Source organism: Ambystoma mexicanum, chromosome 13, assembly GCF_040938575.1.
Source record: "Ambystoma mexicanum isolate Mex_15411 chromosome 13, UKY_AmexF1_1, whole genome shotgun sequence".
NCBI lineage: Eukaryota > Metazoa > Chordata > Amphibia > Caudata > Ambystomatidae > Ambystoma > Ambystoma mexicanum.
This window is the reverse complement of record NC_090938.1, coordinates 28,190,425-28,262,513: the sequence shown is the minus strand read 5'-3', so window position 1 is coordinate 28,262,513 and position 72,089 is coordinate 28,190,425. Positions and strand designations below refer to the sequence as shown.

Genomic DNA, 72,089 nt, shown 5'->3' with positions numbered 1-72,089 from the left:
GGACCCACCCTGGCCCATTCCAGTCTGCGGGACCCTGAGAGACGTCGGCCTTCAGGACACTTCGGCCTACTCTTAAAGTGAAACTTCGCACTAGCAATCCAGCAATTATATGAGGATTGTCCACAGCATCCTACTGCTATTGCAGCAGCAGATTCTTTGGACAGCACCACAATTGGTGTCCCTCCTGACGAAGGCCAGCATATAGACAGGCTTCAATCAAGCCCCATTTTGGCCGAAGCACACCTGTGTCGATCCCCGTGACACAACTGTACCATCCCCCTCTCGTGTATGTTTTGTAAAGACTGTTGTATACACCTTGTTTGAACCAATCCTGGGACCATCTTAAGTCTCAGCCGCACTTCCCTTGCATAGTTGGTTTTTTCTATCTCATCTGTCTTAGGAATGTGCCTCCCTGTGGAGTTTTGACCTCAATACCTTTGAGGTCGACACTTACCCATGTTACCATCGTTCACAATTGCTCTTGTCCGTTTGTTTTCTCAAAACTTTTGTGCTTATCGAAAGTACTGTAAAGTAAATTGTAAAATCAACACAAAATGCTCGGTGTCATTGCGAAATAAACATACACACACAGGACAACTGTATGGCTTGTAGGATCTTTTCATCCTTCTTATACTTATGAAATAATGTTTCCGAAGGTGAGCTTTAATTAGGTTGGGATGGAATATGGCAGTGGCAACTCAAAAAGTGGTGTTTTCTTGCCTTCGAATTCATACGGTAAATTGGAAGTTGGTGCTCAATGTACGGCGAACCAATGCCTGCGTCTGTGTTACAATGTTTTCAGATTAATATTGAAGTCAGACTGGCGTCCTACGTTTTGAAATCTGAGCCTGCCTCGTGGAGTGCTTGATGTAAACAGCGGTTCTGGAGGCGTATGGGAGTAGCAGTTCTCATGATTGGATTCTCATATGTTGTTGCAAAGAGAGAATGTATTTGCCTTCCGAGTGAAGGTCAGTTGATTTGCTTTTTTGGTTGCGTGCTCAGTAGGCCCATGCATCCAAGTCAATCCATAAGGGGCAATTGTTTTTTGACCTTGAGCAAAAGGGAAACTTCAAAAGCTATGCAAGGAATGAAAGCTTGGAAAAAATACGATTTGATAAGTTTATGTTTTAAAAACGTTTGCAAGGAACATGAAATATCAGTTCACGAAGATTGTTTGGTGCGAACACATTGCTGTCTGACTTGGCCAAAAACAATGGAGGCTATAAACATCATGTAAGTTTAATTTTGACGACTCTACACCAACCCGTGTTTTAATTTTATCTTACCAAAACACTAATTGTGACAATATAACTAAGTATTATCTTTTAGCGCAGTTGTAATTTTCCTCCAATAACACAGAGTGCAGATTGTCCACGTTAGCAGGCTATGACTAGAGTCACCCTTGATGATCGTTATTACTTCTTCTTTGAAATGTTATTCTTGGCCACATAGCTTTGTGTATCAGTTTGCACGTTCTTTTATTCTTGTGTAAAATCAAGAGATGTAATTTTTTCTTGCTTGTCCGTTCATTTTGGCTTCATAACTGAATTACCATCTCACTGTGTAGTTAGCGCTTTTTTTAAACCTTACGTGAGTGCTGATTCTCTGTGTTTGTAGGCTGGCACTATATGTACCCATGGGGAACGCTAATATTTCTTTAAAATGTCATGTTTGCCCACTTTGATTTGTGTACTACTTTCCACAATCTTTGTGTCTTTTTTGAAATTTTTTGCTAAAGGTTGGGTATTGACACAGATTCTCTCTTACGTTTTCTACCTAGCTACATCTTGCCGTACTGTGCGTGCCATGATTTCCAGTTGCAGAGTGACGGCTTCTTTCACCGCCAGATGCAACAGCTTGTGACCGGCTGCCTGTCCATAACAGTGTTCTGGGATGACCGGCCGGGCCCCCTTTGTCCCTACGCTGAACTAGCCATTGGGAGTAACATCACATCATTTATGGTGGTGTAGGGCAAAGGTCATGGCGCCGTCTTGGAAATAAGTGTGCAAACAAAGCGGGTGCTTTAATAGAAACGCATAATTTGTGTATGGGAAAATAACTATGTGTGCCTCACCATGAACATTTTCAGTGACGCCATTAGAACCATTGTTACAATTTAATTCACATTGGGATTAGTCAGATGGTCTCTGACAGTTGTTTGTTAAATAAAACTACTTTACAAATTCTAAAATGGTAACGTTTTCTTTTAAAATCCAGTGTATCATTTTAAAAGGTAAGGTACCACATTGTACATCGCTGTATGTTTATTTACAAGTTTTGCTTTTTGCTTTTTGGAGGCTGTCATGGAAAGCGCAGAGGGGCAATGTATGGAAGAACCGCCTTCCCTTTCTATGGTGGCCATCTTGAAAAAGGATTTTGTTTTGTAATCGCTGTATGTTTATGTACAGGTTCTGGATCACGGCATGTACTTTTGCTTTTTGCAGGCTGCCATGGAAAGCGAAGAGGGGCCATGTATGGAACAACCGCCTTCCCTTTCGATGGTGGCCCTCTTGAAAAAGGATTTTGTTTTGTAATCCGGCCCCTCACAGGCAGGCCGGATTATAACCAGAAATCCTATTTTTCAGTAGCACACGTTATTGCTTTGCAAATGTATACTATTACTGGCAAATCTTATTGCGTCTATGTCCTTTACTGAGAAATATAAAGTACATGGAGTGTGTGCGATTTTTTTTTTAATATACTTACACTGTGAAAGGTGGTTCTTAATGCAACATTTACTTTGTTAACGGATGGCTTTCTTTTTTGGTAGGACAGCTAATAAGGCCATTTGCGAACGGAAATGAGGAAAGAGACATCAAACAGTAATATGGGGGGGTAGGTGGATGGCGCAAAAATATTGTGCGTTTGTTATTTGGAGGGTTGGGGTAGTGTTTCTCATGCTCCTTCTTTACAGCAGTGCTGCTGTTTCATGGGGAGGAGGGATGGCCTTAGCTGCTGTCATTTTCAAATAACTAGAACTTTTGTTAAAAGTATGTAATGTGTACTATATTGTTAATGGCTGACTACCAATACGTGTTGGCGCTGTGGAAGGGAAATGTTGCAGGTGGACGTTCCGACATCAATATAAGATCTGTTTCCACACTGTCCACGAGGCAAACATCTTACTGTTATGTGTTTACGGATTCTGGGACACGCTACTGTGCTGTACACCGAAATATTGTCATGTGGTATTCTCCGCAAGGTGTGTAAATAAGTCAGAAGTTACTTTACATTATGGTTACGTGCCACTACTATAAACCGATGATCTTTAGCAAAATACTTTGCAAAAGGGACGGTATGGTTAAGTTGCTCTACTGAAAACCTGTGAAATTCAGTAAAAAAAACCTTGTTAAAGGGACGTTATGGTTAAGTTGCCCTACTAAAACCCCGTAAAATTCACTAAAAAAAACTTTGTTAAGGGGACGTTATGGTTAAGTTGCACTACTAAAAACCCGTGAAATTCACTAAAAAAAACTTTATAAACATGACCTTATGGTTCGAAGTAAAACTGAAAAACCCCTGAAATTCGCCAGTTATGGTAGGCTAAGCAACCATAACTGCCCGCACCACTGTGCACTGCTAACACTAACACTCAGGACATCAAAGATGACATCACAAATGTCATTGATGACATCACTGATGATATCACATGTGTAGCTCCTTTGTTTGTGTTTAATGCCATATCTAGGCCAGGTGGGTTTATTTACTGACAGTCAGAAACTTAACTTTCAAAAGGTATTACATTTATAGATATTGCTATTCTCACATGTTCTTACAATACTTTCCAGAGAATTTAATCGCATCTTATGATGTACATATATAGGGGAAGAAGCAGCCCTGAAACACAGCAATCATTTTTGTGTGTGAATACAATCATGTAGATTATACACAGCTGCTAATGACACTGCCTCTTGTTTGCTTACTTTACTCTCCATATATAAGCCCCATATTTGTATGCATTGTAGTCTATTTATGTTTTGTGGGTATTAGTAGAAATATGTAGTAAATGATGCATTATTAGCAACTTAGTACATGTTTCACAGACCAGAAAAGTGTGATACAGAAACATTCAACTTTTTATTATACACCTTTGGAAAGTACAAACATAGCACCTCTGTGGTGTATGCTGCAGCCAATACCTACATTTCTGTATGAGTAGGTTTCTGTACTAGAAAGAACACTGCAATGGAATGTTCTTTAGAACACTACATTGCGTGATGAAGTATGTACTTTATTACACGTGTCCCGATAATCCCTGATACTTTTTTGCTAAAATTACATTCACAACCCCTCGTCTGTAAAGTAAATGCACATGTGATATCATCAATGATGTCATCAATGACATTTGTGATGTCATCTTTGATGTCTTGGGTGTTAGTGTTAGCAGTGCACAGTGGTGCGGGCAGTTATGGTTGCTTAGCCTACCATAACTGGCAAATTTCAGGGGGTTTTCCGTTTTACTTCGAACCATAAGGTCACGTTTATAAAGTTTTTTTTTTGTGAATTTCACAGGTTTTTAGTAGTGCAACTTAACCATAACGTCCCCTTAACAAAGTTTCTTTTAGTGAATATATATATACACATGATCATGGTACATTTATGTGGTTTAATAGGTTTAGCTCTGATCACTTGTGTCTGTCTTACTTGTTGCCACCATAAGTTCCTCACAGTGCCCTCCATTACTCTATATTAAACTCAGGGATATGACACATGTTGCTCATAGTATCAGCATGGCACCCTCCATTACTCTATATTTAACTCAGGGAGTACGACACGTGTTACTCATGGGTTCGGCTTGGTGTCGTCCATTCATGTTTTGAGTTCTTCCAGGTTCAGCGTTTCCCACTTTATTTGGGAGATGGTGACTTTTCCTTTGTGGGTTGGCAGCGAGCGAATTGGAGCATTGATGGTGAAAAATAGAATTTTTTTCTCAATCCACATATGGAAGTCCTCAAGAATGATTAGGTGTTGGTGTCCCACCGTGAGGTTGGCCACTATATCCAAATGATTTTCTTTGAAAGTGGTATTATACTAGGGCAGTCTTTACATGAGCTGGAAGTAGAGGTGGGTTGGTGGTTTGGGGTAAAATGGATGAGGGATATCCGTAGGTGGTGCTGTTGGGACTGTACGAGGGCGGTCTTTACATGATCTGGAAGTAGAGGTGGGTTGGGTGGTTTGGGGTAAGATGGAGGAGGGATATCCATAGGTGATGCTGTTGGGTATGTACAAGGGTGGTTTTTACATGAGCTGGAAGTAGAGGTGGGTTGGGTGGTTTGGGGTAAGATGGATGAGGGATATCCATAGGTGGCGCTGTTGGAATTGTATGAGGGCGGTCTTTACATGAGTTGGAAGTAGAGGTGGGTTGGGTGGTTTGGGGTAAGATGGATGAGGGATACCCATAGGTGGTGCTATTGGGATTGTACGAGGGTGGTCTTTACATGAGCTGGAAGTAGAGGTGGGTTGGGTGGTTTGGGGTAAGATGGATGAGGGATATCCATAGGTGGTGCTGTTGGGATAGTGAGGTGTTCCTATATGGCGTGGTTGCCCCTCCTCCTTTTTTACCTCCTCGGTTGGCTTGGAGAAGTTTGAGGTTGCTCAGGATCACTTCATGTGCTAACACTTTGTAGTTGTCTGATGACCATGTTTCAATAATTACCAGAATATCTTCTCCTCCTTTGCAGAGGATCTTGTGGGTCTCCGCTCTGTACTTAGACAGAAAGTGAGCATTCACTAGAGTCCAGTGTTTCTCATTTTTATCCTCTGGGTCCCATTTTGGTGTAATTTGCAGACCTGTGGTCGTTCCTTCTTTGGGGTTTTTCTTATCTGCTGTGTTGGTGGGATCTATTTGCAAGGGCTTTGGGGGGAGCCTGCTTCATCAAGGTGGTTCCTCATTAGATAATTCTAGCAGGTTATATATTGGGTCGCTGTGTTCACTTATCTTCTGGTTGATTGGCAAAGGCTGCCAATCTTTTGTGATGAAGAGTAAGGACTGGTAGGCGGTTTACGGCAATTCTCTGTGATCCATTTGGCTTGTGGTGTGGAACTTGGCAATTCTACTCTTGGAAACGTGGTTGTTCCAATATTCTTGCTTGTGTGTGTTTGTCACAATTCAGATTGTGTGCAAATCTTTCATCAGCTGCTGTTAATTTTGCTTGTGTAGAGAAGCAGATGTACATGTCACTCATGGAGCCTACCCCATCACCTCCGTGATATTGGAAGAACAGCAAGAAAGCACTGTGTGTGACACCTGGTATCATCCCAATACTGCGCTCAGACAACCGTACCGAATGTACCCTTGAACTGATGTGGTAGAAGCAAGTCTGCAGACACCAATGGACATAGAAGAACTATAGGTAAAGTCTGACAGTTGTAAGTGACGTCATGTGGAGAAGAGATGGGGATGCACTGAAATGAAATACAAATACTTAAAGAATGAAGATGTAACTGAAGTAAAAAAATAAACGAACATGTGGATACAAAGAAATCATATTCGCTGAGAAGATAAGTGAGAAGAGATGCAGTAGATGTATATACGCAGAAACGCAAGGTAGATAAGATATATAGAAGCTTGCTACAGTAGGAAAAATAACATGGGTAAAGCAGCCATGTTGAGAAGATTGACGTCAGTTTCGTTTAATAGTGAGCTAAAAGCCCCAAGGAGAGAGATTAAGGCTGCAGAGCTGACAGGCATCTGAAATACAATTTCGTGCAAGAACAAAGAATATTTGATGCTGCAACAAGAAGCAACTACAAGGCGCGAAAGGAGTCGAAGTGGATAAGCCTTGTGCGTAAAATATATTTCTCTTAGATTAAGTAAAGGAATGAACATTTGCGACTGCCAAATATTGAACAATCAAAGACGCAGAAAGCATATGCAAGACGGAACAACCAAGTCTCAAGAGGCCAAAGAGAGTAATAGCACCCAGTATAATTAAATCAAATTGCACTAAATAAGAGGACAACCTGGACAAATCGTGGTCTTCTCACACGTGGTACAAGACCAGAAAATAAGGACTATTCATAACGCTCCAGATGACAATAGCAATGTACCTTCACTCCCTTTAAAGCTCTGAGGGAGAGAACAGTCAGCAAGGTCAACTACAAAGAAGAGGCCCTGGTTTAGGGCCAAACTGATGACAGATGGTAAGGCTAATTGGCCAAGTGGGCAGTTGTCTGATGTTTTTCCCCACACCTGGGTTTCGTTCTGCTTATGTGCTGCTAACTAGCTGAATGTCCAAGGTTGGAAGGGGATGCCAACCAATCAGAATGGCCTATGTGATGATGGACTAAACATCGTTGCAGAAGCCAGTCTATTACTATTACTCTGTTATTATCTGTATTATATGCAGTTAGAGGTCGTTCCAGGCGTGCCTACTTGATAAGTGGCTGCCAATTATATTACTAACACTTAAATAAGCTATAGGTATTTATGTTCCATTAACCTATCTCGCCCCTCAATACGTGTTTACTTTGGTTCTACGTTATTTCGCCGAATGATTTTACATCACGGGACTTTTCATCGCCACCCTTTCATCGCCAAAAACTCCTTTTTAAAAATGTTTTATTAATGGGGGGGCTTCGCCCCTCCAAACCCCCCTTACTTAAATAATCATACCCCAAACCGCACCAAACACCCACCCCATAAAAAAGATTTTAAAAAAAAGTTTTTGCCGATGATAGGGTTGGCGATAAAAAGTCCCACGATGTAAAATCATTTGACGAAATGCATGTATACCTTTACTATTTCCCACATAGGCTTACATCATAGCTGACATGTATTGAGGTATAAAGCATTTGTCTAACCGAAATATATTTGCAAGTGTGTGTGCTGCAATTTGTTATGTTTGTCAGATTTCCCTACTTTATCGAATTGATAATAAAGTAGTACTTTGCCATATCCTTTGAGTCTGTCCGGTTATTTGGGCCTGAAATCACTTATTGTGGTAATCCCATCCAGCACTAGGTACGCTCCTGGTGCTACTGCACATTTTGGTAGTGGTGCGGATGTTTCACGATTCAGACCCTCGGACTCACTACAGTGCCCTTTCTACTAAAAATCCTAGACAGAGCTGCCTACATACAAATCCAGGATTACCTGGAGGCCAACCACCTGCTTGGCTCTCGGCAATCTGGTTTCCGCCGAATTCATGGCATGGAAACAGCTCTGCTAGACACAAATTGAGGAATTTAAGGATAACGGGAAAACAGCCTTGCTTCTCCTACTGGACTTGTCAGCTGCGTTTGACTTGGTGGACCATGCGGTCTTATGCAACCACCTCGAATCTGCCGCCAACTTCACCGGAGATGCTATAGCCTGGGTCCAATCCTTCTTAGCAAATCGCACCATGCGAGTCTTCTCCACCACCAACTCAGCTGACCCATTCAAAATAACCTGCGGTGTCCCACAAGGATCCTGTGTCTCCCCTACCATGTACAATATCTTCACCAAGCCTTTGTTGGACAAGTTGGACAGATTGGGTGTCATCCACACGAACTACGCAGATGACACCCAGATCCTCATACCCCTTTCGGGCGACTATAAGACAGAATATGCCTTGGTGAACAAGATATACACTCTCATTCAGGCATGGATGGCCACACATGGCCTCTGCCTGAATGACGATAAAACAGAACTACTAATCCTAGGCTCTGAAGCCAACATCCAAAAACTATGCCCAAACTACACATCCTTCAGCATTGATAACAACCCTATCAAGGTGATGTCTGTGGTTAAAGTCCTTGGATTCTATCTGGACTCCCCCCTTACTCTCAAGAAGCAGGTAAACTCCCTCACCTCTTCCACTACCTACACCTGCAAATTCATCCGTGCAGCTAGACCTTACCTCTCCAGTACCAGCTGCATTACATTAGCTAACACCCTTATTATGTCTAGGTTAGACTATTGCAATGCCCTGTACTCTAGAACCAATAAATATATCACTGATAAACTTCAAAGACTACAGAACAATGCCCTGAGAGCAGCACTAAATATCCCTTACAGAGAACACATCACTAACTTCAGGAAAGAGGCTAACTGGTTAAAAATAACACACAGAATCCTACTTAAAACAGCTTCCCTCACATCTAAGTGTCTAAACAACCTAGCCCCCCCATATCATATGGAAAGAATAAACAGGAAAATTCCCACGCGACTCACAAGATCTGCTAACACCTCCAAACTAGAGATGCCAACGTTTAAACACTCCACCGCGGGAGGAACTAGCTTTCCTGTCAAAGCTGCTCACTGCTGAAACAAATTACCACTTGACCTCAGAACGGAACAACCGTACCTGAAATTCAGGCATAAGATAATCAATTGGCTGCGCGCCAAGGACACAAAACTTACACCTGCCTCCGACCTAGCCACGACCTACCCTTTGACCGGACACCCCAAGACATGCCCTGTTCGGGGTATATGTCTGTATATATTCTTGTATATATTTGCTTTTTGCCGTTGTGTTTCATATGTATATGCTTGTATATAGTCTTACATATATTTGCTCCTCTTGCTGCTGTGTTGTATATACTCATGCCAAATACTGTAACAAGCTCAAGTCTATATGTCAACGGTTGCGCCCGGCTACCCATGGGTTTGGTGCACATTAACAAATAAATAAACAAACAAACAAACAAACAAACTCTTGACGTCATGCACCATCAGCAGGAACATCGCAGAATTTCCTGTGGAGAGCCCAGAAAAACATGTGTAAGACGAGACTGTCGGTAGATGTGCCTTAGAAGAAATTTCTGTCTGTTCCCCACAGGTGTTTGCAGACTTTTTTCTAGAGATAGTAAGGAAGACGATTGTAGAAATTGTTGTTATGTTATGTTATGTTACTTTGCATTTATATAGCACCTTATGTATCATTGGTATGATCTCAAGGCGCTGGTAGGTTGAACGCCCTCGGGACCCGTAGTTCAAGTCAGTAGAGAGAGAGGGGGAGAGGAATAAGGTGCGTGGGTGCACCAGATATGTATGCAGCTGGTGTGGCACTTGTATGATAGCTGCTTCATAGCGGTGGGTGTGGTGGTTGGGAGGTCAGGAATATGTGTTCATTCTGATGCGTTGATATCCAGACTGAATCCTGGCACCGTTAGGCCTGAGGAGAACGCATAGGCTAGCGGGTGTGCTGAGCCAGCTGTGTTTAATTAGGATGATGTGGAGTATGTGGCAGGTGTTTGCATGAGAACAGCTATACCGAATGTGTCATAGTATCGCTGTGTTCTAGTTGAGTTGTGATGCATAGGAGAGAGTAAGCGTGGTGATGTGATATGGTGGTTTTTGGTAAAGTGTTTTAGAACTTTCCATCTACTTCATCCGTTCCATCTACTTCATCCGTTCCATCTACTTCAACCGTTCCATCTACTTCGTACATTCCATCTACTTTGAACATTCCATCTACTTCATCCATTCCATCTACTTCATCTGTTCCATCTACTTCATCCGGTCCATCTATTTCATCCGTTCTATGCACTCCATCCGTCCTATGCACACGATCTGTCTCATGCACTCCATCCGTTTCGTGCACTTCATCCGTTTCATGCACTTTATCCGTTTCGTGTACTCCCTCTGTTTTATGTACTCCATCGTTCTATCTGTTCCATCTATTCCGTGAACTCCATCCACTGCGTGCACTCCATCCATTCCGTGAACTCTATCCATTCTGTGCACTCTATCCATTCCATGCACTCTATCCATTCCATGCACTCTATCCATTCCATGCACTCTATCCATTGCGTGCCCTCCATCTGTTTCTTCCGCTTCATCTGTTCCTTGCGCTTCATCTGTTCAATCCACTGCGAGCGTTCCATCCACTTTGTTCGTTCCATCCATTCTGTCCTTTCCATCCACTCCATCCGTACCATCCACTCCGTCCGTTCCATTCACTCTAACCGTTCCATACACTCTAACCCTTACATACACTCTAACCCTTCCATCCACTCAATACGTTCCATCCACTCATTACGTTCCATCTACTCTATCCATTTGATCTGCTCCATACGTTCGATCTGCTCTATCCGTATGATCTGCTCCATGCGTTCCATCCACTCTGTGCATTTTATTTGCTCCCTGCTTTCCATTTGATCCATCCATTCCATCCGATCCAACCACTCCATCTGATCAGTCGACTCGTTTTGATCCATCTACTTCATCCGATCGATCTATTTCATCCGTTCCGCCTACTTCATCCGTTCGGTCTACTTCATCCGTTCAGTCTACTTCATCTGCGCTCAGTCCATCCCACGCACTCCATCCGTCCCATGCACTTCATCTGTCGCATGCACTCCATCCATCCCATGTACATGTTCTGTTCTCTGAACTCCATGCTTTCCATCTGTTCCATGCACTCCATCCATCCCATGCACTCCTCCCATCCCACGCACTCCATCCGCCCCACGCACTCCATCCGTCCTATGCACTCCATCCCCCCCACGCACTCCATCCGCTCCATGCACTCTATTCACTACATGCATTCGATCATTCTGTGCGTTCCATCCGTTCCATCTATTCCATGGGCTCTATCATTCCATGCCTTCCATCCGTTCCATCCACTCCATCCGTTCCATCCACTCCATCCGTCCCATCCATTTCATGGAATCCATCCGTTCCATCCGTTTCGCCCGCTTCATCCGTTCAGTCTGCTTTATCCATTCAGTCCGCTTTGTCTGTTCAGTCCGCTTCGTCCGTTCCGCCCGCTTCGTCTGTTCCGCCCGCTTCGTCCATTACGCCCACTTGGTCCATCCCACGCACTCCATCAGTCGCACGCACCCCATCCATCCCACGCACCCCATCCGTCCCACGCACCCCATCCATTCCAAGCACCCCATCCATTCCACGCACGCCATCCATTCCAAGCACACCATCCATTCCATGCAATCCATTTGTTCCATCCATTCCATGCACTCCATCCATTCCATCCATTCCATGCACTCCATCCATTCCATGTACTCCATCCCTTTCGTGTGCCCACCCTTTCCATCCACCACATCCGTCCCATACACTCATCCGTTCTATGCACTCCATCCATTCCATGCACTCCATCCATTCCATGCACTCCATCCGTTCCATGCACTTAATCTGTTCTATCCACTCCATGCACTCCATCCGTTTCATGTACTCCATCCTTTCCATTCACTCCATCCGTTCTGTGCACTCCATCCGTTCCATGCACTCCATCCGTTCCATGCACTCCATCCGTTCCATCTGTTCCAAGCACTCCATCTGATCCATGCACTTCATCCGTTCTATCCACTTCAATCCTTCCATCGTCACCCTCCGTTTCATTGATACCCTCCGTTCCATCGACTCTGTCCGTTCCATCCACTATGTCCGTTCCGTCCACTCTGTCCGTTCCATCTACTCTATCCGTTTCATTCGTTCCATTTGCTCTATGCGTTCCATTTGATCCATCCACTCCGTCCGATTTAGCCTTTCCATCTGATCCGTCCACTCCATTAGATCCGTCCACTTCATCCGTTCCATCCACTTCATCCGTTCCGTCCACTTCATCCGTTCCATCCTCTTCATCCGTTCCATCCTCTTCATCCGATTCATCCGCTTCATCTGTTACATCCGCTGCATCCATTTCATCCGTTTCATCCGCAGCATCCATTTCACTCACTGCATCTACATCATTCCTCTTATCCATTTAATTTCTTTCATCCACTTCATTTCTTTCATCAATTTCATCCACTTCATTCCTTCATTGCTTTCATCCATTTCATCCACTTCATTCCTTTCATCCACATCATTCGTTCTATTCAGACAAAATGTTCATAGATTGGCCTCAAGAAGGTTTGCTATAAAGAACAATATTGCAACACATAACAAAATACTTACACGCTGCATACTCAGGGAAGACGTTACAGAAAAGGTTAGCTGCTTTAGAGCTATGGAAAATGTGCCAGAGCGAGAGTGAAGATCCACCCGAGAAGGAGTGGATGCTTAATTAGCATATAGAGGAGGATTTAACAGCCTCGGCTCCTCTTTCTCCTCTTAAAAATGATAGTACAACTGAAGACAAACAGGGAATGTATCCTCTAAAGGAGTTAAGGGCAGCGGTGGGGTATGTTAACCCAACATATGCGCTCCCCGCTTATAGTAGTGAGGATAGCATGGAAGGAATCAAGAGTAAAAATGTAAATATATGTCCACACCCGATGGATGTAAAGAGTGTGATCAAAGATGGTACAGACAGATAGAGATAGAAGAGTAAGCTAAGTGACAAAAAGGAGAGAAAGACAGAACTAGTGGAGTGACAATAGTACAGAACAAGTGGATACAAGGGTAGATACTACTTAAATTAGATAGAAAGGGTATTGACGATGTCAAAGAAAGAGAGGAACAGCAAAAAAAGAAAAAGAAACAAGAAAGGATATATAAAGAGGAGACGGAAAAAGACAAGAAGCGAAAGGAAGAATGAAGAAGGTGCGAAGAACAAAAAAAAGAGAAATAGAGAAACGAAGAGAAGAAATGTGAAGAAATAGAAGCACAGAGATTGAAAGAACATTGCAAAGAAGGCGAGAGAAAGAAGAGAAAAGGGAGATGAGAAGAAGGGAAGAAGAAATGAGAAGGAGTAGGGCACAAAGGGATGACAAAGTAGATCACAATGTTCATAGATGTATGATACCAATCATAGCATGAGAATGATGGGAAGAAGAGAGAGGGTCACAACCGGCCTGCAGGGAGCTGCACAACATACATAGTACAAAGACAGGGGCCAATGAGCATGAGGTAGAAGGCAAAGGGAAAACGATTGGGGATCTACATAGGCAAGTGAGGGAGAAAAATAGTTACGCGACCAGAGGAAGTATCGAAGGTTCTCCACTGAAAGAAACAAGAGGTAGATTCAATGACATAATGATGGACAAGCATAGAACGCTGTCCTTAAGCAGACTAGATCTTGATGATGAGGAAAGGGACAACAGTCATACCAGTTGGGGTATAATGATGTCAGATGAAGAAAGGTACGACAAGGAGAGAGCACGAAGAGAGTATACATGTGGCTTTTTGATAGATCCGAACATAGAAAAAGGGGTAAAGTCATCAGACTTAAAGGACCCAAAGGAAAAAACACCAGAACCTATTCCATATTCTGAACGACCACAAGCACGGTTGCGAAATGTAGGGGATATATCCCTGTTTTATGTAAGTAGATTAAATTCATTGTCAGGATGAAGATGAACGGGTGGAACTAGCCCCACCTGGAAGACAAGATGGATACAATTATGGATTTAAAGGAGGAGGGCAACCACAATGTATACCATGGCCACAAATGGATAAAGAAAATGTGTAATGTAAATTACCTAGTTTGACTGCAGGTGCAGGAAAACTGACTTTTGAGTTAGAAAGAATGACAGCTGGAACGACGTTGGCATTGGGTGAAGTAAAAGGACTACTAGCAGCCACTCTAGGGGAGAGAGCTGGCAACATCTGGAGACGAGCGTATATGGAATTGTGACAGCACAAAATACGACACATGATGGAGCACCATTTAATAATTGTGGAGCAGACATATGGAGGGCGCTTAGAGTAGAATGTCATGACACTTTAGATATAGGTACTATTATGACTAGGAAAATGGGCAAGAACGAAGATCCTGCTGCTTTTATTCAGGAGATTCAAGAACATTTGCGTCTTGAAACCGTAGCATTACTTTATCATATTTTATGCCAGGTACTGCCCAAGCCAGTGCAACAGAAAATTAAGAAACAGGTAGGGATGCAAGCTAAGCCATGGGCAGAAATGCAGTTGACTATTGTACATCATTGTCAAATATTACAAGAGAAGAATAAGAAAAAAAGCTGAGCATAGAAAGCAGGAGGAAGCAAATTTGGTTCCAAAAGAATTGCTCAAGTTTGCCATAGAAGGAGCAGTATTGACGAGTGGTGAAGGCATGGCCACACAAGAGTTACAGCCAGCGCGGCCAAGCAATGCAGGGTACCCTATAGTTAAAGGTGGGTACAATTTTTGGTCACGAGGTAGAGGGAATGGACCCAGAGGACAAGCAGATTTCAAAACCCTCAAGGGGAGGGGGAATTATTGAAGAACAAGCGCATCAGTGCTGGATTTGTATAAGGACAGGACATATAGCCTGCATGTGTAGAAGTAGACGGGGCGTGCAACAGAACTGGCAAGTTCCAAGAGGGGGGACGGGCTATTTTCCACTGTATAATACAGAGCCGCAGGTGTATCATGCCCAGGATCACACACAGTATTAGACACATGTGCTGCAAATACAGCAAACACAGCATATCCTGCTGCAAACACAGTCGCCACAAGGGCAACCACATCAAACGCCTATGGAAACACAAGTACGGACACAACAACCGCAGTACACTCCGATGCAACAAGCAACAGTGCCACAATGGAAGGAGAATGCAGGAGCCCCACAGGTAACCACACCCAGGATAGGGAGTGTGACCGTAGTCAGAGGGAATCCTTTTACAGGAAAAAGAATGAATTTATACCCACAATAGGTGACCCCACAAAGCAATTTGATGTTTTCAGTACTATCTCTGACACCAGACCCTCCAAGGGTCAGGGTAACGATAGGAGGCAAGACATTTTCGTTGCTTGTAGACACGGGAGCAACTCGTTCCTGTATTTGTCTGGGATCACAATGAATGCGCAGGGATTCTCTGGGGCTGCTAGTTTGGTTCCTTTTACTGAATGATTACCACTTTCCATAGGAGAACATGACGTGTCTATGCCACTATTGTATTCTCAGCAGACACCCGGTTAACATAGTAGGGCGTGACTTAATGACAAAACTAATACCCGACAAATGTTTGTTTAGGCTAGAAATACCCATGGATGACGAGGAAGGACAGGCTATTCCCCTAGAACTAGTAGCAGCTGTGGTAAGAGAGGAAAGGGTGGTTGTTCATGGGACAGATGATGAAGGAAGAGAATCGAGTAATTGCTCTTGGTGAAGGATACAGACTAACAGACTTGACAGATGAAGAATTGTTCAGAGATGATTATTCAGATGATGAATTAGTATTTTTCATAAGTCCACTTATTGGATTAAAGTTGAGAATAGGGAGATACCACAGAGAATAGCATTGGTGAAAAAGAAACCATCAATTTTCCAGGAAGATTTTGTTACCTTGACAAGCATCTTGTGAACCAGAAGCGCATATGACGTGGGTCTATTGAGTGGCGCAGGAGCAGTTAAAATAAAACTCAAACCAGGAGCAATTTTGCCACAAGCAAAACAGTATTCTATGTTCAGAGAGGCAGATGAAGGTATATTCAAGACCATTTCTGCTTTAATACAGCAGGGAATATTGTTACCATCAGAATCCCCATGTAACACGGCTGTATACCCGGTGAAGAAAGCAACAGGGGGTGGCATGGAGATTTATTCAAGATCTACTCCTGCCAAACAATATTTGTGAAGCAGAGTTTACGCTGGTTCCGATTACTGCTATGATATTATGTAACATCCCAGCTAAGGCCAAACATTTTACAGTTATAGATTTAAAAATGCATTCTTTTCAATTCCCCTTCATGAAGACTCACAAGATTTGACTTTGTTTTTGTATAGAAATCAGTCGTGGAAACATCCAAGAATATCTCAGGAGTATTGTGAGTCCCCATCAATCTTTAATAGGATTCTTCATAGGGACCTAGATAATGTATGATTGGAGAGCACAACAAATCAGTACGTAGATGACATATTAGTGTGCAGTAAGATAGAGAAAAGGTGCAGAGAAGATTCAGTTCGACTAATGACAATACTAGCAGAGAAAGGATACAGCCGTTGTTAGGTCTATGTAATTATTGCAGGGCCTGGGTTTTTGATTACAGTACATATATTTGACCACTTTTAAAAGGAATGAAGGGAGCACAGAAATGTAAAAGTAAAATAGCATGGACAGATGAGATGACTGAAGGATTCCAGGAATTAAAAAGGGCAATTTGTACATCCCCTCTGTTAGGGATTCCGGACTATAATGAGGAATTGTATTTATTCTCACATACAAATGGAGAAGTGATGGCTATAGTCCTCACGTAGAAGACAACAGTAGGACATGGACATAAACCACTCCAGTTAGCCTACTATAATGAGATTCTAGACCCAGTAATGAAAGGGTCTAGAACCCTTGCGAACAACGTTAGCTGATGCTGCTTTTGCAATTCAAAAAGCTGATGCCCACAGTGTAGCAAAAATATCAGGGGATGAGATGTATGATTATTTGACAAATATGACCACTAGTGTTTCTTTTATTTCTCCAGCATTGGATCTTTCATAGATTCACATGCTTGAATATTCCCTGTCGTCAGACCGGGAATCCTCGGGGATTTAAAATAATTATTAATAATTAAATATATATATATTATTTCCAAAGAAAAATTGAATTTGGATAGCCTATTATGCCTAATGAGGCATTCATTTGTGTAGCCCCTTCACCTCACTTTGGTCATTTATGACCCTAACCAATGGGGTGGCAGGGCTTAAGCCCCACCCCAGGCAGCCATCTTCAGATTTTGAGCCATGAGTAGACTACATGTGTGATGACTGCTGGGCCTTGGAGCAGCCTCTCAGGGGAGGCGGGAGGGTGCATGTGAATCTATGAAAGATACCAATGCTGGAGAAATACAGTTACTTCAATGCCAGCGAAGAACAAAACCCAACACTCACTGAATGACTCATTGAACTAAACCAGTGGATGAGCACCAAGAGACTTAAACCCAACCCGGGCAAAACTGAAATCATAATTGCACCCGACGACCTGCTGAACAACATTCACATTCCATGGCCCACCGAGCTAGGACACCTGCCAGAACCATCCAAAGTGGTCAAAGACCTGGGAATCCTAATCGATAAGGAACTAACGCTAGAACCACAAGTCAACGGAATAGTAAAGAAATACATTTTCCACCTGCACTTGATCAAGAAGATACTTCCTCACCTCTCTTTCACACACAGAACACTCGTGGTCATCTCTCTCATCATGTCAAGAAAAGACTACACCAAGGGGCTTGGCCAGCAGCAGAGCGATGAGGACGTGAGTCCCTGGAGCTCCGGCAGCCGCAGAAAACATCCTGAGTATATAACCTGCTACGAGTGTCAAATCTGCCAAAAACGCATGTCCTTCAGAAAGTAAGCGCCCCGGGGGCATGTGGATGAAATTCCAGCCCGAAACGCACCGTTCTGAGCAAGATCGAAGCTGCAGTAAGGAGATGGTGCGATCGCGGCATCGCACGAACAAAATGGCCGCGCTCATCAGAGGGAAGCCGGGCAACGGAGTGTCGCACTGAGAGGGACCTGCGACTGACTACCCGGACTGTAAAGCGAACGATCCGTCGGCCGCATCCGACTAATTCAGCGGGACTGTCGGGCGGCAGCCCCCACGAGGACTGCAGAAGATCTCTGGCTGGTGAGACGAGGCAGGCGGGAGATCCACCGGACACCGCGGAGAACAAACGGAAGCAGACTTCGCGCTTAGGTCAGCCTCCAGCCTGCATGATGGCTGCTGTACCAAGAGCCGGGAGAGACCTGCGCTGGGTGGAGCATGGAGGCCTCCCCTGCCGCCAGAATCAAGGTCAGTGAGAGGAGCCCTGGAGTGGAGGGATTCCCCCGGAGAGCGGACACACCTAAACCCACGGCGGCCCACGCATACTCCAAGAGCCTGGAGAGGACAGAGCGGCTCCGGGGAGCAGCTTTGCCAAGGCAGCTGGAGCGGGACAGAGCGAGAAAGCCTGATAAGTGCGAAATCGAGACAGAGCTAGTCAGAGCCTGCCACAACAACAGAATTCCTCCCCCCATTGCAATCGCACTGTACTCGTACTGGGCGGGAACAATCCACCTGACAGCCCTGCCAGGAGAGGTGAGACACGAGACCGCAACACTCTGAAGATACTAGGGCACTGAAAAGGTTCACGGGCAACTACACCTGCAAACCTGAAACCCTGCCGCAACAGAATGGACTGAGGTGACAAGCGGCTACGTGCCCTAACCCCTTGAACCATCAGACAGCTAATCAATACTGATAGCCGATGGCAACGTCTGGCACCCGCACCGCCCAGGCCAAGTGTACACCGCTGACCCGGAGAAGCGCTAAAAGAGCACCAAAGGAGCCGCTTCCAACCCCTAAACGACACAGCAGCCCAAACAAAGACACCCACTCACCGACATCCAACATAGGCAAAGCCAAATCAAAAAAACTGATCTCCCAGAGCAGGATAGATCAATTTCCCACGCCAACAACAAACGGCCAGCCGAAGCAAGATCAGCCAGACACCATGGCGGGAATGGAAGGCACAATATCACTAAAGGACATCATGGCGGCCATAGCTGACTCGCACGCATCTATGGAGCCGAAAATGGACGGCATCAGCATGGATGTCTCCCTCCTGTGGCACGACCTCCAGAAGCTGACATCGCACACAGGAGAGGCAGAGGAACGCATATCTGGTGTGGAGGATGGAATAAGGAATAAAGAACAACAACTGGCCAGAGTCATGACACGCTTGAAAACCATGGAGCAGCGAGTAGATGAGAGCGAGGGAAGATCCAGGCGCAACAACGTTAGGATCCTGGGATTGCCAGAGAAAACAGAGGGCCCACATATGGAGCTATTTCTGGAGCAGTGGCTCACAGACATGTTCGAAGCAAACACGTTTTCTAACTTCTTCTCCATTGAACGAGCCCACAGTGTACCGACGGGCCGTCCACTGCCGGGCGCCCCACCACGCACAGTGATCGCCAAACTATTGAACTATCGAGATCGCGATGCACTGCTTCAGTTCACAAGGGCAAAAGCCACTCTCACCTACAATGGATCCAAAATAGCATTTTTCCCAGACTACACCAGGGAAGTGCAGAAAGCTAGACAATCATTTGACCAACTAAAAAAACAACTACAATCCCTCAAGGTGAAATACGGCCCAATGTTCCCTGCCCAACTCAAAATTTACCATGAGGGCACAACGGTCCACTTCACCGACCCCAAAGAGGCGTGGAAATGGGCGGAACAACACATCAAGGGAGATTGGACGGCAAAGAGGGGCAATAGAAACAGAACACCTCGAGCCCGGCCAGGTCCTGAACCACCAGACCAACAATCACCAGCACCGGGAATCGCTCAACAGCAGCAGGAGTGAGAGCACCGACTCCTGCAAACAGAAATCCTTGAGACCCTACTGTATGGGGTTTAAGGTACTGTACACTAACATAAGGCCAAACACTTGATCAGAATAGCCCCGAAGAGACACACAGCCAAGCAGCCAGCCCGGACGGAAGTCCCCCCTTCCCCTGGAATGCCACCCTGTGCTACCGCATCAGGGCATGTCTGGAACTCATACACAGGGGAACAACGCCAAATAGTTTATTTGTTAGCGGCCTTATTCAGCTGCTGTTAGCTGAGGTTTGTTGTTGACTGTTCGGGCGACAGATGCTTCGAGTTGGAAGGAGTATCGGGTGGGGGATGGGAAGTTTGTTAAATGATAATTTTGTTAAGAAAGGGGTCCAGAGATCAAATCCACATCACCTATCGATAATTCAGTACTAAACGACATAGCCGTACCCACTCTCAACACAGAGCAACAGGCCCTACTTGAGAGAGATATTACAGAGGAGGAACTGATAGCGGCTATGTTGGAACTCCAGACGGGAAAGACACCAGGGCCAAAACGGCTTCCCGATTGAGAAGTGGCACAAACTTGGTACGAACGAGATCGCCCCCCACCTACTGCGAATGTTCCTACAGTCCAAGGAGCAGGGATGCCTACCGGCAGACCTCCGTAAAGCCACGATAATAGTGATCCCCAAAGCAGACAAGCCGCCACACCTTTGTAGCTCATACAGGCCAATCTCACTCATTAATAGTGAGACTAAAATACTTGCGAAAGTACTTGCCAACCGCTTGCAACAGGTCATCACAACACTAATCCACCCTGACCAGTGCGGATTTATGCCAAAACGGTCAACCCGCATGAATATTCACAGGCTGCACACAGTAATAGAAAATGTGCCCACCACCCAAGGCCCCCTGGCTGTACTGGCGATTGACTTTGAAAAGGCCTTTGATTCAGTGTACTAGGAGGAAATCTGGGAAATAATGCGTCGGATGGGGTTTGGTCCGCAATTCCTGAACTGGGTGCAACTCCTATATGAATCCCCCGAGGCACAAATGAGGGTGAATGGGTGGCCATCGCAAACTTTCAAGCTAGGGAAGGGAACCAGAGAGGGGTGCCCCCTATCCGCCATGATATTTTCTCTGGCAATGGAACCTCTAGCGGTGGTATTGAGAACGTCACCGGCTTGGAGCGGTATTCAGTCGGAAGACGGGTGTGAGGATAGAGTCTCCCTGTAGGCAGATGACCTGCTGCTCTACTTAAAAGATCCGCACCACGCCTGTTCCACGATTGTAGACATACTAGACAGCTACGGTGCTTTCAGTGGACTAAGAGTAAACTGTCCCAAATCAATGCTGTTCCCAATAGGCAACACAATTTTCATACCACCAGTTAACTGTCCCTTTCGCATAGAAACAGAGCAGTTTAAATACCTTGGCATACAAATCACTAACGACTTGAACAAGTATGTGGCCAATAATCTCCACCTGATAACAACCAGATTCACGGAAGATATCAGGCACTGGGTCTCTCTCCCACTGACCCTACTAGGAAGGGCAGCACTATTCAAAATGTTGGCTCTCCCACGTTTCCTATACATATTGCAAAACGCCCCACTACACATCCCAGTGAACGAATTCAAAAAGATAGACAACGCACTTAGGAAACTCCTCTGGAACAACAGACACCCACGCATTGCGCAGGGCACTCTTCAGTGCTCCATTTGGGAGGGGAGAATAAGGCTCCCTCGTCTACAGTCCTACTATTGGGCTAACCAAACGGCAGTGGTCAATGACTTACTGCACGGGGACACCACATTGCCACACAATAGACTAGGGAGCACTGGAGGACGCGATAGACCTCAAACTGAACTCCTTTACAAGACGATATGTAACTCAACCCCACGATCTATGCTATCACACATTGCCCGAGTTTGGAAAGACACACACAAGTTCATGGGGTGGGAGGGGAAAATCACCCCACTACAACCACTGCGGAACAGGAACCTACCCGAGGTATATAAGCTTCTGAGGTGGCGTACTTGGCTACCACACGATATCAGAACAGTGGGTGATATCATCGAGGGGGGCAGATTGGTATCCTTTGAATCCCTGGAATCCTGATTTCACCTCCCAAGCACTGAACATTTCCAATGTACGCAGATGCAACATGCCCTACAAGCCCACCTTCCAGCACTAGAAGACGTGGCCGAAAGCACTCCCCTTGAAAGCAACATAGTCCAGGCAAATATCGAGACTAAAGTCACGTCCACCCTGTATAATGTAATTACCTCCTTTGCCACCACCAAACTAATCAGCCTGAAAAGCAAATGGGAAAGAGATATAGGCCCTCATTACGACCCTGGCGGAAAGGGGTTTACGCCGGCGTAATGCATGGCGTACCTTTCCGCCAGACTATGAGTTCCCGTAGCGCCATGGCGATTTTTACGGCTGCTTTTTGCAGCCGGAAAAATCCATGGCGCTACGGGACTTGTTGTTAATTACGCCACCGTAATTTACGGTGGCGTAATTAACGCCTTCCTCACTCCCATTATACCCTATGGGGCAAAAATGGGAATGGGGAAGGGTAAATGGGGATTGGGGACTTACCGCCCCGCCAAGGTCGGAATGGGGCGGTAAGTCCGCCAACCCCCATGGAGGAGTTGGCAGCTTTGCGCCATGGACCATGGTGCAAATTGCACCATGGTTCTCCGCCAGGGTCGTAATGAGGGCCATAGGGTTTGTACAACTGGAAGACTGGGTGGGGGCCCTCATGTACCATCGGGAGGTGGCCACCTCGGCCAGACTTAAGGCCTCATTACACGGATGGCGGTAAGGGTTTACCGGTACCGCTATTTTACCGGTACTGGTAAATCCTTACTGCCTTACTACGAGGTCCCTTTGCGGGTTGGGGAATTTAACGCCTGCTTTTTTGCAGGCATTAAAAACCAACCCGCAAAGGGACCAGTGGTGCTAATTACGGTACCGCAATTTGCAGTACCGTAATTAGCGCCTTCCCCATTCCCATAAAGCCCTATGGGGCAAAAATGGGAATGGGGAAGGGCAATGGTGGAAGGGGGAATTACCGCCCCGCCAATAGGGCGGTAATTCCCCTTTCCACCAAGGCGGTGCCAGTATTTTACCGGCATGAACCATGGTGCTAATAGCGCCATGGTTCACTGCCATCCATGTAATGAGGCCCTTAGGCTTATTCAGCTCAAAATACTGCACAGGATTTACTACCCAAGGGTGGTGCTATATCGCTGGGGGAAAACAACTGACCCACACTGTTTACGTTGCAAGAGGGAGGAGAGAACCTTCCTCCACATACTGTGGGACTGCAGTCGCATACAACAGTACTGGCAAAAATGTTGCGACAAACTCTCACGGGTACTGGGTAGAACGATACACAGAGACCTGAAGCTACTCCTGCTTGGAGTGGAGGAGGAGGGAGAAGCGTCTAAATACGAGAAGTTGCTCTTGTCGACGACCTTGGCAATAATTAAAAGGAACATTGCACAACTGTGGGGCTCGGAAACGACACCGAAGTATGAACAATGGGTGACGGACGTCAACATATGCATTGCAATGGAACGAAGAGTATATACAGCCTGGAGGTGTCCGAAAAAAGCAGACAAAATATGGAATAGATGGGAGGAAGCCCAATGACTGTACCAATCTGTACAATGGATGATGAAGCACAGTGTACAAAAGTAATCCAATTTGGCAAATAGCGTGAGATACAATGGACATTGTAAGACCCCTTCCTTTTCCTTCCTTTTCCTTTCTTTTCTTTTTTCTTTTCTTTTTTGTTCTTCTTTCACCTAACCAAGAACTGTTTAATTGGTCATTCTAGGTTGATTGTTAATGTGAAGAATGTATGTTTTGTGATGTTAAAACGATAAAACAATAAAATGTGTTATTAAAAAAAAAAGAAAAGACTACACCAACAGCATCCATCTCGGAATGCCAGAATACCTCACGAGGAAGCTACAACGAATTCAGAACGCAGCGGCAAGACTACTCCTCAGACTCACTAAGAGAGAACACACCACAGCAGCACTGAGAACACTACATTGGCTACCAGTTTAAAGACGAATCTTCTTCAAAACTCATGCATAACACACAGAGTGAACAACAGCCAAGGACCGGAATTCATATAGGAAAAATCACCATCCAGAAACCAACTCGAACGCTAAGATCCAGCAATGACACCTGCCTCGAACCAACACAATACGCAAAAACAAACTTTTGGGGGATCAGCCTTCTCATGCATAGCGGTGAAACTATGGAACCTGCTCCCAAGGGAAATACGAGCAGCAGAAGACCACCTCCAATTCAGAAAGCTATTAAAACAGGGCTTTTTAACACACTGAGCTGAAGAAATCACAGAGAGAGAAAGCCACGACCACAACGCAAGAAAACTCTACAAAACCAGATCACCCAAAGAGCTATCCGAGGCTAAACTGAAAAGAAACAAAATAAGCTGAAGGGCTATCCCAATGCATAAAACAACCCAGACAACCCCCGACTAACCCTGAAAATAACCCTCCTACACTCTGCAAACCCACCACCCAATCAGACCTCCACCACAAAACACCCACACTGCAGGCACTCTACCAATTCTCCACAACACCCAACACGCACATGAAACACCTGCATACAACTACACACAAAACATCACAAGATGACAATTAACTAAAACCATACCAGCACACAGCAACCGGTTTTCTCAAGCTGAAGCTACCAACCGCACATCAAAGCTCTCTTGCGCTGATCCCTCTCAGACCTACTAATTAACTAACCACCCTAACCCCCTTCCCTTTCAGATCTACCTGAGCTCCTGGAGACCTTAAAATATGGTAGCAGTTTGCATTGTAAGTCACAATAACATAAGGTTCTATGTCCCACCGTTTTTTAAAAAGTAATTTATAACAACAAAATTACTTTGAAAAAAACTCTGCAAATTAGTATTTTTATTTTTTTTGGGGCTCCCCTTTCCCTATATTCTAACTCCTACCCCAAACCCCTCCCCACCCATTTTAACCCCTTACCCCCTATATATTTCAATTAGTTTTTTCATAGTAATTTTGGCATTTAAATATGTCAGCAAAACAACAGGATATGTAACACAATATAATAAATGTATGAATGACCCATCATCCAGAAAGATGTAAATACTAAGCATTCCGAGAGACATAGGTCAGCTTTCACATTCTGTTTATTAAGTAAATAAGATAAAATGGCGAAACAGAACCGACACACCAAAACATTATGTTAGCAAAAGTAAGGCTTTGGGTCTTCACAGTGTTCGTCGTCTTGAGAAAAGCGCTGTCTTTAAAGCAGAATGTTCTCACGTGCTCCTCAAGCTGAAAGGAAAGAAGAAAGAGTTACATCACACAGATCACACCGGCAGTGTAGCTCCTGAAGAAGGCCACTTTGCACAATCACATGGGAAATGAACCAACAAGTACATAGAGAAGGACCTAAAATCCACACCACAGATCACACAGAAGTAGAAGCAAGGAGCAGTGCTCAGTGGGTAAATGCGCCTTATGCAGGCATGAGGGTTCAGCAGCATACGTTTCATCAGAGGCCGCGTCCAACTCTTGATCAAAAGACTTGCCATTTACAGAGCTTTCAAACCCTTGTGGGGTTCAATGCTGCAGTCAAGCAATACATTCCAGCTCTTAGTTATTAGAGTGCTGCATCTGGGGCGCTGTGGACTTTTTTTGCCACTTAGAGGGGGTGCAATAACCAAAGATCCCCTGCTTGACTCGTGCCATGCCCTTGCCATCCATGCTGGCTAGCCCAGTGCCTTTTGCCAGTAGAGAAGCGGGCACTTTCCTGAGCATTGACCCTTCTGGTCCACCTGTTCTTCCCCTCAGTTGCCCTGCTCTGCTCACCGTCACCTCATGGCCCACCATTACGAGGGTAGCGGGCATCCAGTAAGATCACATTAAGTACTGATAGTGCTGAAACTGGTACTCTTGCCACCCGGGAACCTTGGGATGCACATTATACAGGATGCCAATATACAGAAGCCCATGGGCCTGAAACTCTTCATGGGAAATCAATGATTCTGGGGAGCTTTATTAACCACACAACACCCTCTTGTCCATTTACATGCATAGATGATAGACACAGGAGTCATTTGTATTGAGTTTCCAAACTCTTCTCCATGGACAAGGATCATGGGACCAGCATTAACCTTCTTCAGGGAAACTGCAAGAAACAAGCCTTTAAAAAAATGCTTCCTTACCCCGGCTAATTACTGGGGCCTTTTCAATGTTTCATTCTTGAAATATTTACAGAGAGCATTGCTACCTATGAAGTCAGTACCCCCCATTATCCTCTGGTGCCCTCAGCTAGCACCAGCCCTCTTGGGTGGAGGACTGCTAGTGCAAAATAGTGTCAGATCAAAGTAGTTAGGACTCAAACCAAGAGCCCCTTTCTAGGAACCTCATCAAATTGAAACTTTCTTTCCAAAATTCGACTTTCTCTTTCAAAAAAGTGTTTGGAAACCAGGCTTAGGAGGCCGCAGATGAGTGAGATGTCTGTAATGACAGTGGGATTTATTTGAATGCTACAGAGACTAAGTAACCAACCTATTCTAAGGTAGACCCAATGGTGGGCCTTGGGGTGTAGTAACATGAGCTCTTAGTGCTAAGAGATGAGGCAGTGTGTGCAGTGTGTGCAGTGTGTGCAATATCTAATGCAGTCATTCAGGAGACAATGGCCTAGTCCACTCAACGAGCTCCCAGTCAGTATAACCAGAGTATTCAGAGCGACAGCAACAAAGCAAATGGCATGAAGGGAATCCCAGGTGCCGCCTTGCATACTTACAGCAGTACAGGCGGTTGATCTTGGTGATGTCCGTGCTGGTGAACTGGCGGGATGTACCAATAGCAACGTTGGGATCCGGCTTGGGGACAATGGTGGCGCGTCCATTGCTTGAGAAGGCGGTCCTGTAGGGAAGCACAGAAAGGAGAGATGTGAAGCATTTAGCAAGTACACTGCGCCGAGAGGCCATTGTGAGAAAACTGTGCAAGCGCTCGGCTACTAAGAGGGACGCTGGAGAGAGAGAACTCACTCACTCACTCACTCACTCACTCACTCACTACTGCACTTAAGACCACAGGGAAAAGCTTCCTGAATCCTATGACTTGAGAATGCTCATCCCAGGACCAGTATCGCAAAAAAGCGTTACTGGTTTTGCCTCAATGAAGACAAGACGGAAGTGATGATTGTGGGTCCACCGTCTGCAGCCTCACTCTGGACACCGGCCTTCTGGCCGGCATCTCCTGGGCCGCTGCAGGTTCCTGTTTCCATGGTTAGGGATCTGGGCTTCAAAATGTCTTCTTCACTGTCTACTGAGGCGCAAGTAAGCGCTGTCTCTCAGAAGATACATTTTAAACTTAAGGTTCTTCATAACGTGTTTCCATTTCTCCCCATGCACTTTCGTCTTCCGGTTGTGGCTACTATTATTTCTGGAACCTTGGATTATTGCAATTCTTTGTATCTGGCTCAAACAGTTTATTTGGTTAACGGCCTGCAAATTTTGCAGAACGCGGCGGCCAGAGTTGCAACGGGTTCTGGTTTCCGTTTGTCTCCAATTCTTAAGTCATTGAACTGGCTTCCTGTTGCCAAACGTATTGAATTTAGAACACTTTGAATTAGTTCCGCAGGCTTTTTATAGCAATGGGCCGGTTTATCTAAATGAGAAATTTCACCCTTATGTTCCCACCCATTTTTTAGATCTGCGACTGCTTCTCTAATTGCGATTGCACGCTTTTCACTATTGCGCATTGCTAGCCGAGCTATTGCGCATTGCTAGCCGAGCCTTTTACGTGGCAGCTGCCCAGCTATGGAATGGGCTGTCCCGCAACTTCGTGCTACTGAGAATCATTTAACATTTTGGTGACTTTTGAAAACGTGTCTCTTCTAGGGTTTTTTTCCTTTTTCTTTTTTCTGTCTTGTGTTGTTTAGCGCCAAGGTGCCCTTGTGGTGAATGTTTGTGCTATACAAATTGGTATAACATAACATGTGCCATTCACTGATACAAAAATGCCCCAAACCTCAGTAGCGAAAAAGCATCGCACATTGTGATTATCAATACTTGCCTTGCGTAGTGCATGATTGATGCATAGTCATAGCGGGTGCCCAGGTTGTTGCTGCTCACCTTCCGAAAATTATGTTCCATGCCTAAAATGATACAGCTTGTTATTAGGAGAAGTTATCAATCATTGTTTCCAATGTTATTATGTCTCGGTCACAGTAATTTACCATTGCTTTTAACTATACATTGCAGTTCTAGCAGTTTATCTGAAGGGATGAGCAGTCCTTGATGAATCACGTACACATAACTTTAAAGATCAGTCTTTACAGCGATTTATACGGAAATCTCTACATTGTTGGCCATTGTGGGTTGGGCAATATATGTCTGGACTAGTGTCCGATTTGTGATATTAAATTACAGTGGTAGTAAAATTGTGATGTGCAAATATATAATACTTTTTATTGATTAATAAATAGCAATAGCATAATCTATGCTATTAAACCTAATTGGTGTCAGGAATGGGATGTGCAATACAGTCCTCCTCAAGAGTTAGAAGTGCAATGCTAAAAACAGGTCTAGCCACTTTGGCATGTATTAGACAAGACTTCTCCTTGGTGACGCTGCTAATATCTGTAATGTTTAACTAAATTGGTGCTACCAAGTGCTGAGTGTGCTGAGAGAATGCTGCTTAGACTTGAAACCCCAACTTCGGATTTCTTAAACCCATCCTGGAATTTATACATAAGCATCCATTCTAGAATTTAAAAAACCATGTCAAAGACCCAAGTCCATTCCTGGATCTTATCACTAGTGCAGCAAAGCAAAGACACACCTGAATTGCCCACTGGCCTGAACTGAAGAAAATCCATTCCTTGCCCCAAGAGCCAGATCATGCCTAGAATTTCAACGCTTCGCCTCGTGTGTAGAACGCTCAACATGTATTGTCTGTCCATTGCACACACAGGCCACCTGCGTTAGTTATCTCCCTTGGGTGACTTACATAGATAAGTAGGTTTCTGAAGAGTTAGAAGTATATTCACGGTACCCCCCAAAACAACCAATATGCTATATATCCCCTTAAATTCAGGAAATACCTCCGGGTTACTCAGTGTCCCTGCAAGCACTCAACAGAAGTGTCTCCACTATCTGCCCTTTACCACTTATAGAACTTTACATCGGCATTTACCCCGTCTGATGTCTTTAATCGAATGTGTTCAACTTACAAAAGTGTTTTTGTCCCTCATTGCCAACCAGAACTAGCAGATGCGCATCACCCGCCACTGCGCCAACCTTTTTTTGGATTAAACAGACAGCAAGTCATTTTATTTATTTATTTAACATTTGTTTGGCGCTTATACAGCAGAATGTGTTTCCAGGCGCCACAAGTCTAAGGGCAGAGGGGAACAGAAGAGGATATACAACAATAAACAGTTCTACTAGGCCTTGTGACATTTGGATCGTGCAAGTACAACAAACAGGAAATGTAGAGGGGGAGGGGGTGGCGAAAGGGAAGGTAAAGTTGGAGGATGCAGGAGGGAGGGGGCCCCAGGAGCTGGCTAAGTGCTATGCAGAGCCCAGAGGGCAAGTGTGCCACGGGACAGGATAAGGGTCAATTAGTGTGAGGAGGGGGGTGGACCAGACTCAGTAGTCTAGTCAGGGAAGGGTGCCCGGGTGCAAGTGCTGCTGAGGAGGTGCTGAGGCAGACTGGTCAAGGGGGCGGCCTGGCCCCTGTATGACTCCGAAGGGACCAGGTAGCCAGTTGCAGAAACAGGAGGTCTTATCAAGGAAGCGGGAGAGGGAAGGAGAAGGAGAAGAGGAAGGTCTTGAGAAGCTTCTTGAATGTAAAGAGCTCCGGCTCAAGTCTGAGAGGGTCGGAGGCCATCTCCTGCCGAGTAAAGAGATGTACCCCCTCTCTCTGCTTGGAGAAACGTCGGACCTGCAAAGATTTAGAGTTAGAGGACCGAAAGACTATAGCAGGGTGGTATCTAGGGAGAGAAAGTTGGATGTAGCGCGGTACCCAGAAACTTTTGTGGATGATGCAGAGGGTCTTGAATTTCATCCTTACGGCCACCAGGAGCCAGTGGAGAGATTTTATGGCTGGAGAGATGGGGTCCCTGGGCTTGAGGCCAAGGATAAGTCTTGCAGTCCTATTCTGGATTAGTTGTAGAGGGCAGAGGGAGGATAAAGGCAAATTGAGCAAGAGGCTGTTGCATTAGTCCAGCCTGGAGTGAACCAGAGTGGATGGTGAGGAAAGGGAGAAGGCCTCTGAGGAGGTAAAGCTGAAAGTGATCCTTCTTGGGAAGGTGAGTGATAAGATTTGGGAAGGAGAGAGAGGAGTCGAAGATGACACCCACGTTTTTTGCCTCACAAGAGGGTGAGGGAAGGGAGCCCAAGAAGGGCGGCCAGAGAGTAGGGGGAGGGAGTTCCAACGAGAAGGATCTCAGTCTAACTGGCATTAAGACAGAGATTGTTAGCAGCACACCATGCCTGAATAGCGGTAAGACATTCGGGAATCAGAGAGGAGGGAAGGCTGCAAGCCTTACCAGGTGTCACATTCTGGAGCAAGATGTCAACAAAGCTGTCGCGGTCACTACGGTTCTGTTCGTGGTGGAATCCCAGGGCATGGAGGAGCTCATGCTGCGCCGTGCCCAGGTAGACGCATCCGTTCCGCTGCAAAGAAACAACCTGGCGGCCCCCAGTTCGTCCAACGTAGGACCAGCATCTGAAAAGAGGGGGGATTAGTACTCACATGGGCACATTTGCTGACTGTCATTGGGTGCGCTGATATCCGTAGGGCTCAAAGAACTTCTCACGAGGAAGGGTCTCAACCCTTGAGGATTTACATATTTCTGAACCTCTACCTGCATGAACCATCTTGAAGAGTATGATGGCTTGAAGGATTTGCGATGATAAAGGCGTTCCTCACCAATAACAATTATCACAAAGAGAGGGCCCACCTAGAAAGGAGCACCCAAACCTTCAGCTGCAGGTATGCAACAATTAGAGGACGTCAGTGGTCCTTCTGGGAGGTCAAGGTAAACACAGGCTTTGAAACACTCAATGCAGTGGTCAAGAACAGTGCTAGGGGCCAGCGTTGAGGACTACGACACTAAATGGGGTTACAGCAGGGGTGTTACTGCCCTACCCCGCTGAAATTGTTCCTTCTCTGGAATACAATGTCTGAATCCTTAGGACACAGCACAAGACAAATTTCTCTGGAGGTTGAAATGTAATATCTGGCTATCGTGTAAATCCACACAGCCTTGGAGAACCGTGTGTACGTAAACAAGGAATGTGGGTACAGCCCGGTAGCACCAACCTGGGGGCCTTTATCAGCAGACATAGGGGCTTAATAAGAGCACAGCTGATGCTGCCCTCAGGCTGGACCACCTTCTGTGTTTCCAATCCAAGAAGGCCACAGAGAAGCAAACCAACCCCCCTCCCAACGCTCCCATCCTTCATTGGTGTCAATCAGGCCCTTGACTTTCCTATGGAGATCCCATGTGATATTCTCTCTGAAACAGCACTCAGTGTCACAGAATTACAGCAAAAGATGCCTATCACAGACCATGCCATGAAAAGCCCACCACAGACTGCACCATGAAAAGCCCACCACAGACCCTGTCATGAAAAGCCACCACAGATGGTGCCATGAAAAGCTCTCCACAGACTGTGCCACATGAAGCCCACAACAGACTCTGCCATGAAAATCTCACCATGGACCGTGCCATGAAAAGCCCACCACAGACCGTGCCATGAAAAGCCCACCACAGACTCTGCCATGAAAATCTCAAAACGGACCGTGCCATGAAAAGCCCACCACAGACCGTGCCATGAAAAGCCCACCACAGACTGTGCCATGAGAAGCCCACCACAGACTGTGCCATGAAAAGCCCACCACAGACTCTGCCATGAGAAGCCCACCACAGACTGTGCCATGAAACTCCCACCATAGACTGTGCCATGAAACACCCACCACAGTCTGTTCCGTGAAAAGCTCACCACAGACTCTGCCATGAGAAGCCCACCACAGACCGTGCCATGAAACTCCCACCACAGACTGTGCCATGTAAAACCCACCACAGACTATGCCATGGAAAGCCCACCACAGACTGTGCCATGAAACTCCCACCACATACTTCGCCATGAAAAGCCCACCACAGACCGTGCCATGAAAAGCCCACCACAGACTGTGCCATGAGAAGCCCACCACAGACCGTGACATGAAAAACCCACCACAGTCTGTGCCATGAAAAGCTCTCCAAAGACTGTGCTATGAAACTCCCACCACAGTCTGTGCCATGAAACGCCCCCCTCAGACTGTGCCACGAGAAGCCCAGCGCAGACTGTGCCACGAGAAGCCCACCACAGACTGCACCATAAAAAGTCCACCACAGACTGTGCCATGAAACGCCCACCACAGACTGTGCCATGAAACGCCCACCACAGACTGTGCCATGAAACGCCCACCACAGACTGTGACATGAAAAGCCCACCACAGACTATGCTATGGAAAGCCCAACACAGACCGTGCCATAAAAGGCCCAATGCAGACTGTGCCATCACATTCCCAGATGCCAGACAATGAAAGGTCTATCAGAGAGTGCCACATTAAATGTCCATCAGAGACTGTCCGATGCAATGTCCATCAGAAAGAGTGCCACACAATGTCCAGACTGTGCGGGGAAATCCCCAGAACTGTGCCATGAAATACCCAACAGAGACAGTGCCATCAAATTCCCACACCTGTGCAATGAAATGCCAATCCAATTGTCCCCTGAAATGCCCACCAGGCCGTGCCATGATATGCCCAACAGTGCCCACAGAGATAGGGTGGCCAGATGTCCTGGATTTTCCAGGACTGTCCCGGTATTTGCCCCCCTCCGTCACGGTGTCCCGAGGCTTTTTTAAGTTTAAAAACCCTGTTCCGGGAATAGGTCTGGGAGAGACCAGGGTCACCAAGTACACGGGTGCTCTAGGGCCCAGCCCCCACCCCAGGAAAGGCCAATTGCATAAAAGTCCACATAGGTTACAATGGGACTTTTTTCTTGCTGCCGGCCCCCCAAACCCTACCCGGAAAACTATAAGTCAACCCCCTGGTGGAAACTGTCCCAGTTTTTTGCCAAACACTATTGAAAAATCTGAGATCGAGCCGGTTACCGCTCTCCCCAATCCCTTTTCAACCCACTTACCAAACCTGCTCCCTTCCTCAAGGTCATCTTTCCTCCAATCAGCGTTCTGTGCCTCCAACATGCACAGAGACTGACCACTGACACAGAAGTAGGACTAAAGTTGCATCAGCACCCTGTTTGTGTTTTAGTCCTTCTTTGCTGTTTATCTGTTTATCACAGCGGAAACTGTAGTCCCACTTCTATGTCGGTGGCCTGTCATGGTTTTTTTGTTTGAAAATCTGGTCCCCGACTGTCACAGACACCCTTACTGACCCATTCTGTGGCTCGATGAAGAGATAGTCGCGCTCGTTGGTTCGAGATCTGAAGGAAATGCAGGTGCTTTGCGAGAAGGACTGGATGGCGGACATGATGACGGAACGCTCGCTCGAGGCTAAGGAGGGGAAAGAGAAGAGGAAGGAGTTGCATGCTTTCATTCGACACAAACATACTATGATCTGGCAAGGTTTAAAGTAGCTCAGACAAGATTAAATCAGGGAAGCACTTGACATAGGATCTTGGTTTGAAAATGAGGTGCAAAACGATGGCAAGAAACAACGTGAACAGGAACTGGATTTGGGAATTTTCCAAGAGGTCAGCTGGCCCTAAAACACAATCAGAACATCCCAAAAATATAATTATGATATAAAAATGACCTCTTAATACATTTTTAGCTGCTTAAATAAATGCAGACTAATTTGACCCAAAAGGGTCAGCTGAAGGGAACTCTACTTCAGCCATACTACTCTTTTTACTACTTCAAGTGATAAGGTAAAGTGGCTCTATAATGAGACGGGTGGTGGTGGGCTGTGAGTGCGATAGAGGGAGTGGCACATGCAGAAGACTGCTGCGCTGAAGAGTGCAGGTGGGAAGCACCCCTAACTATTTGCAGGAGGGGTTCTCGGTGTTCAGGGGGAGGAAGGGCGCCGTGGAGGATATCCATGAGACATGCCTCAGCTGGGAGCCCTGCGATAGATGCAGTGTAGGTGCTGATGGAGCAGAGCATGATGGGAGTCTGTGATTCCGATGCTAGGCCTTGTGGGCCGTCGGATGGGGAAGGAATGTAGTGTGAACATCAGAGATTTTAGCAGTGACGGTGTTAATGAGTGGCGAAGGAGGGATGGTAGTGAGGGCCCAGGAAGTAGACCCCCAGACACCGTGCTAGGGCTGTTCCTTGGTTGAGGGGCTGTCGTCCAGTTTGAAGAACATGGAAAAGACACAAGCGGTTAAGCAAAGGTACGTGGGTCGTGGTCTGTAGGTGAAAAGTCGAGTAGACCACTTCCTTGCTCAGCTCAGGAACAGTGGTTATAGCAATTAGTTGAAGAGACATGTTTTAGAGCTGTTCCTTGAAAGTCTGGTGGTACCCTTTGTTGAAAAGCAGGTTCCATGCTCTTTATGTTTACTTCATGTAAGTTTATTCCGGCTTAACAGTTACAGTTCCACATGAGGACATTAAGGACATAGATAATTGACAGACACCGGCTCCCATCACCCAGGGCCAGCCAGCAGTAACTGTCACTGAATAGAACACTCAGTAAGAATATTCTATCATCCACACACAAACATTCCACATGACATCACCAGCTACTTCACCAGAGACAGGCACAATACAACACACCTCCCTCCTTTACAAACCTAACCTGCACAGAACAAGTCACACACCTCAACAAAACTACCAACTTCCAAGGACCGACACACATTACACTCAACTGAAAACAGACACTTCCACAGCCAAACCCAACCAACAGAATCAGCACACCCTGACAAACCACAAACCAAATACCCTCGCAAAAGTACCATCATCCATCTGCCTGTTCCTGCCACAAACAAGCCACTAGGCTCTCACCCCAGTATTGACCGACCCTGAACTGGGCTACATCACCTACACTCTTGACCACCATACAACTGCCTCGCCTCCTACCATCTGCCCCCGCCTACAACAATGCGGGTGTCCAGGCTGCCGCCCTGGAATCGCCAGCAGGCCTCTAGACTGCCACTCCAGAGAACTAAGACCTCAAAGTCTCCAAAACATCAACCACAACCTCACACCAACAGGGAGCACCAAATGAAACGCCGGAAAAGAATCACTTGACAAACTCCATTACTATGGAGCCGCATTTCCAGTCAGCTTCATTCCTTACAGTAGCAAATGTCATTTCATCCCGTGGCTGCAGCCATTACACATCGCTCCAAAAATATCTTTACACTCACTTATAACTCCATCATGCTGCCTTTCTCTGCAACATCACTGCACCGCGCTGCGCTGACATTTCCTAATATTTTTCTTGAGGCCATCGGATCGATTGAGCAGTGAACCCGATAGCATCATCATGCTCGGAAGACTCTGGGCTTCCGCATTCCACGCCTCGATATGAAAATACTTTCACTCTGTCATCACGTTTCCTACGTCCATGTAGGTCCTTTCATCATCGCATTACGAAGCTGCTCACACTGGCCCACAGCCCAGAATTCGATCTGCCAACAGTGACATTCTGGCCTTCGCCATACCCTGGTGCTCTAGTGTGACGTCATCAGTCACACACTCTCAGTGGGAGCGAAACGAAGCTCCTGCTTTCAACGGCCCTCCATTTACTCAGCACAACGGCAGCTGCTTGCTACTGACAGCGCGCATAATATATGACCTTTACAAGGTAATAAACACTGGCGTGCGCCTGCCACTCTTCAACAACAGTCACGGGCGGTGCCCCCGGCTCCCTTTTAACAGGAATTCCAGAAATAACAGAATGTGTCCACTGCACTTCCCCTTACACTGTGCAGTACCTTGAAGGAGACTTATTTCTGTACTTCGCTCATTTCACAGTACCTTATGGGCGCTGGTCCCACCAACAATGGGGCTTTATGCCACCATGCGCCCTGGGGGAGCATGTCTGGGCTTTTTCTTGACTACCTCCTGGGTCCCAGCTTCCCCACACTCCACAAGCTCACCATGAGCACTGGCCCCAAACAACAATGGAGCTTTCTCCCTCCGGCACCCCTTGTGCTCTGGGGATCATGTCAGGACTTCTTCCTGACGACCCCTTGGGCCCCTGGGTGATGGGACTTACGGTTTCTGGGGGCGGTGTTGTCCTTTTCCATCAGCTTGTCCTTCCTGCACCCCCCGCAGCAGGGTCCTCAGTGCACGCGTGTTACCAAATCCCATCCTCGTCGCCATTGTTGAAAAGCAGGTTCCATGCTCTTTATGTTTACTTCATGTAAGTTTATTCCGGCTTAACAGTTACAGTTCCACATGAGGACATTAAGGACACAGATAATTGACAGACACCGGCTCCCATCACCCAGGGCCAGCCAGCAGTAAATGTCACTGAATAGAACACTCAGTAAGAATATTCTATCATCCACACACAAACATTCCACATGACATCACCAGCTACATCACCAGAGACAGGCACAATACAACACCCTTCAAAGTTCCTTAGGTAGTGAGTTCCAGAATGTGGGGGCCAATACTGTGATGCTGAATTGCAGCTTTGAAGTGTCATAACTAACGCAACATGGCTGGCACAGCATTGCTGACTCAAACATGTCCTCTGCAGTGGCATGCCGTGCCTGACTATAACATGGCCGCCATCGTGACTTCAATACTAAAATCAGACAGCCAAACAGTTTACATTGATAGCGAACATTTGAGACTGCTAGGAAGGAGCTTTTAAGACGAAAAGATGGAGTGTTGAATGTGCCTTTTTAATTACATTGTGGTGATATTTAATGAGAGAGAAAGTAAACAATCTATGATAAACAGCAGTAGTTTTGCCCAAAAAATATAATATATAATAATAAGAAGTCCAGGGAATTTCGGAGGCGGGCGGCTGCTGCCATTAATTCACAGTTTAGTCGGTCAGCTGCAGCACCACTGCAGGGCCATACTAAACCCCCCTAAAGTAGGATAAAGGATGGCACTGAGCAGCGGTGGGCAAGCCTCCATGGAGGGAAACTCGCCTGTAACTGACTCTGCAGAGCCTGCTTGACATATGACTGACTCTGCCCCAGTCCCACCAGACCAACAGAGATGCCTACTTGTGGGAACAGAGTAGCCTATCTCTGGATGTAATGGACCACCAGAAATGTTAATCCCACGTAACTGACCGCCATCTCTTTATGGAAAAAACAAGGTTTTAATGTAAAATGCCAAACTTAATGGTTGCCCCCAGTGCTGATGAGACCCATGACATGAAGTTGGTGATGGCACTCACTGTAACTGGACGAGATCTGATATGGTACCAGCACTTGGCCGTTGGTGCCACGCGGCCAGCGGCATCGGCCAGAAGCACACTGGTCGGCATTTCTGAGGGGATCCACAGCGATATCACCAAACTCGAGGGACGGCTGCCCGATGTGGGATTCACCTATGAAATGGAGAAGAGAGAACAAGGAGTTAAAAAGCTGATCATGTGTGCTTCCAAAATGCAGTCTGTGCTCGTACCCCTGCTCTATCGTTACCCCGCCACCAGTTCCAGGTCACTAACAAAATGCTTTGTCCTCCTGCTTCTGACCCCTCTAAAATCTCTTCTCTTTCCTCTTCTGACTTTGCTAACTTCTTCACATCTGAAGCCACTACCCTATGCTCTTCACTGACTCACTCCCTTCGGTAACCTCGCCTACACCCCTTACCTCTCCTTGCCCATCTTTTTCATCTCTCTAATTCTCCTCTCTCGCTGATTCAGACACTGCGTCTCTACTCTCCCGCACCCACCCACGGCCTCCCCACTTTATCCTCTGCCATCTTCTCTCATCCCCTCAGTCTATGCCTCGATCAGTCCCTTTCTGATGTCCTAATCTCTCGTTGGGTTCCTCCACCTTTACTTCGTCCTTTAAACACGCTTTGGTTATTCCTAAAACCCCTCTCTTAATCCTTCTTCTCATCCAACTATCGTCTCATTTCTCTCATTCGATGTCTCTTCAAAGTACATTTTCTTCTTATCTTAATCCTCATTCACTTATTCCTCGTACTCAGTCTGATTTTGGCCCCGCTCCCTGCAAGGAATCACCCTTCTTCTTCCTGCTCTTCACAATAAATCATCCCCCATTCTCATTCTCCTGGATCTATCTGTAGCTTTTGACACTGTTGACCACCCTACTCTACTTTCTGTGTTCACTGCACTCGGGTTAAAAAGCTCTATTTTCCGCTGGTTCGATTCTTAGCTTTCTAGTCATGCGGTCTTTGACACTGTCGACCACCCTACTCTACTTTCACTGCACTTGTGTTCTCTAGCTCCATTATCCACTGGTTCCATTCTTATCTTTCTAATCGGCCGTTTTTATGTCCTGGGCAGGCTGCACCTCTTCTCCTTAGCCGATCTGCTACGGGATCCCACAAGGCTCAGTACTTGGCCCCTAGCACGTCTCTATATATACTCTCCCGTTGGTCTCTATCATTGAATCTTTCAACTTTCCTTGCACATTTATGCCAATGACTCTCAAATCGTTTTTGCCATTTCTCTGTTTTCTGGCTCATTCTCATCATGGCTCTCTGCCATACAGCATTGGATGCACTTCCATTTTCTTCATCTTAACCCTTCGAAAATGTAGATTGTGTACTTTGCACCAACTTCTCCCTCTCCCCTCTTCTCTTCTTTCCCCACCTGTTCTCCCCTTTTCATGATCGAGGCGTCACTTATGATTCTTCTCTTTTCTTCTCCGCTCATATTTTCCTAACTGTTCGCACCGTCGCTGCTTTCTCTTTAACATTCAGGAAATCCGCCCTCACCTGTCCTTTCACACTACTAACTTCTTATTACCGCCTCAATCTTTTCCCGCCGAGACTGCTGCTCCGCTCTCCTCATTGGACTACCATTCTCCCATATCACCCGCTCTGCTCTGTATTTAACTCTGCTATCATCTTCTGCTCTCACTTTCTCCTCTCTCGTCCCTTATTCCCTCCGTTCTATATCTCTACTTCCTTGTGACTCTCGTCTTCTTTTCCACTTCCTCTGCATCATTTTAAGTCTTACCAGGGTCTCGCTTCACTTATTTCCCCCCACTCCGCCTCACGTTCTCTTCGTTCCCAGCCTCTCATCCTCTCCTCACGGCTCCTTAGCTTCCTTGTGCTGCTTCTGGCTTCTGGTCACTCTGCCTGCTGGCTCCAGCATACTGAAATGCCCCGCCTCATGATCCCACCAGGATCTTGCTTACCTTACTTCTCCCTACTCTCCCTCACATTCTCTTCGTTACCAGCCTCTCATCCCCTCCTCGCGGCTCCTGAGACATCTTGTGCTGCTTCTGGCTTCTGGTCAACCTCTCTGCTGGCTCCAGCATTGCAGAATGTCCCTCCTCATGGTCTTACCAGGGACTTGCTTCTCATATTCCTCCCTACTCTCTCTTATGTCCTCTTCGTTCCTAGCCACCCCTCGTCACAGCTCCTGAGACATCTTGTGCTGCTTCTGGCTTCTGGTCACTCTCTCTGCTGGCTCCAGCATTCTGGAATGCCCCACCTCATGGTGTTACCAGGATCTTGCTTCCCTTACCTCTCCCTACTCTCCCTCACGTTCTCTTCGTTCCCAGCATCTTATCCCCTCCTCGCTCTTCCTAAGCCTCCTTGTGCTGCTTCTGGCTTTCGGTCACTCTCTCTGCTGGCTCCAGCATTCTGGAATGCCCCACCTCATGGTGTTACCAGGATCTTGCTTCCCTTATTTCTCCCTACTCTCCCTCACGTTCTCTTCGTTCCCAGCATCTTATCCCCTCCTCGCTCTTCCTAAGCCTCCTTCTGCTGCTTCTGGCTTCTGGTCACTCTCTCTGCTGGCTCCAGCATCTTGGAATCCCCCCTCCTGATATTCGTGCCTCTTCCATTCTTCACATCTTTTGCTCTTGATTAAAGTCTCATCTTCTGGCACCCCTTTCACCCCTTTAATCTCTGCTTTTTTACCTCGGTTTGATATTTATATTCAATTTAATTTCTTTTTGTACTGTCTTTTGCCATGCGATATGTACAGCACTTTTACGAAAGTGCTTCATAAATTGCAATAAAATACAAATACAATTTGGACAGCAGAGCTGGGCCTTGAATTCTAGCCAACACCACGTGAAGTTATGTGCCCACACGATCCCCAAACCAATGCTGCAACCAAAGCTTGCACCCACACCACCACGGCACAGTGGTGCATGTCATGTTGAGGGGCGCACTCTGGTCCCCAGCTGGTGTTCTCCTTCGAGTTCTTCAGCGTCTCTCTCAATCATCAGAGAGGCAGTCTGTTCAGGTGTTGCTGTTTAGTACAAGATCGTGGCCTCATGGAATTCTGGTAGCTGTAGTCCATGCCATCCTCCCATTGCACAATAGCCTTTCTTCTGGAAACGGATGCCTCAGATGCTGCCGTAGGAGTGGTGTTAAAACAGCTACATGACAATGGCAGAGAACACGCTTTTGTCTATTTTTCAAAGACCTTATCGCCCGCTGAGTGCAATTACTCGGTATTGGAGAAAAAATGCTCGTCATGAAACTGGCCTGTAAAGAGTGGAGACACTTGTTACTTGGCACTCCTCACCCCACTGAGATCAGGACAGACCATCGAAACCGGATGTCCTTACAAAACCTTGACTGCCAGAACAGCTCGCAAGCACGATGGGTGCACTTCTTTTCCCATTATTCGTTTGTGATTACCTACCTTCCTGGAACAAAGAACGTGATCGCTGACCTTCTGTCCAGAAACAGACACCTAGAAGCAGTAGGACCATTTCCGGGTAAGATGTTTCCTACCACCATCTTCATACACACACACAATACTTGGATACAGCAGTAACAGGCTGAAGGAAGGTGCAGTCCCCTGGATCCTAAACTACATAACAACTCATGTCTAAAGACGGTCTATACTACTTCAAAACAAAAATATATTTACCTACCACGGAATTCCGCTTAAAGGTTATGAAGTTGGGACAAAACTCGTTTGTGGGTGGACACCATGGACAGAGAGTCACAATTGAGCTCATAAAGTGGTAGTTTTGGTGGCCCTCTCTTATCAGTGACGTTACTTCCTACATAACTGAATGTTTGGTTTGTGCTCAGAATAAGACATCACGTCATCTTCCAGCAGGTCACCTCTATTCCCGCACAATGCCTTCTCATCCATGGCAGAAGATTTAAACAGACTTTATAGCAGAGCTACCGGAATTCTGTGGATGTAAGGTCATTATGGTGACTGTGGACTATTTCACAAAACTAGCACATTTCTCCTCTCTGAGAAAGATCCCAACTGCAGACGAAATGAGCGCTGTGTTCCTCAGGGACATCTTTCGCTTGAATGGGTCAACGAGTCCATAACTTCTGACCGTGGAGTGCAGCATACCTCCAGGTTCTGGGGGGGCATTGTGTAGGCTCCGCGGTATCTCTAGAGCCATGTGATCAGGATACCACCCTGAGACAAATGGTCAGACCGAGCGCCTTAACCAAACCCTGGAGCAATACCTCAGATGTTTCACTAACTACTCTCAGGACAACTGGGCAACTCTGTTACCTTAAGCTGAGTTCTCATATAACAACCTGGTACACTCAGCTATGGGAAAGAGTCCTTTCTTTTGTTCCTATGGATTTCACCCCATCTGGATCCCGGATCTACCCGCTGTGGTCACTTCAGTACCATCTGTAGAGGAAAACTTAAGTTATTTACGGGAGGTTCAGCAAAAGACCTGTTAAGCCTTACAAGGCGCTCAAGCCAAGTACACGACCTATGCTGATTGTAGGAGGAGACAATCGGAGAACTATCAAAAGGGCGACCTGGTATGGTTATTCTCAAAATACCTCCCACGCAGACTAAGACCTGGCAAGTTCCCCCCTAAACATGTCGGACCATTTCCAGTGATGAAAACCATCAATCCGGTGGCTCAAAAACTCTGTTTCTCAACCACTTTGCAAAGTTTACATCCTGTGTTCCACACCGCTTTGTTGAAACTGTTTATTGGGCAAGACAAGAAAGATGTAATTCCCCCAGTGAAGGACCAGGAGGGTGAATACGAGGTCAATAAGATCTGCGACTCCAGGTAACATCAGGGTGTCCTTCAGTGTCTGGTAGATTGGGAAGGTTATTCTGCAGCTGAAATATTGTGGGAATCCCCCTCCAACATACGATCCTCCTCCAACATACGTGCGCCTCGTCTGATTCAAGAATTCCACCAACGTCACCCCTGGAAGCCAGGTGTATTTTCACACAGGAGGGGGCATAATGTAACATCTCTGTTACGCTTACGGTAGACATGGAGGTTGCTAAACCGTGTGTCGCTATGGAAACGCTGGAGGAGCTTTTCCCATTCCAACATGGCCGGCATTCACGTACCCACAACATTGAAGTCATTACGTTTGCGTCAGTACCGGAAGAATGCAGTTCTGGCAATATAGACACAGCAGAACAGGTAGGCTGCGCGTTGCAACTGCTTTCCATTGATGCTGTTTGCTAGTGTGTGTGTTTTTCCCTTGCACGGCTCGCCGCGTGCTTCTGTTCTATTTGACTTCCTTTCTCTGGTTCTTACTTTCGCGCTTGCCGTGCCTCCAGATTCTCGCGGCATTCTACATTCTGTGCCTCTCCCTGTGATATTCTGGATTCTTGTAACTGGCGCCTTCTGTGGTTCCCCCCTGCCTGAGTTTCCTGCCTTGCTCTCTTAATTCTTCATATACAGTTGGTTCTCTTCTCTGCATATCCGCTGTTACCTGCCACAGCTCTCATATTTTTTCCGTATCTGCTGCACAGTTTGAAGGAGAGCTGCTACTGCTACTGTGATCTTCAACAACTACAGTGACCTGGCACCATAACATTCCAGTCAGGTTTTCCCCCAGGAGGGGTTTATTCCTTGAGACCGAGCTCACCGGGTGGGCTCCGTGCCTCCCAGATTACTATACTTGGTTGGCACGTTGGCGGCATGGAGTGAAAGGCCTTACCTCTTTGCACCAAAGGACAACAAAGCAAAGAAGGTGAGACCTGACAGTGACAGAGAGAGAGAGAGAGAGGGAGCACACAGAGCAGACAGAGAGAGAGAGAGGTCACAGGGCAGAAAGACAGAGAGAGCACAGAGAATAGAAAGACAGCGAGAGAGAGAGAGACAGAGAGAGAGAGCGAGGGAGCACCCAGAGCAGAAAGAGAGAGAGAGCACATAGAACAGAAAGACAGAGAGAGAGCACACAGAGCAGAAAGAGAGAGAGAGAGCACACAGAGCTGAAATACAGAGAGAGAGATAGACAGAGAGAGCACACAGAGCAGAAATACAGAGAGAGAGAGAGAGAGAGAGCACACAGAGCAGAAAGAGAGTGAGAGCACAGCACAGAGATAGAGCACACAGAGCAGGAAGACATAGAGAGAGAGAGTGAGAGAGCACACAGAGACAAAAGCGAAAGAGGGAGAGAGGGATCCCACGGAGCAGAAAGACAAAGTGAGAGAGGGAGAGAGAAAGCACACAGATCAGAGAGAGAGAGAGAAAGAGAGAGAGAGAGAGAAGTGGACAGCGAGGGGGAGGGAGAGAGCACACAAAGCAGAAAGACAGAAAGAGACAGAAAAAGAGAGAGAGCGCACAGCATTGAGAGAGAGAAGAGAAAGAGAGCACACAGCAGAAGAAGAGAGTGCACAAAGAGCAGATATACAGCGAGAGGTAGGGAGAGAGAGCATACACAGAGCAGAAACCCTGAAAGAGAGGGGGGAGAGAGAGCACACAGCACAGATAGAGAGAGAGAGAGAGAGAGAGCACAGAGAACAGTAAGACAGAGAGAGGGAGCACACAGAGCAGAAACAGAGAGAGTGGTGGAGAGAGAGAGTGAGATACAGATAGAGGGAGAGAACACAAAGAGCAGGAAGACAGCGAGGGACAGGGAGAGCACACACAGAGCAGAAAGGCAGAACGAGAGGGGGGAGACAGAGCACACAGCACAGAGAGAGGGAGAGAGAGAGAGCACAGAGCAGAAAGAAAGCGAGAGAGCAGAAAGACAAAGTGAGAGAGCACACAGAGCAGAAAGACAGAGAGAGAGAGAGAGAGCACACAGAGCAGAAAGACAGAGAGAGCACACAGATCAGAAAGATAGAGAGAGGGAGAGAGAGAAAAAACAGAGTGCACAGAAAACCAGGTGTAGAGGAGGAGATGTACATGTCACTCATGGAGCCCGTCCCCTCACCTCTGTCATATTGGAAGAGCAGCAAGAAAGCACTGTGCATGACACCTGGTATCGTCCCAATACCGCATTGACAATATGAATGACGTTATGTACTCAGACAGCTGTTTCGAATGTACCCTCAAACTGACGTGGTAGAAGGAAGTATGTAGACAACACCAGACGTAGAAGAGTTATAAGTAAAGTCTGACAGGTGTAAAGTGACGTCATAAAGAGAAGACATAATGACGCACTGAAGCGATATACAAACACTCAAAGAATGAAGATGTAACTGAAGCAACAAAGTAAACGAACATAAAAATGTGAAGAAATCATATGTAATAAGAAGACACTGGAGAAGAGATGCAGTAGATGTGTATACGCAGAAACGCAAGGTAGATGAGAAATATAGAAGCATGCTGCAGTAGAAAATATAACATGGCTAAAGCAGCCATTTTGAAAAGATAGGCGTCGGTTTCGTGTAATAGCAAGCTGAAAACCCACGGAGAGAGACCGAGGCAGAAGAGCTGACAGGTACTGGAATACAAATTCATGCAAGAACAATGAATATTTGTTTGGCTAAGGATCAAGGATGCCACAGTCAGAACCAACTGCAAAGAACAAAAGGAGTGAAAGAGGATAAGCCATGTACGCAGGACATATTTCTCTTAGATTAAGCAAAGGAGTAAACATCTGTGAGAGCCAAGTGTTGGACAATTAAAAGTGAAGAGGAGCATGTGCAAGACAGAGCAACCAAGTCCCCAGAGGCCAAAGAGAGTAATAGAACCAGTATAACTGAATCAAGTAGCACTAAATAGGAGGACAGAATGGAGAGATCATGGTCTGCTCACACGTGGTGCAAGAACAGAAAACCAGGGCTATTCATAATGCTTGAAATGAAGATAGCAGTGTACCCTCACTCGCTTAAGAGTCCCGGAGAAGAGAACAGTCAGCAAGGTCAACTCCAAAGAAGAGGCCTTGCCTTAAGGCCTAACTGATGCAAGATGGTAAGGCTAATTGGCCAAGTGGGCAGTTGTCTGACGTTGTTCCCCGCACCTGGGTTTCGTTCTGCTTATGTGCTGCTAACGAGCTGAATATCCAAGGTTGGAAGAGGATGCCAACCAATCAGAATGGCCTATGTGATGATGCACTATATATTGTTGCAGAAGCCAATCCGCTTCTGTTATTATGCTATTATCTGCATTATGTGTAGTTAGAGGTCGTTCTAGGCGTGCCTATCAGATAAAGGACAACCAATCATGTTTCTAATACTCAAATAAGCGATAGCTATATATGTTCCCTTAAACTATCGCTCGGCTCAATAGGTTTTTACTACTTGCCACGAAGGATGGCCTCATAGCTGATGCATTTTGCGTTATAAAGCCTCTGTATAATGGGAATGTATTTTGAGAGCGAGTAATCTGCGACTTGTTATGCTTGCCGGATTTCCCTGCTTTATTGAGCTGATAATAAAGTAGTATTTTGGCATATTATGTGAGTCGGTCCAGTTATTTGGGCCTGTAATTAGTGTTAAGGTAGCCCCGCCCAGCACTTGATACCTGCCAGGTGCTACTACACACAGGTTTCACATACACTCTGAGTGCAAGAGACCGAGAACAACAAAAAGCAGAGAGAGACTGAAGAGAAAAGCAGGGCAGTCGCTTTCAGCTAAAGAAGTTACCCTGTCCCTCACCGTCACTTTGGCCCTCAGTCTAAGCGGTACAACGTCCTTTCATCGCAGGATGTTTTTTCAATGGTATTTTCACAGTGAAATTTTTAACGAAAAAACCCATCAAATTTTTTAGGGGGGGGGGGGTAGAAAATGACATATATGGGTTGTGGGTGTTCGGGAATACATACAAAATTAAAGGGAATGGGGGGCTTGGGGGACCCCATCGAAAAATAAAATAAAACTAAATTCGATGGGTTTTTTCATTACAAAAGTCACCCAAGCACCATGCAATCACTGTGGCACCCCGGGCAATTACTACGTCCCCCAGCAGTCACCCAGACAGCAGGCAATCACTGTGGCACCCAGGCAATTACTACGTCCCCCAGCAGTCACCCAGACACCAGGCAATCACTGTGGCACCCAGGCAATTACTACGCCCCCCAGCAGTCACCCAGACACGAGGCAATCACTGTGGCACCCCAGTCAATTACTACGCCCCCAGCAGTCACCCAGACACCAGGCAATCACTGTGGCACCCAGGCAATTACTACGCCCCCCCAGCAGTTACCCAGACACCAGGCAATCACTGTGGCACCCAGGCAATTACTACACCCCCCAGCAGTCACCCAGACACCAGGCAATCACTGTGGCACCCAGGCAACTACTACGCCCCCAGCAGTCACCCAGACACCAGGCAATAGCTTTGAGTCCCAGAACTCACCACCCCCCAGGCCCCCACACCTCTACCCCATCCCTGATAACTCCACTCCCGCCACCCACCCCTCCCCCCGCAGTCACTGTTGTCTGCAGGCAGTCACCATATGGCCACCAAACTCTCAACCAAAACCCCAGAAGTAACCATGGCCCGTTGGCAGTCACCACAGCCCCAAGCAATCCTTATATCCCGGCAGTCACCCCAACACAGAGGCGTTGCTAGGGGGTGGCTAAGGGGGCTATAGCCCCTGGTCTTTTGGTTGTAGCCCCGGATAGAAACTCAGGAGCTACAAACAAAAGGGCCCGATAGCCCCCAGTCCCAAATGTTCTGACCTTAGCGTAGCCCCGGGTCGTTTCCAGACGTAGCAACACCCCTGCCCCAACACCAGGTACCCCTCATCTCGACTTACCAGAAGCTTCGTTGACCTTTAGGATCTGAGCTGATGGTTCGGGGTCTTCCTCCCCAGAGCTGAGGTCAGCCTGCTCGTCGGGCCCTCCTCCTATCAAAACAGGATCTGATCATGTGACTTAGACATTAAGAAGTGAAACAGTGACCCCGCCCCCGGCCCCACCCCCGCTTAGCGCACCCAGGTCTAGCTGGAATACTTACCAAGGTGGTGCTGGGTCTCCGAGGGTCCCGCCAGCCATCCCTGCGCCTGAAAAAGAGGAGAGGGCACAGCTGAAAGAGCAGGCAAGGCAGTAGAGTTGGGCCTGTTTTTGGGGTGCTGCCCTTTCCCTGCATGCAGCTGGGTAGACATGCACATGGCATTTGCAGGGAACCTTTTTCCGAACCGTTCTGAAAGATGCCAACGACTGCAGAACAGTTTCTCGCTTCAAGAGTAAATGCTTTCTGCAGAACTGGCAACACTGCGCCAGGTTATAAGCACTTGAGTGTTGGCTACAAAATTAAAAGATTAGCGGGGGATGTTTAAAGTAAAATAAAAAATACAACTGGATAGCAGCTGTAGAGTGGCTTACAGTTAGCGAGGGACCGGAAATGACATCACAGGAAGTGACATCACAGGAAGTGACATCACATGCAGAAATGGATACTTGCTTGTAAACATTGTTAGGCAGAATCCTGTGCAGTTTCCTTAGGGACGAGTGCAAGAAGATTAAGACTATAGGAGTAAGCAGTAAACCCAATTGGTAGCAGTCTGTACCACCCAGATTTACCTGGTAGCTGTGGCTGAGCAGTCAGACTTCTCTCAAGAAGAGTAGGGCAGTATACAGAGCATACACAATAGGGCAAAAGAACACAGTAGAACAAGCAAACACTGACCAGAGCTTTGTATCAAAAGTATATAATTATTTATTTAACACACACTTCAGAGAATACACTAGCACTATTAATTAAAAGCAAGTTCCAACACAATCAGAAAAGTATTTACACCTCCCTTAGCAATTACTAGACAAGTCTAAGTTAAAACACCACTTTTTATCAAAACAGAGATGAGCGCGTAACTTAGATGGCACTCCAATAATTAGGTTAAAGGGAGAGAAAAAAGGCAGGTCATAAAAATAAAACAGTTCCCAACACTTTTAAGAGACAAAATCAAGTTACTGAAGGCAGGGTATACTGTAGAGCCAAAGTTCATAGGCCAGGCCCACTTTGAATGGAGCAAGGCGAAATGTGCCCAAGATCACACGGTTTAGCAATGCATTCAAGTCTTTGTAGAAATGTTCAAAAGAGGTTGGGGTGGTTCAAAAGACAAAGTTAGAAGGTCTGGGGGCCAACCCATTTGGAAAGCCAAGGATTTAAGGGTCACCTTGGGCAAACCAAAGAAAGGGAGGCAAGGTAGAACACAGTACCTTAAAGAGTGAGGAAGCTCCAGCGGTGGCAGTTGTTCGTGGCAGCGGGTGCAGTTCGTGGTTTCGACCAGGGGAAGAGAGGATCTCGTCAAGGAGGAAACTTGGAGTCGTTGCACTGCCCAGGGAAGAAACTAGCCGCGGTGTTCATCGGTGGAAAGGTGTGTTCCTGGTATTCGCGGTCACAGTGGTGCAGCTTGGCTATCCAGCTGCTGGGGTGCTTGGCACGGGCGATTCGACCAAGAGATGTCTTTGGAAGACGAAAGGGGTGAACTGGTTGGTCCCACCAACTCAAAGGAAGAAGACTCGTCCAGCAGAAGATCTTCTCTTGTCGTTGGTGAGTTTGTTGCAGCAGGGCTTCACCGGTGGTGTCGTCGTTGCAGATGGCTCAGCTTCTTCCCTCATTGGATTCTTAGGTCCTGTGGCTTCTTCTGAAGTTCCAGTCCCAAAGGCCCTGCTTTTATGCTGAAAAACCCCCATTCAACAGCCTAGCTGTCACTCACACATGCTAAATGGTGAGCCGGGTGGCTCACCACTGGCCCAATCAGAACAGAGTGCGACTTGAGTTGCTAAGGCAACGCATTCCAGGGTGACAATTCCCCCACCCACACATCCTGTGGAACCCAGACAGAGTGGCACCAGTTGGAGGGCTTCTGTGGGGAAGTCTGCCAAAAAGTGGAACAAAGGGTCCGACCTTGGTTGGAGTTACAGAGGCGGACACAAACGCCATTTTAGAAAAGAGCTCTGGCAAAAAGACCCAACCGGTGATTTGATATTAAATAAATAAACCAGCGGTATCTTTAACATTGCACCAAAAAGTGGTGCGTTTGAAATCAATGGGAAAATCCCATAGGAAATATTCTGGTGGAATATTTTGCGTGGTAACCACTGCCACCAGCCAGAAACTCGACAAGCGGGGACTGGACAGTGCCCCCTTGGAAACAGACCCAGGGGCAATCGAATTAACCCCTTCCAGTATTTCCACAATATGATGGTTTGTACTGGTTCTGTTCACAATTTTGTACTAGTAAAGTCAATGGTGACTTTACATGCCCTGGGAGACAGTAGTCATTCCCAGGGTATGGAGTCTATGTTTGGGGTCGCTATGACACCCCTGTGTTAGTGCACTGAGGGTGCTGTGTAACACATACACAAAAAACAGATGATACCCTATGGAGTAAAAGACCCCATATCCCATAAGCACACAAAAAGTCAGAGACATACCTCAAATCATGCCTAAGAGTGGGAGGAAAAGAGTCTCACTCTTAGCAGGAGAAAAAAAACAAACGCCAAAAATCCAGCAAAGCTGCTGGGGGACCACTAGGTTTGGGAAATTAGCAGTATAAGAGAATTCTCCCTAACAAACATACCTTTTCATAAGGTGAATAGTGCCTCACACTGGGAAATTCCAAACGTTTTAAATAAACATGTGCAATAAACACTTAATATAAAGTGGATTTTGCCTTTAAACACTTGATTAACACTTGTTTTGCCTATAAATTGAGAGCCCTTTCGTAGAGCCCAGGCACTGCCAGGGAAGCCCGCCACTATCCGATCACTCTTGGGCATGTAATTTCCATCCCACAGGATTTCCTTCCGATTCACCAGTTGCTTCCTAGATCCCAGGCACTGCCAGGGAAGCCCCCCACTACCCGATCACTCTTGGGCACTTAAGTTCCATCCCCCAAGCTTTCCTTCAGATTCACCAGTTGCTTCCTGGAGCCCAGGCACTGCCAGGGAAGCCCACCGCTACCCGATAGTCTGGGGGAGGTAAGTTCCATCCCACAGGCTTTCCATCAGATTCACCAGTTGCATCCTGGAACCCAGGCACTGCCAGGGATGCCGCCATTACTTGATCAGTCTGGGGCACGTAAGTTCCATCCCACAGGCTTCCCTTCCGATTCCCCAGTTGCTTCCTAGAGCCCAAGCACCGCCAGGGAAGCCCACCACTATCCGATTAGTCTTGGGCAGGTAAGTTCCATCCCACAAGCTTTCCTTCAGCTTCCCCAGTTACTTCCTAGAGCCCAGACACTGCCGGGGAAGCCCCCCGCTACCTGATCACTCTTGGGCAGGTAAGTACAACCCCACAGGCTTTCCTTCAGATTCACCAGTTGCTTCCTAGAGCCCAGGCACTGCCAAGGAAGCCGGCCACTACCCGATCATCTGGGGCAGGTAAGTTCCACCCCAGAGGCTTTCCTTAAGATTAACCAGTTGTTGCCTAGAGCCCAGGCACTGCCAGGGAAGCCCGCCACTTTCTGATCACTCATGGGCACTTAAGTCCCATCCCCCAGGCTTTCCTTCAGATTCACCAGTTGCTTCCTAGAGCCCAGGCACTTCCAGGGAAGCCGGCCACTACCCCATCACTCTTGGACAGGCAAGTTCCATCCCACAGGCTTTCCTTCAGATTCACTGGTTGCTCCCTGGAGCCCAGGCACTGCCAGGGTTGCCCACCACTACCCGATCACTCTTGGGCAGGTAAGTTCCATCCCACAGGTTTTCCTTCAGATTCACCAGTTGCTTCCTAGAGCCCAGGCACTGCCAGGTAAGCCTGCCACTACCCGATCAGTCTGGGACAGGTAAGTTCCACCCGAAAGGCTTTCCTTCAGATTCACCAGTTGCTTCCTCGAGCCCAGGCACTGCCAGGGAAGCCCGCCACTACCCGATTAGTCGCAGGCACGTATGTTCCATCCACCAGGCTTTCCTTCAGATTCACCAATTGCTCCCTAGAGCCCATGTGCTGCCATGGAAGCCGGCCACTACCCGATTAGTCTGGGGCAGGTAAGTTCCATCCAACAGGCTTTCCTTCAGATTCACCAGTTGCTTCCTAGAGCCCAGGCACTGCCAGGGAAGCCCGCCACTACCCGATCACTCTTGGGCATGTAATTTCCATCCCACAGGATTTCCTTCCGATTCACCAGTTGCTTCCTAGATCCCAGGCACTGCCAGGGAAGCCCGCCACTACCCAATCACTCTTGGGCACTTAAGTTCCATCCCCCAAGCTTTCCTTCAGATTCACCAGTTGCTTCCTGGAGCCCAGGCACTGCCAGGGATGCCCGCCACTACCCAATCTGTCTTGGGCATGTAAGTTCCATCCCACAGGCTTGCCTTCAGATTCAACAGTTGCTTCCTAGAGCCCAGGCACTGCCAGGGAAGCCCACCGCTACCCGATAGTCTGGGGGAGGTAAGTTCCATCCCACAGGCTTTCCATCAGATTCACCAGTTGCATCCTGGAACCCAGGCACTGCCAGGGATGCCGCCACTACTTGATCAGTCTGGGGCACGTAAGTTCCATCCAACAGGCTTCCCTTCCGATTCCCCAGTTGCTTCCTAGAGCCCAAGCACCGCCAGGGAAGCCCACCACTATCCGATTAGTCTTGAGCAAGTAAGTTCCATCCCACAGGCTTTCCTTCAGCTTCCCCAGTTACTTCCTAGAGCCCAGACACTGCCGGGGAAGCCCGCCGCTACCTGATCACTCTTGGGCAGGTAAGTTCAACCCCACAGGCTTTCCTTCAGATTCACCAGTTGCTTCCTAGAGCCCAGGCACTGCCAAGGAAGCCGGCCACTACCCGATCACTCTTAAGCAGGTAAGTTCCATCCCACAGGCTTTCCTTCAGATTCACCAGTTGCTTCCTAGAGCCCAGGCACTGCCAGGGAAGCTGGTCACTACCCGATCAGCCTTGGGCAGGTAAGTTCCATCCCATAGGCTTTCCTTCAGATTCACCAGTTGCTTCCTAGAGCCCAGGCACTGCCAGGGATGCCTGCAACTACCTGATAAGTCTGGGGCCTGTGTGTTCCATCCCACAGGCTTTCTTTCAGATTCACCAATTGCTTCCTAGAGCCAAGGCACTGCCAGGGAATCCTGCCACTACCTGATCAGTTTTGGGCAGGTAAGTTCCATCCCACATGCTTTTCTAGAGATTCACTGGTTGCTTCTTAGAGCCAAGGCACTGCCAGGGAAGCTGGCCACTACTCGATCAGTCTGGGGCAGGTAAATTCCATCCCACAGGCTTTCCTTCAGATTCACCGGTTGCTTCCTAGAGCCCAGGGACTGCCAGGGAAGCCCGCCACTACCCGATAACTCATGGGCCCTTTAGTTCCATCCCCCAGGCTTTCCTTCAGATTCACCAGTTGTTTCCTATATCCCAGGCACTGCCAGGGAAGCCCGCCACTACCCGATCACTCTTGGGACCTTAAGTTCCATCCCCCAGGCTTTCCTTCAGATTCACCAGTTGCTTCCTGGAGCCCAGGCACTGCCAGGGATGCCCGCCACTACCCGATCAGTCTTGGGCATGTAACTTCAATCCCACAGGCTTGCCTTCAGATTCAACAGTTGCTTCCTAGAGCCCAGGCACTGCCAGGGAAGCCCAACGCTACCCGATAGTCCGGGGGAGTTAAGTTCCATCCCACAGGCTTTCCTTCAGATTCACCAGTTGCTTCCTGGAACCCAGGCACTGCCAGGGATGCCTGCCACTACCTGATCAGTCTGGGGCACGTAAGTTCCATCCCACAGGCTTTCCTTCAGATTCCCCAGTTGCTTCCTAGAGCCCAAGCACCTCTAGGGAAGCCCGCCACTATCCGATCAGTCTTGGGCAGGTAAGTTCCATCCCACAGGCTTTCCTTCAGCTTCCCCAGTTGCTTCCTAGAGCGCAGGAACTGCCGGGGAAGCCCGCCGCTACCTGATCACTCTTGGGCAGGTAAGTTCAACCCCACAGGCTTTCCTCCAGATTCACCAGTTGCTTCCTGGTGCCCAGGCACTGCCAGTGATGCCCGCCACTACCCGATCAGTCTTGGGCATGTAAGTTCAATCTCACAGGCTTGCCTTCAGATTCAACAGTTGCTTCCTAGAGCCCAAGCACCGCCAGGGAAGCCCGCCACTATCCGATCAGTCTTGGGCAGGTAAGTTCCATCCCACAGGCTTTCCTTCAGCTTCCTCAGTTGCTTCCTAGAGCGCAGGCACTGCAGGGGAAGCCCGCCGCTACCTGATCACTCTTGGGCAGGTAAGTTCAACCCCACAGGATTGCCTTCAGATTCAACAGTTGCTTCCTAGAGCCCAGGCACTGCCAGGGAAGCCCACCGCTACCCGATAGTCTGGGGGAGGTAAGTTCCATCCCACAGGCTTTCCATCAGATTCACCAGTTGCATCCTGGAACCCAGGCACTGCCAGGGATGCCGCCACTACTTGATCAGTCTGGGGCACGTAAGTTCCATCCCACAGGCTTCCCTTCCGATTCCCCAGTTGCTTCCTAGAGCCCAAGCACCGCCAGGGAAGCCCACCACTATCCGATTAGTCTTGGGCAGGTAAGTTCCATCCCACAGGCTTTCCTTCAGCTTCCCCAGTTACTTCCTAGAGCCCAGACACTGCCGGGGAAGCCCGCCGCTACCTGATCACTCTTGGGCAGGTAAGTTCAACCCCACAGGCTTTCCTTCAGATTCACCAGTTGCTTCCTAGAGCCCAGGCACTGCCAAGGAAGCCGGCCACTTCCCGATCACTCTTAAGCAGGTAAGTTCCATCCCACAGGCTTTCCTTCAGATTCACCAGTTGCTTCCTAGAGCCCAGGCACTGCCAGGGAAGCTGGTCACTACCCGATCAGCCTTGGGCAGGTAAGTTCCATCCCATAGGCTTTCCTTCAGATTCACCAGTTGCTTCCTAGAGCCCAGGCACTGCCAGGGATGCCTGCAACTACCTGATAAGTCTGGGGCCTGTGTGTTCCATCCCACAGGCTTTCTTTCAGATTCACCAATTGCTTCCTAGAGCCAAGGCACTGCCAGGGAATCCTGCCACTACCCGATCAGTTTTGGGCAGGTAAGTTCCATCCCACAGGCTTTCCTACAGATTCACTGGTTGCTTCTTAGAGCCAAGGCACTGCCAGGGAATCCTGCCACTACCTGATCAGTTTTGGGCAGGTAAGTTCCATCCCACATGCTTTTCTAGAGATTCACTGGTTGCTTCTTAGAGCCAAGGCACTACCAGGGAAGCTGGCCACTACTCGATCAGTCTGGGGCAGGTAAATTCCATCCCACAGGCTTTCCTTCAGATTCACCGGTTGCTTCCTAGAGCCCAGGGACTGCCAGGGAAGCCCGCCACTACCCGATAACTCATGGGCCCTTTAGTTCCATCCCCCAGGCTTTCCTTCAGATTCACCAGTTGTTTCCTATATCCCAGGCACTGCCAGGGAAGCCCGCCACTACCCGATCACTCTTGGGACCTTAAGTTCCATCCCCCAGGCTTTCCTTCAGATTCACCAGTTGCTTCCTGGAGCCCAGGCACTGCCAGGGATGCCCGCCACTACCCGATCAGTCTTGGGCATGTAACTTCAATCCCACAGGCTTGCCTTCAGATTCAACAGTTGCTTCCTAGAGCCCAGGCACTGCCAGGGAAGCCCAACGCTACCCGATAGTCCGGGGGAGTTAAGTTCCATCCCACAGGCTTTCCTTCAGATTCACCAGTTGCTTCCTGGAACCCAGGCACTGCCAGGGATGCCTGCCACTACCTGATCAGTCTGGGGCACGTAAGTTCCATCCCACAGGCTTTCCTTCAGATTCCCCAGTTGCTTCCTAGAGCCCAAGCACCTCTAGGGAAGCCCGCCACTATCCGATCAGTCTTGGGCAGGTAAGTTCCATCCCACAGGCTTTCCTTCAGCTTCCCCAGTTGCTTCCTAGAGCGCAGGAACTGCCGGGGAAGCCCGCCGCTACCTGATCACTCTTGGGCAGGTAAGTTCAACCCCACAGGCTTTCCTCCAGATTCACCAGTTGCTTCCTGGTGCCCAGGCACTGCCAGTGATGCCCGCCACTACCCGATCAGTCTTGGGCATGTAAGTTCAATCTCACAGGCTTGCCTTCAGATTCAACAGTTGCTTCCTAGAGCCCAGGCACTGCCAGGGAAACCCACTGCTACCCGATAGTCTGGGGGAGTTAAGTTCCATCCCACAGGCTTTCCTTCAGATTCACCAGTTGCTTCCTAGAGCCCAAGCACCGCCAGGGAAGCCCGCCACTATCCGATCAGTCTTGGGCAGGTAAGTTCCATCCCACAGGCTTTCCTTCAGCTTCCTCAGTTGCTTCCTAGAGCGCAGGCACTGCAGGGGAAGCCCGCCGCTACCTGATCACTCTTGGGCAGGTAAGTTCAACCCCACAGGATTGCCTTCAGATTCAACAGTTGCTTCCTAGAGCCCAGGCACTGCCAGGGAAGCCCACCGCTACCCGATAGTCTGGGGGAGGTAAGTTCCATCCCACAGGCTTTCCATCAGATTCACCAGTTGCATCCTGGAACCCAGGCACTGCCAGGGATGCCGCCACTACTTGATCAGTCTGGGGCACGTAAGTTCCATCCCACAGGCTTCCCTTCCGATTCCCCAGTTGCTTCCTAGAGCCCAAGCACCGCCAGGGAAGCCCACCACTATCCGATTAGTCTTGGGCAGGTAAGTTCCATCCCACAGGCTTTCCTTCAGCTTCCCCAGTTACTTCCTAGAGCCCAGACACTGCCGGGGAAGCCCGCCGCTACCTGATCACTCTTGGGCAGGTAAGTTCAACCCCACAGGCTTTCCTTCAGATTCACCAGTTGCTTCCTAGAGCCCAGGCACTGCCAAGGAAGCCGGCCACTACCCGATCACTCTTAAGCAGGTAAGTTCCATCCCACAGGCTTTCCTTCAGATTCACCAGTTGCTTCCTAGAGCCCAGGCACTGCCAGGGAAGCTGGTCACTACCCGATCAGCCTTGGGCAGGTAAGTTCCATCCCATAGGCTTTCCTTCAGATTCACCAGTTGCTTCCTAGAGCCCAGGCACTGCCAGGGATGCCTGCAACTACCTGATAAGTCTGGGGCCTGTGTGTTCCATCCCACAGGCTTTCTTTCAGATTCACCAATTGCTTCCTAGAGCCAAGGCACTGCCAGGGAATCCTGCCACTACCCGATCAGTTTTGGGCAGGTAAGTTCCATCCCACAGGCTTTCCTACAGATTCACTGGTTGCTTCTTAGAGCCAAGGCACTGCCAGGGAAGCTGGCCACTACTCGATCAGTCTGGGGCAGGTAAATTCCATCCCACAGGCTTTCCTTCAGATTCACCGGTTGCTTCCTAGAGCCCAGGGACTGCCAGGGAAGCCCGCCACTACCCGACCACTCATGGGCACTTTAGTTCCATCCCCCAGGCTTTCCTTCAGATTCACCAGTTGTTTCCTAGATCCCAGGCACTGCCAGGGAAGCCCGCCACTACCCGATCACTCTTGGGACCTTAAGTTCCATCCCCCAGGCTTTCCTTCAGATTCACCAGTTGCTTCCTGGAGCCCAGGCACTGCCAGGGATGCCCGCCACTACCCGATCAGTCTTGGGCATGTAGGTTCAATCCCACAGGCTTGCCTTCAGATTCAACAGTTGCTTCCTAGAGCCCAGGCACTGCCAGGGAAGCCCAACGCTACCCGATAGTCTGGGGGAGTTAAGTTCCATCCCACAGGCTTTCCTTCAGATTCACCAGTTGCTTCCTGGAACCCAGGCACTGCCAGGGATGCCCGCCACTACCTGATCAGTCTGGGGCACGTAAGTTCCATCCCACAGGCTTCCCTTCAGATTCCCCAGTTGCTTCCTAGAGCCCAAGCACCTCCAGGGAAGCCCGCCACTATCCGATCAGTCTTGGGCAGGTAAGTTCCATCCCCCAGGCTTTCCTTCAGCTTCCCCAGTTGCTTCCTAGAGCGCAGGAACTGCCGGGGAAGCCCGCCGCTACCTGATCACTCTTGGGCAGGTAAGTTCAACCCCACAGGCTTTCCTCCAGATTCACCAGTTGCTTCCTGGTGCCCAGGCACTGCCAGTGATGCCCGCCACTACCCGATCAGTCTTGGGCATGTAAGTTCAATCTCACAGGCTTGCCTTCAGATTCAACAGTTGCTTCCTAGAGCCCAGGCACTGCCAGGGAAGCCCACTGCTACCCGATAGTCTGGGGGAGTTAAGTTCCATCCCACAGGCTTTCCTTCAGCTTCCCCAGTTGCTTCCTAGAGCGCAGGCACTGCCGGGGAAGCCCGCCGCTACCTGATCACTCTTGGGCAGGTAAGTTCAACCCCACAGGCTTTCCTTCAGATTCACCAGTTGCTTCCTAGAGCCCAGGCACTGCCAAGGAACCCGGCCACTACCCGATCACTCTTGGGCAGGTAAATTCCACCCCAAAGGCTTTCCTTCATATTCACCTGTTGCTTCCTAGAGCGCAGGCACTGCCAGGGAAGCCTACCACTAACCGATCAGTCCTGGGCAGGTAAGCTCCAACCCACAGGCTTTCCTTCAGATTCACTGGTTGCTTCCTAGAGCCCAGGCACTGCCAGGGAAGCTGGCCACTACCCGATCAGTCTGGGGCATTTTAAGTTCCATCCCACAGGCTTTCCTTCAGATTCACCAGTTGCTTCCTAGAGCCCAGGCACTGCCAGGGAAGCCGGCCACTACCTGATCAGTCTGGGGCTCGTATGTTCCATCCCACAGGCTTTCCTTCAGATTTCCCAGTTGCTTCCTAGAGCCCAAGCACCGCCAGGGAAGCCCGCCACTATCCGATCAGTCTTGCGCAGCTAAGTTCCATCCCACAGGCTTTCCTTCAGCTTCCCCAGTTGCTTCCTAGAGCCCAGGCACTGCCGGGGAAGCCCGCTGCTACCTGATCACTCTCGGGCAGCTAAGTTCAACCCCACAGGCTTTCCTTCAGATTCACCAGTTGCTTCCTAGAGCCCAGGCACTGCCAAGGAAGACGGCCACTACCCGATAACTCTTGGGCAGGTAAGTTCCATCCCACTGGCTTTCCTTCAGATTCACTGGTTGCTTCCTAGAGCCCAGGCACTGCCAGGGAAGCTGGCCACCACCCGATCAGTCTGGGGCAGTTAAGTTCCATCCCACAGGCTTTCCTTCAGATTCACCAATTGCATCCTAGAGCCCAGGCACTGCCAGGGAAGCCGGCCACTACCTGATCAGTCTGGGGCACGTAAGTTCCATCCCACGGGCTTTCCTTCAGATTCCCCAGTTGCTTCCTAGAGCCCAAGCACCGCCAGGGAAGCCCGCCACTATCCGATCAGTCTTGCGCAGGTAGGTTCCATCCCACAGGCTTTCCTTCAGCTTCCCCAGTTGCTTCCCAGAGCCCAGGCACTGCCGGGGAAGCCCGCCGCTACCTGATCACTCTCGGGCAGCTAAATTCAACCCCACAGGCTTTCCTTCAGATTCACCTGTTGCTTTCTAGAGCCCAGGCACTGCCAAGGAAGACGGCCACTACCCGATCACTCTTGGGCAGGTAAGTTCCATCCCACAGGCTTTCCTTCAGATTCACTGGTTGCTTCCTAGAGCCCAGGCACTGCCAGGGATGCCTGCAACTACCTGATAAGTCTGGGGCCTGTATGTTCCATCCCACAGGCTTTCCTTCAGATTCACCAATTGCTTCCTAGTGCCCAGGCACTGCCAGGGAAGCCTGCTACTACCCAATCAATCTTGGGCAGGTAAGTTCCATCCCACAGGCTTTCCTTCAGATTCACTGGTTGCTTCCTAGAGCCCAGGCACTGCCAGGGAAGCTGGCCACAACCCGATCAGTCTGGGGCAGTTAAGTTCCATCCCACAGGCTTTCCTTCAGATTCACCAGTTGCTTCCGGGAGCCCAGGCACTGCCGGGGAAGCCCGCCACTACCTAATCACTTTTGGGCAGGTAAGTTCCATCCCATAGGCTTTCCTTCAGATTCACCAGTTGCTTCCTAGAGCCTAGGCACTGCCAGGGAAGCTGGTCATTACCCGATAAGCCTTGGGCAGGTAAGTTCCATCCCATAGGCTTTCCTTCAGATTCACTGGTTGCCTCCTAGGGCCCAGGCCCTGCCAGGGATGCCTGCAACTACCTGATAAGTCTGGGGCCTGTATGTTCCATCCCACAGGCTTTCCTTCAGATTCACCAATTGCTTCCTAGAGCCAAGGCACTGCCAGGGAAGCCTGCCACTACCCGATCAATCTTGGGCAGGTAAGTTCCATCCCACAGGCTTTCCTTCAGATTCACTGGTTGCGTCCTAGAGCCCAGGCACTGCCAGGGAAGCTTGCCACTACCCGATCAGTCTGAGGCAGTTAAGTTCCGTCCCACAGGCTTTCCTTCAGATTCACCAGTTGCTTCCTAGAGCCCAGGCACTGCCTGGGAAGCCGGCGACTACCCGATCACTCTTAGGCAGGTAAGTTCCATCCCACAGGCTTTCCTTCAGATTCACCAGTTGCTTCCTAGAGCCCAGGCACTGCCAGGGAAGCTGGCCACTACCCGATCAGCCTGGGGCAGGTAAGTTCCATCCCACAGGCTTTCCTTCAGATTCACCAGTTGCTTCCGGGAGCCCAGACACTGCCAGGGAAGCCCGCCACTACCTAATCACTCTTGGGCAGGTAAATTCCATCCCACAGGCTTTCCTTCAGATTCACCGGTTGCTCCCTGGAGCCCAGGCACTGTCAGGGATGCCCGCCACTACCCGATCACTCTTAGGCAGGTAAGTTCCATCCCACAGGCTTTCCTTTAGATTCACCAGTTGCTTCCTAGAGCCCAGGCACTGCCAGGGAAGCTGGCCACTACACGATCAGCCTTGGGCAGGTAAATTCCATTCCACAGGCTTTCCTTCAGATTCACGGGTTGCTTTCTAGAGCCCAGGCACTGCCAGGGAAGCCTGCCACTACCCGATCAGTCTTGGGAAGGTAAGTTTGAACCCACAGGCTTTCCTTCAGATTCACTGGTTGCTTCCTGGAGCCCAGCACTGCCAGGGAAACTGGCCACTGTCCGATCAGTCTGGGGCAGTTAGGTTCCATCCCACAGGCTTTCCTTCAGATTCACCGGTTGCTTTCTAGAGCCCAGGCACTGCCAGGGAAGCCTGCCACTACCCGATCAGTCTTGGGAAGGTAAGTTCCAACCCACAGGCTTTCCTTCAGATTCCCCAGTTGCTTCCTAGAGCCCAAGCACCCCCAGGGAAGCCCGCCACTATCCGATCAGTATTGGGCAGGTAAGTTCCAACCCACAGGCTTGCCTTCAGATTCAACAGTTGCTTCCTAGAGCCCAGGCACTGCCAGGGAAGCCCACTGCTACCCGATAGTCTGGGGGAGTTAAGTTCCATCCCACAGGCTTTCCTTCAGATTCACCAGTTGCTTCCTGGAACCCAGGCACTGCCAGGGATGCCCGCCGCTACCTGATCAGTCTGGGGCATGTAAGTTCCATCCCACAGGCTTTCCTTCAGATTCCCAAGTTGCTTCCTAGAGCCCAAGCACCGCCAGGGAAGCCCGCCACTATCCGATCAGTCTTGGGCAATTAAGTTCCATCCCACAGGCTTTCCTTCAGCTTCCCCAGTTGCTTCCTAGAGCGCAGGCACTGCCGGGGAAGCCCGCCGCTACCTGATCACTCTTGGGCAGGTAAGTTCAACCCCACAGGCTTTCCTTCAGATTCACCAGTTGCTTCCTAGAGCCCAGGCACTGCCAAGGAACCCGGCCACTACCCGATCACTCTTGGGCAGGTAAATTCCACCCCAAAGGCTTTCCTTCATATTCACCTGTTGCTTCCTAGAGCGCAGGCACTGCCAGGGAAGCCTACCACTAACCGATCAGTCCTGGGCAGGTAAGCTCCAACCCACAGGCTTTCCTTCAGATTCACTGGTTGCTTCCTAGAGCCCAGGCACTGCCAGGGAAGCTGGCCACTACCCGATCAGTCTGGGGCATTTTAAGTTCCATCCCACAGGCTTTCCTTCAGATTCACCAGTTGCTTCCTAGAGCCCAGGCACTGCCAGGGAAGCCGGCCACTACCTGATCAGTCTGGGGCACGTATGTTCCATCCCACAGGCTTTCCTTCAGCTTCCCCAGTTGCTTCCTAGAGCCCAGGCACTGCCGGGAAGCCCGCTGCTACCTGATCACTCTCGGGCAGCTAAGTTCAACCCCACAGGCTTTCCTTCAGATTCACCAGTTGCTTCCTAGAGCCCAGGCACTGCCAAGGAAGACGGCCACTACCCGATAACTCTTGGGCAGGTAAGTTCCATCCCACTGGCTTTCCTTCAGATTCACTGGTTGCTTCCTAGAGCCCAGGCACTGCCAGGGAAGCTGGCCGCCACCCGATCAGTCTGGGGCAGTTAAGTTCCATCCCACAGGCTTTCCTTCAGATTCACCAATTGCATCCTAGAGCCCAGGCACTGCCAGGGAAGCCGGCCACAACCTGATCAGTCTGGGGCACGTAAGTTCCATCCCACAGGCTTTCCTTCAGATTCCCCAGTTGCTTCCTAGAGCCCAAGCACCGCCAGGGAAGCCCGCCACTATCCGATCAGTCTTGCGCAGGTAGGTTCCATCCCACAGGCTTTCCTTCAGCTTCCCCAGTTGCTTTCCAGAGCCCAGGCACTGCCGGGGAAGCCCGCCGCTACCTGATCACTCTCGGGCAGCTAAATTCAACCCCACAGGCTTTCCTTCAGATTCACCTGTTGCTTTCTAGAGCCCAGGCACTGCCAAGGAAGACGGCCACTACCCGATCACTCTTGGGCAGGTAAGTTCCATCCCACAGGCTTTCCTTCAGATTCACTGGTTGCTTCCTAGAGCCCAGGCACTGCCAGGGATGCCTGCAACTACCTGATAAGTCTGGGGCCTGTATGTTCCATCCCACAGGCTTTCCTTCAGATTCACCAATTGCTTCCTAGTGCCCAGGCACTGCCAGGGAAGCCTGCCACTACCCAATCAATCTTGGGCAGGTAAGTTCCATCCCACAGGCTTTCCTTCAGATTCACTGGTTGCTTCCTAGAGCCCAGGCACTGCCAGGGAAGCTGGCCACTACCCGATCAGTCTGGGGCAGTTAAGTTCCATCCCACAGGCTTTCCTTCAGATTCACCAGTTGCTTCCGGGAGCCCAGGCACTGCCGGGGAAGCCCGCCACTACCTTATCACTCTTGGGCAGGTAAGTTCCATCCCATAGGCTTTCCTTCAGATTCACCAGTTGCTTCCTAGAGCCCAGGCACTGCCAGGGAAGCTGGTCATTACCCGATAAGCCTTGGGCAGGTAAGTTCCATCCCATAGGCTTTCCTTCAGATTCACTGGTTGCCTCCTAGGGCCCAGGCCCTGCCAGGGATGCGTGCAACTACCTGATAAGTCTGGGGCCTGTATGTTCCATCCCACAGGCTTTCCTTCAGATTCACCAATTGCTTCCTAGAGCCAAGGCACTGCCAGGGAAGCCTGCCACTACCCGATCAATCTTGGGCAGGTAAGTTCCATCCCACAGGCTTTCCTTCAGATTCACTGGTTGCGTCCTAGAGCCCAGGCACTGCCAGGGAAGCTTGCCACTACCCGATCAGTCTGAGGCAGTTAAGTTCCGTCCCACAGGCTTTCCTTCAGATTCACCAGTTGCTTCCTAGAGCCCAGGCACTGCCAGGGAAGCTGGCCACTACCCGATCAGCGTGGGGCAGGTAAGTTCCATCTCACAGGCTTTCCTTCAGATTCACCAGTTGCTTCCGGGAGCCCAGACACTGCCAGGGAAGCCCGCCACTACCTAATCACTCTTGGGCAGGTAAATTCCATCCCACAGGCTTTCCTTCAGATTCACCGGTTGCTCCCTGGAGCCCAGGCACTGTCAGGGATGCCCGCCACTACCCGATCACTCTTAGGAAGGTAAGTTCCATCCCACAGGCTTTCCTTTAGATTCACCAGTTGCTTCCTAGAGCCCAGGCACTGCCAGGGAAGCTGGCCACTACACGATCAGCCTTGGGCAGGTAAATTCCATTCCACAGGCTTTCCTTCAGATTCACGGGTTGCTTTCTAGAGCCCAGGCACTGCCAGGGAAGCCTGCCACTACCCGATCAGTCTTGGGAAGGTAAGTTTGAACCCACAGGCTTTCCTTCAGATTCACTGGTTGCTTCCTGGAGCCCAGCACTGCCAGGGAAGCTGGCCACTGTCCGATCAGTCTGGGGCAGTTAGGTTCCATCCCACTGGCTTTCCTTCAGATTCACCGGTTGCTTTCTAGAGCCCAGGCACTGCCAGGGAAGCCTGCCACTACCCGATCAGTCTTGGGAAGGTAAGTTCCAACCCACAGGCTTTCCTTCAGATTCCCCAGTTGCTTCCTAGAGCCCAAGCACCGCCAGGGAAGCCCGCCACTATCCGATCAGTATTGGGCAGGTAAATTTCATCCCACAGGCTTTCCTTCAGCTTCCCCAGTTGCTTCCTAGAGCCCAGGCACTGCCAGGGAAGCCCGCCGCTACCTGATCACTCTTGGGCAGGTAAGTTCAACCCCACAAGCTTTCCTTCAGATTCACCAAGTTGCTTCCTAGAGCCCAGACACTGCCAAGGAAGCCCGCCACTACCCGATCACTCTTGGGCAGGTAAGTTCCATCCCACAGGCTTTCCTTCAGATTCACTGGTTGCTTCCTAGAGCCCAGACACTGCCAGGGATGCCTGCAACTACCTGATAAGTCTTGGGCCTGTATATTCCATCCCACAGGCTTTCCTTCAGCTTCACCAATTTCTGCCTAGAGCCCAGGCACTGCCAGGGAAGCCTGCCACTACCCGATCAATCTTGGGCAGGTAAGTTCCATCCCACAGGCTTTCCTTCAGATTCACTGGTTGCTTCCTAGAGTCCAGGCAATGCCAGGGAAGCTGGCCACTACCCGACAAGTCTGGGGTAGTTAAGTTCCATCCCACAGGCTTTCCTTCAGATTCACCAGTTGCTTCCTAGAGCCCAGGCACTGCCAGGGAAGCCAGCCACTACCCGATCAGTCTGGGGCATGTAAGTTCCATCCCACAGGCTTTCCTTCAGATTGGCCAGTTGCTTCCTAGAGCCCAGGCACTGCCAGGGACGCCGGCCACTACCCGATCAGTCTGGGGCAGGTAAGTTCCATCCCACAGGCTTTCTTTCAGATTCACCAGTTGGTTCCTAGAGCCCAGGCAATGCCAGGGAAGCCGGCCACTACCCGATCACTCTTGGGCAGGTAAGTTCCATCCCACAGGCTTTCCTTCAGATTCACTGGTAGCTTCCTAGAGCCCATGCACTGCCAGGGATGCCTGCAACTACCTGATATGTCTGGGGCATGTATGTTCCATCCCACAGGCTTTCCTTCAGATTCACCAATTGCTTCCTAGTGCCCAGGCACTGCCAGGGAAGCCTGCCACTACCCAATCAATCTTGGGCAGGTAGGTTCCATCCCACAGGCTTTCGTTCAGATTCACTGGTTGCCTCCTAGAGCCCAGGCCCTGCCAGGGATGCCTGCAACTACCTGATAAGTCTGTGGCCTGTATGTTCCATCCCACAGGCCTTCCTTCAGATTCACCAATTGCTTCCTAGAGCCAAGGCACTGCCAGGGAAGCCTGCCACTACCCGATCAATCTTGGGCAGGTAAGTTCCATCCCACAGGCTTTCCTTCAGATTCACTGCTTGCTTCCTAGAGCCCAGGCACTGTCAGGGAAGCTTGCCACTACCCGATCACTCTGAGGCGGGTAAGTTCCATCCCACAGGCTTTCCTTCAGATTCACCAGTTGCTTCCGGGAGCCCAGACACTGCCAGGGAAGCCCGCCACTACCTAATCACTCTTGGGCAGGTAAATTCCATCCCACAGGCTTTCCTTCAGATTCACTGGTTGCTCCCTGGAGCCCAGGCACTGTCAGGGATGCCCGCCACTACCCGATCACTCTTAGGCAGGTAAGTTCCATCCCACAGGCTTTCCTTTAGATTCACCAGTTGCTTCCTAGAGCCCAGGCACTGCCAGGGAAGCTGGCCACTACACGATCAGCCTTGGGCAGATAAGTTCCATTCCACAGGGTTTCCTTCAGATTCACGGGTTGCTTTCTAGAGCCCAGGCACTGCCAGGGAAGCCTGCCACTACCCGATCAGTCTTGGGAAGGTAAGTTTGAACCCACAGGCTTTCCTTCAGATTCACTGGTTGCTTCCTGGAGCCCAGGCACTGCCAGGGAAGCTGGCCACTGCCCGATCAGTCTGGGGCAGTTAGGTTCCATCCCACAGGCTTTTCTTCAGATTCACCGGTTGCTTTCTAGAGCCCAGGCACTGCCAGGGAAGCTTGCCACTACCCGATCAGTCTTGTGAAGGTAAGTTCCAACCCTCAGGCTTTCCTTCAGATTCCCCAGTTGCTTCCTAGAGCCCAAGCACCGCCAGGGAAGCCCGCCACTATCCGATCAGTATTGGGCAGGTAAGTTCCATCCCACAGGCCTTCCTTCAGCTTCCCCAGTTGCTTTCTACAGCCCAGGCACTGCCAGGGAAGCCCGCCGCTACCTGATCACTCTTGGGCAGGTAAGTTCAACCCCACAGGCTTTCCTTCACATTCACCAAGTTGTTTCCTAGAGCCCAGACACTGCCAAGGAAGCCGGCCACTACCCGATCACTCTTGGGCAGGTAAGTTCCATCCCACAGGCTTTCCTTCAGATTCACTGGTTGCTTCCTAGAGCCCAGACACTGCCAGGGATGCCTGCAACTACTTGATAAGTCTTGGGCCTGTATATACCATCCCACAGACTTTCCATCAGATTCACCAATTTCTGCCTAGAGCCCATGCACTGCTAGGGAAGCCTGCCACTACCCGATCAATCTTGGGCAGGTAAGTTCCATCCCACAGGCTTTCCTTCAGATTCACTGGTTGCTTCCTAGAGTCCAGGCACTGCCAGGGAAGCTGGCCACTACCCGACAAGTCTGGGGTAGTTAAGTTCCATCTTACAGGCTTTCCTTCAGATTCACCAGTTGCTTCCTAGAGCCCAGGCACTGCCAGGGAAGCCAGCCACTACCCGATCAGTCTGGGGCATGTAAGTTCCATCCCACAGGCTTTCCTTCAGATTGGCCAGTTGCTTCCTAGAACCCAGGCACTGCCAGGGACGCCGGCCACTACCCGATCAGTCTGGGGCAGGTACGTTCCATCCCACAGGCTTTCCTTCAGATTCACCAGGTGGTTCCTAGAGCCCAGGCACTGCCAGGGAAGCCGGCCACTACCCGATCACTCTTGGGCAGGTAGGTTCCATCCCACAGGCTTTCTTTCAGATTCACTGGTTGCTTCCTAGAGCCCAGGCACTGCCAGGGATGCCTGCAACTACCTAATAAGTCTGGGGCCTGTATGTTCCATGCCACAGGCTTTCCTTCAGATTCACCAATTGCTTCCTAGTGCCCAGGCACTGCCAGGGAAGCCTGCCACTACCCAATCAATCTTGGGCAGGGAAGTTCCATCCCACAGGCTTTCCTTCAGATTCACTGGTTGCTTCCTAGAGCCCAGGCACTTTCAGGGAAGCTGGCCACTACCCGATCAGTCTGGAGCAGTTAAGTTCCATCCCACAGGCTTTCCTTCAGATTCACCAGTTGCTTCCGGGAGCCCAGGCACTGTCGGGGAAGCCCACCACTACCTAATCACTCTTGGGCAGGTAAGTTCCATCCCACAGGCTTTCCTTCAGATTCACTGGTTGCTTCCTAGAGCCCAGGCACTGCCAGGGATGCCTGCAACTACCTGATAAGTCTGGGGCCTGTATGTTCCATCCCACAGGCTTTCCTTCAGATTCACCAATTGCTTCCTAGTGCCCATGCACTGCCAGGGAAGCCTGCCACTACCCAATCAATCTTGGGCAGGTAAGTTCCATCCCACAGGCTTTCCTTCAGATTCACTGGTTGCTTCCTAGAGCCCAGGCACTGCCAGGGAAGCTGGCCACTACCCGATCAGCCCTTGGCAGGTAAGTTCCATCCCACAGGCTTTCCTTAAGATTCACTAGTTGCTTCTTAGAGCCCAGGCACTGCCAGGAATGCCTGCAACCACCTGATAAGTCTGGGGCCTCTATGTTCCATCCCACAGGCTTTCCTTCAGATTCACCAATTGCTTCCTAGAGCCCAGGCACTGCCAGGGAAGCCTGCCACTACCCGATCAATCTTGGGCAGGTAGGTTCCATCCCACAGGCTTTCCGTCAGATTCACTGGTTGCTTCCTAGAGCCCAGGCACTGCCAGGGAAGCTGGCCACTACCCTGATCAGTCTGGGGCAGTTAAGTTCCATCCCACAGGCTTTCCTTCATATTCACCAATTGCTTTCTAGAGCCCAGGCACTGCCAGGGAAGCCGGCCACTACCCGATCAGTCTGGGGCAGGTAAGTTCCATCCCACAGGCTTTCCTTCAGATTCACCAGTTGCTTCCGGGAGCCCAGACACTGCCAGGGAAGCCCGCCACTACCTAATCACTCTTGGGCAGGTAAGTTCCATCCCACAGGCTTTCCTTCAGATTCACCAGTTGCTTCCTAGAGCCCAGGCACTGCCAGGGAAGCTGGCCACTACCCGATCAGCCTTGGGCAGGTACGTTCCATCCCACAGGCTTTCCTTCAGATTCTCGGGTTGCTTTCTAGAGCCCAGGCACTGCCAGGGAAACCTGCCACTACCCGATCAGTCTTGGGCAGGTAAGTTCCAACCCACAGGCTTTCCTTCAGATTCACTGGTTGCTTCCTGGAGCCCAGGCCCTGCCAGGGAAGCTGGCCACTGCCCGATCAGTCTTGGGCAGTTAGGTTTCATCCCACAGGCTTTCCTTCAGATTCACCAGTTGCTTCCTAGAGCCCAGGCACTGCCAGGGAAGCCGGCCACTACCTGTTCAGTCTGGGGCACCTTAGTTCCATCCCACAGGCTTTCCTTCAGATTCCCCAGTTGCTTCCTAGAGCCCAAGCACCGCCAGGGAAGCCCGCCACTATCCGATCAGTCTTGGGCAGATAAGTTCCATCCCACAGGCTTTCCTTCAGCTTCCCCAGTTGCTTCCTAGAGCCCAGTCACTGCCAGGGAAGCCGGCCAGTACCTGATCGCTCTTGGGCAGGTAAGTTCCATCCCGCAGGCTTTCCTTCAGATTCACCAGTTGCCAGTCATGTATGGGCAATGCACCACTGGCACGCGGACCTCCAAGCGCTGAAGTCATACTCCACAGTCACTCGCGGCGCTACGGCTGGCGAGGCTCCTGTTCAAGATCTTCTACTTGGAACATTCTGGAATGGCGGCCACTCTACCCCCCAGGCTTCCCCCATGCATGTTCTCAGAGTGCAGTAAGCTCCCATGCTGCGGGCCTGAAGACACTGTTTGCGTGGGGCCCCAGGAGCACCGGGCTCCAAGAGCTCAGGGCCCCAGGAGCGCGGGGCAAAGTGATGGCCAGTGTTTGGCAAATCTCTTGCCCTGTGCTTCAGAAAATCAACACACAATGCAAAGCAACAATGTTTAGTGCACAATTTACTGCTGTCTCAGGTATGCCATCACTCTCTCCCCATCATCACATGAAGCTTCCGGGATGCCATCTCACCCGGGACCCCCAGACTGCACTACACTCTGCACAGCCCCCATGTGCATTGAAGAGGGGCACAGTATTACCTCTGCGGGAAGTTGGTAGCATTCTCTGCCAAAGAGGTACGCCAGAGGTCTGGGGGTGACTACGAGCTTACCCGTTCTGCTCCCAAAGGCCCCAAACTCCCCTACCCCCAGTAACAAACGGAGGACTGAGCCAAGGGGAAGTTAGAACTTTCATTTATTACAAAAAGCCGGAAGGGATCATACAGGACATTCCCAAATCTCTAAAATCACAAATCCAACCAACACCTCACTGCTTTCTGGTTGGATTTTGATGTACTTAACCTCCACCCAATCGGCATCAGCTGCCCCAGGATCCTAACAGCAACGCACGCTTGAAAGCCCCTTGAACAAGTCTCTAAATAGCAGCTGGATCTGGGTCCCAAGTCTCTAAACAGCAGCTGGATCTAGGTCCCAAGTCTCCAAACAGCAGCTGGATCTAGGTCCCAAGTCTCTAAACAGCAGCTGGATCTAGGTCCCTAGTCTCCAAACAGCAGCTGGATCTACGTCCCGAGTCTCCAAACAGCAGCTGGATCTGGGTCCCAAGTCTCTAAACAGCAGCTGGATCTGGGTCCCGAGTCTCTAAACAGCAGCTGGATCTGGGTCCCAAGTCTCCAATCAGCAGCTGGATCTGGGTCCCAAGTCTCTAAAAAGCAGCTGGATCTAGGTCCCAATTCTCCAAACAGCAGCTGGATCTAGGTCCAAAGTTTCTAAACAGCAGCTGGATCTAGCTCCCTAGTCTCCAAACAGCAGCTGGATCTAGGTCCCAAGTCTCCAAAAAGCAGCTGGATCTGGGTCCCAAGTCTCTAAACAGCAGCTGGATCTGGGTCCTGAGTCTCTAAACAGCAGCTGGATCTGGGTCCCAAGTCTCTAAACAGCAGCTGGATCTGGGTCCCATGTCTCTAAACAGCAGCTGGATCTGGGTCCCGAGTCTCTAAACAGCAGCTCGATCTGGGTCCAAAGTCTCTAAACAGCAGCTGGATCTGGGTCCCAAGTTCCTAAACAGCAGCTGGATCTGGGTCCCAGGTCTCTAGATAGCAGCTGGATCTGGGTCCCGGGTCCCAAGTGTCTAAACAGCAGCTGGATCTGGGTCCCAAGTGTCTAAACAGCATCTGGATCTGGGTACCAAGTCTCTAGACAGAAGCTGGATCCGGGTCCCGAGTCTCTAGACAGCAGCTGTATCTGGGTCCCAAGTGTCTAAACAGCAGCTGGATCTGAGTCCCGAGTCTCGAAACAGCAGCTGGATCTGGGTCCTGAGTGTTTAAACAGCAGCTGGATCTGGGTCTCAAGTCTCTAGACAGCAGCTGGATCTGGGTCCCAAGTCTCTAGACAAAAGCTGGATCTGGGTCCCAAGTGTCTAAACAGCAGCTGGATCTGGGTACCAAGTCTCTAAACAGCTGCTGGATCTGGGTCCTAAGTGTTTAAACAGCAGCTGGATCTGGGTCCCAAGTCTCTAGACAGCAGCTGGATCTGGGTCCCAAGTCTCTAAACAGCAGCTGGATCTAGGTGCCTCGTCTTCAAACAGCAGCTGGATCTATGTCCCAAGTCTCCAAACAACAGCTGGATCTGGGTCCCAAGTCTCTAAACAGCAGGTGGATCTGGGTCCCGTGTCTGCAAACAACAGCTGGATCTGGATCCCGAGTCTCTAAACAGCAGCTGGATCTGGGTCCCAAGTCTCTAAGGAGCAGCTAGATTTGTGTCCCTAGTGTCTAAACAGCTGCTGGATCTGCATCCCAGGTCCCCAACCAGCAGCTGGATCTGGGTCCCAAGTCTCTAAACAGCAGCTGTATCTGGGTCCCAGGTCCCCAACCAGCAGCTGGATCTGGGTCCCAAGTCTCTAGACAGCAGCTGGATCTGGGTCCCAAGTCTCTAAACAGCAGCTGGATCTAGGTGCCTCGTCTCCAAACAGCAGCTGGATCTATGTCCCAAGTCTCCAAACAACAGCTGGATCTGGGTCCCAAGTCTCTAAACAGCAGGTGGATCTGGGTCCCGTGTCTGCAAACAACAGCTGGATCTGGATCCCGAGTCTCTAAACAGCAGCTGGATCTGGGTCCCAAGTCTCCAATCAGCAGCTGGATCTGGGTCCCAAGTCTCTAAAAAGCAGCTGGATCTAGGTCCCAATTCTCCAAACAGCAGCTGGATCTAGGTCCAAAGTTTCTAAACAGCAGCTGGATCTAGCTCCCTAGTCTCCAAACAGCAGCTGGATCTAGGTCCCAAGTCTCCAAAAAGCAGCTGGATCTGGGTCCCAAGTCTCTAAACAGCAGCTGGATCTGGGTCCTGAGTCTCTAAACAGCAGCTGGATCTGGGTCCCAAGTCTCTAAACAGCAGCTGGATCTGGGTCCCATGTCTCTAAACAGCAGCTGGATCTGGGTCCCGAGTCTCTAAACAGCAGCTCGATCTGGGTCCAAAGTCTCTAAACAGCAGCTGGATCTGGGTCCCAAGTTCCTAAACAGCAGCTGGATCTGGGTCCCAGGTCTCTAGATAGCAGCTGGATCTGGGTCCCGGGTCCCAAGTGTCTAAACAGCAGCTGGATCTGGGTCCCAAGTGTCTAAACAGCATCTGGATCTGGGTACCAAGTCTCTAGACAGAAGCTGGATCCGGGTCCCGAGTCTCTAGACAGCAGCTGTATCTGGGTCCCAAGTGTCTAAACAGCAGCTGGATCTGAGTCCCGAGTCTCGAAACAGCAGCTGGATCTGGGTCCTGAGTGTTTAAACAGCAGCTGGATCTGGGTCTCAAGTCTCTAGACAGCAGCTGGATCTGGGTCCCAAGTCTCTAGACAAAAGCTGGATCTGGGTCCCAAGTGTCTAAACAGCAGCTGGATCTGGGTACCAAGTCTCTAAACAGCTGCTGGATCTGGGTCCTAAGTGTTTAAACAGCAGCTGGATCTGGGTCCCAAGTCTCTAGACAGCAGCTGGATCTGGGTCCCAAGTCTCTAAACAGCAGCTGGATCTAGGTGCCTCGTCTTCAAACAGCAGCTGGATCTATGTCCCAAGTCTCCAAACAACAGCTGGATCTGGGTCCCAAGTCTCTAAACAGCAGGTGGATCTGGGTCCCGTGTCTGCAAACAACAGCTGGATCTGGATCCCGAGTCTCTAAACAGCAGCTGGATCTGGGTCCCAAGTCTCTAAGGAGCAGCTAGATTTGTGTCCCTAGTGTCTAAACAGCTGCTGGATCTGCATCCCAGGTCCCCAACCAGCAGCTGGATCTGGGTCCCAAGTCTCTAAACAGCAGCTGTATCTGGGTCCCAGGTC

The 72,089-nt window shown here is 49.2% G+C and overlaps 1 protein-coding gene across 2 annotated transcripts; it reads right to left on the bottom strand.

Moving 5' to 3' along the window:
- Window positions 1–25,291: 25,291 nt before the first annotated feature.
- Window positions 25,292–36,547, bottom strand: LOC138520772 (hatching enzyme 1.2-like). 2 transcript variants are annotated; one of them, XM_069633065.1, is made up of 6 exons: window positions 36,381–36,547; window positions 33,592–33,709; window positions 30,691–30,869; window positions 28,212–28,293; window positions 26,935–27,056; window positions 25,292–25,457 (listed from the first exon to the last, which is right to left on the bottom strand). In XM_069633065.1, exons 1-6 carry the CDS (start codon window positions 36,409–36,411, stop codon window positions 25,453–25,455), a joined length of 537 nt encoding a protein of 178 aa, XP_069489166.1. In that variant the 5' UTR covers window positions 36,412–36,547; the 3' UTR covers window positions 25,292–25,452. The 2 variants fall into 2 exon arrangements, with proteins under 2 accessions (XP_069489166.1, XP_069489167.1); XM_069633066.1 differs by lacking the exon at window positions 36,381–36,547 and adding an exon at window positions 35,527–35,711.
- Window positions 36,548–72,089: the final 35,542 nt, after the last annotated feature.

Coding starts and splice junctions, on each gene's coding strand:
- LOC138520772 (XM_069633065.1), bottom strand. CDS start 36,411: ATGGAAAAGGACAACACCGCCCCCAGAAACC. Junction 28,294..30,690: donor GCTCCAGAATGTGACACCTG/GTAAGGCTTGCA, acceptor GTATCATTTTAG/GCATGGAACATAATTTTCGG. Junction 27,057..28,211: donor TCAATCATGCACTACGCAAG/GCAAGTATTGAT, acceptor GCTTCCCTACAG/GACCGCCTTCTCAAGCAATG.